The sequence below is a fragment of the Cervus canadensis genome, chromosome 3, assembly GCF_019320065.1.
Source record: "Cervus canadensis isolate Bull #8, Minnesota chromosome 3, ASM1932006v1, whole genome shotgun sequence".
NCBI classification, from domain to species: domain Eukaryota; kingdom Metazoa; phylum Chordata; class Mammalia; order Artiodactyla; family Cervidae; genus Cervus; species Cervus canadensis.
The window spans coordinates 8,063,566-8,135,654 of NC_057388.1; the positions used below are offsets into that span (position 1 = coordinate 8,063,566).

The 72,089-nt window shown below is 39.6% G+C and overlaps 1 long non-coding RNA gene and 1 pseudogene across 1 annotated transcript; one reads left to right on the forward strand and one right to left on the reverse strand.

The window, feature by feature from the left end:
- Positions 1-5,104: 5,104 nt before the first annotated feature.
- On the reverse strand, positions 5,105-59,140 carry LOC122438073. Its single transcript, XR_006268440.1, has 4 exons — positions 59,006-59,140; positions 37,972-38,149; positions 18,834-18,994; positions 5,105-5,297 (listed from the first exon to the last, which is right to left on the reverse strand). It is a non-coding gene; the product is annotated as an uncharacterized LOC122438073 (long non-coding RNA).
- On the forward strand, positions 24,351-24,845 carry LOC122438072 (annotated as a pseudogene).
- Positions 59,141-72,089: the final 12,949 nt, after the last annotated feature.

A 72,089-nucleotide genomic window follows, 5' to 3' on the forward strand; every position in this document is an offset into this window, starting at 1 on the left:
AAATGATGTCTTGAGACTGTAGTTAGTCATTAGCCCAATGAATGTAAGAAAACAGACTTAAAGAAATGATATTACACCACTACAGTGTTTCTACAGGAAGTAACATAGGATGAGGCCTTCATGATAAATTCTAGAAAGTTTTAGAAAGCTCCAAGAATGGTTTCTTCATTGCAAGACCAATCAAACTCTTTATAACATTAATGTATCTTGGGAACTTCCAAAAACAAAGTGAGGTGGGTCTTGGCTACAGAACTTTCTTTGCATGGAGCATTCATATGACTCCTGTTCCATAGAACATTCTGTGATAAAGCCTGAGCGTTGGACCAAAAAGCTGAGCGCCGAAGAATTGATGCTTTTGAACTGTGGTGTTGGAGAAGACTCTTGAGAGTCCCTTGGACTGCAAGGAGATCCAACCCATCCATCCTAAAGGAAATAAGTCCTTAATATTCATGGGAAAGACTGATGCTGAAGCTGAAACTCCAATGTTTTGGCCACCTGATACGAAGAACTGACTCATTTGAAAAGACCCTGATGCTGGGAAAGATAGAAGGCAGGAGAAGGGGACAACAGAGGATGAGATAGTTGGATGGCATCACCGACTGGATGGACATGAGTTTGAGCAAGCTCCGGGAGTTGGTGATGGACAGGGAAGCCTGGCGTGCTGCAGTCCATGAGGTCGCAAAGAGTCAGACCAGACTGAGTGACTGAACTGAACTGAACGTGATTTTTGTTTTCTTCCAGTGTTATTTGCATAGCAACAGAAGTTACTTTACCCTGTCACAATTTAAGCAACAGCATTCCAGAACACACAGTGCCACCCTATCTCTTAGGGACTAACTAGAAAATTTCCCCTTGTCTAAACTAAGTATCTATGTCCTTTGAGAAAACACATCTCGTCCCTCCATGACAATCTTGGGAGAGATTAAACATGTACAATAACGTCCACTCTCCTTAGTGCTGAAGATAAAAATTAAAATAAAAATTAAAAAGATCTGAAGTGGGATGTAGTGAATGCTAAGAGAACTTCAGACTGATCCTAATGTTAACCATTGTTCCATTATGTTCCTGTTCATCTACATATTTAAAAACCTAGAAAAAAATCAATTTAAATCTGGACCCGAAGCAGCAAGCTAAGAGTAACATTAGCAACTAGAATTTCCATTTCTGCAAAGTCTGCAAAATCTGGCAGTGACTTCTATTGAACAAGCATCTGATTAGGACATCAAAAGTATCAAATATCAACACTTCACTGCATAGCCTGACATGTCAAACAGAGGCAAAAGCTGTAGTAGGCATCTAAGAACAATAGAATGTGATGGACAGGTTTTCGCCCAGTGATTCTGAAAAAACTGGTTTCTCTTTCTCTTTTTCACTGTAAACCTCTTTGCAAGAGCTTGCAATTCTGGTGCTCTAATGGGGCAGTTGTTTATTGACATTTTGCATGCTGTAAGGTCATTTTATGATGACTTTCAAGAAACTGCCGGCATTACTTTTTGTTTTTTTATTTAGATTTCCATTCAATATCTATATATGAGTCATAAACACACAGCCATGGAAGCTCTGCTGAGATCACTACTGTTACAGGGAACATAGACCCAAGGAAGTCGGTGGCCTTCAATAACACCTCCAACAATGGCTCCTTTATTGAATGTTGACCACAGAGCATGTGCTAGGTCTTCTGTACCCTGGCTTGCTCAGCTCTATCCTAATAACTAAGCGACCAAGACAGCCTAGTCAATCAAGCAGCTTTTACACTGCTTTCAATGGCAAAAGAATTAGACTGATGGTCACACAGTCACAGGCATCAAGCTGGCATCCTGGGCTCATGTATTGGCATAGTCTAAGTGAACTCAAACCTAGGAAACCACACCTGTAGAAAACTCAGACACACTAGAATACCAGGTAGCAAAATTATAAACAGCATTCCCAAAGGGGCAAAGAAACTGAAGCTTCTTTGCTTTCCTATAAGTAGAGCAATCACAGTTTACACCTGTTGTTCCAGTGTACCAACTGCCCTAACATTTCCTTCAGATTTTTAATTTTTTAATAAGGAAGTATTAATAGCTGCATTGGTAGATTTCTACTTTGTATTGCTGCTTCTGACATGGTCTTGGCTAGCACTGTGGGAGATGTATGCAGAATAAACAGATATTTTACTTTAACATGTGATCAACTCTAAAAGACGTCCAGCAATAAGCCATCTCTCTTTCCTCTTTTTTTCCAGACCCAGTATAACAAGTTCCTCCCTTCTGAAAACCGCACACTCAGCACCTGCTGGTAAACACAGTGCCCTCAGGCAAGAGAAAGCTCAGGAAGCTAATTTCTTGCAGTTGAAGAGGTGATTGAGAAGCCTGGGCTCAATATCCCCACCTCTACTAGCCATCCTTGGGCCAGTCCATTGTGGTCTGGCCACACCCACACCTTTCCAAATGCGGGTAGCCACTGAGCCATCAGTTGGTGGGATCTGTAGGAATGTGAGACTTCATTGGCAGGGTGAGAAACATTAACGGAAACTAGAGCGTTCGCCGTCTGATCATAGAGCTTAGAGAGAGCAGGCTGAAGACTGTCATTACGCAGTATTGTGATTCACTATGTGATGTATCCAGGGTTCCTGGTGACTCAGATGGTAAAGAATCTGCCTGCAATGCAGGAGACCTGGGTTCAATGCCTGGATTGGGAAGATAACCTGGAGAAAGGAATGGCAACCCACTCCAGTCTTCTTGCCTAGAGAATTCCATGGACAGAGGAGCCTGGCGGGCAACAGTCCACGAATTGAACATGACTGAGTAACTACCACTTCCACGTCCATAAAATGTATATACATATAGCAGTAGCTATTTTTATTTAGTAATGCTGTTTTATTTTTGCAATGAACTTTTTCAGCAGCAAAGAACTCAAAAAAGCCAAAAGCATATGTTTAGCAAAAAGTTAAGCTCTGAATTCGATTTCACAAGAAAGCTGACGATGAGTATGAAAGTTATAAGGAATATTTAACAACACAGTTTACCATCTATTATGATGGTTAAGTGATACCACTGACCACATGAAAACCAGAACACAACTCTTTGGAAGAAGCACAAGCATCTCTTCCCAAAGTTAGAAGTTACTTTAAGACTATCTCCAAAAATGGCTGTTGAACATACGTGCTTACAAAAAGAGTGTTTACAGATCGCTCAGTGAAGCATGACTTTTCACTTACCTCCAATGATTGTTCTTCTTCATTAACTTCACTCACTTTGGATTCCAAGTTTCCTTCTGGACACATGAAAAGTGAAGTGATAACTCCATTATCAGAAGAACTGCACAAACAGTTGAACGAGGCCAGTTTTACTCCAGTGTCCTCAGTTCAGTTCAGTTCAGCCACTCAGTCATGTCCAACCCACGGACTGCAGCACACCAGGCCTCCCTGTCCATCACCGACTCCTGGAGTTTACCCAAACCACGTCCATTGAGTCAGTGAGGCCATCCAATTATCTCGTCCTCTGTCATCCCCTTCTCTTCCTGCCTTCTATCTTTCCCAGCATCAGGGTCTTTTCTAATCAGTCAGCTCTTTGTATCAGGAGCCCAAAATACTGGAGCTTCAGCTTCAGCATCAGTCCTTCCAATGAATATTCAGGACTGATCTCCTTCAGGATGGACTGGTTGGATCTCCTTACAGTCCAAGGAACTCTCAAGAGTCTTCTCTAACACCATAGTTCAAAAGCATCAATTCTTTGGTGCTCAGCTTTCTTTATGGTCCGACTCTCACATCCATACATCACTACTGGAAAAACCATAGCTTTGACTAGATGGACCTTTGTTGGCAAAGTAATGTGTCTGATTTTTTTTAATTTATTTATTTTTTATTGAAGGATAATTGCTTTACAGAATTTTGCTGTTTTCTGTCAAACCTCAACATGAATCTGCCTCTGCTTTTTAATATGCTGTCTAGGTTGGTCATAACTTTTCTTCCAAGGAGAAAGTGTCTTTTAATCTCATGACTGCAGTCACCATCTGCAGTGATTTTGGAGCCCAAAAATATAAAGTCTCTCACTGTTTCCACTGCTTCCCCATCTATTTGCCATAAAGTGATGAGACCAGATGCCATTGTCTTAGTTTTCTGAATGTTGAGTTTTAAGCCAACTTTTTCACTCTCCTCTTTCACTTTCATCAAGATGCTCTTTAGTTCTTCTTCACTTTCTGCCACAAGGGTGGTGTCATCTGCATATCTGAGGTTATTGATATTTCTCCCGGGAATCTTGATTCCAGCTTGTGCTTCCTCCAGCCCATGATGTACTTTGCATATAAGTTAAATAAGCAGGGTGACAATATACAGCCTTGATGTACTCCTTTCCCTATTTGGAACCAGTCTGTTGTCCCATGTCCAGTTCTAACTGTTGCTTCTTGACCTGCAAACAGATTTCTCAAGAGGCAGGTCAGGTGATCTGGTATTCCCATCTCTTGAAGAATTTTCTACAGTTTACTGTGATCCACACAGTCAGAGGCTTTCAGTTCAGTTCAGTCCCTCAGTCATGTCTGAGTTTACAACCCCATGGACTGGGGCCAGGCCTCCCTGTCCATCATCAACTCCTGGAGTTTACTCAAATTCATGTCCATTGAGTCGGTGATGCCATCCAACCATCTCATCCTCTGTTGTCCCCTTCTCCTCCTACCTTCAATCTTTCCCAGCATCAGGGTCAGGTCAAAGGCTTTGGCATAGTCAGTAAAGCAGAAGTAGATGTTTTTCTGGAACTCTCTTATTTTTTCGATGATCCAGCTGATGTTGGCAATTTGATCTCTGGTTCCTCTGTCTTTTCTAAAACTAGCTTGAACATCTGGAAGTTCACAGTCCATGTACTGTTGAAGCCTAGGTTGGAGAATTTTGAGCATTACTTTACTAGCATATGAGATGAGTGCAATTGTGTGGTAGTTTGAGCATTCTTTGGGATTGCCTTTCTTTGGGATTGGAATGAAAACTGACCTTTTCCAGTCCTGTGGCCACTGCTGAGTTTTCCAAATTTGCTGGCATATTGAGTGCAGCACTTTCACAGCATCATCTTTTAGGATTTGAAATAGGTCAACTGGAATTCCACCTCCACTAGCTTTGTTCGTAGTGATGCTTCCTAAGGCCCACTTGACTTTGCATTCCAGATGTCTGGCTCTAGGTGAGTGATCACACCATTGTGATTATCTGGGTCTTGAAGATCTTTTTTGTCTAATTCTTCTATGTATTCTTGCCAGAGAAAATCAGTCAATACAAATGATGGTTTTTCTTCATTCAACTCATGAAATCAAAATACATCTTTTGAATATTCATTCTGTCAGTGAGAAATATCTGACATTATTATGAATGTTATGTAAGGCTCACATAAGAAATTCAACATTAAAGATAAAATTATTACTTCTTGTGGTACAGAGATACAAATTTTAGTAGAGTCTAGTGTGGTGATAAAAATTATGTTCTTGGTAAATTGGGAAGCATTTGGAGGACAAATGTATACGAAACTGGATGTGGTAAATACATAATTAATAATTACATCCTTTAAAACTCCTATATTTCACTAATCAAAACAGAAACTGTCTTTGTCAAAATGTATAAATATTACACACACACATATGAAAAGGTAGAGTAACTGGATTATAAAACTGTTTATGAGGAAACTAGTGTTCAGTTTCATTATAGGAATATACACTGTCTTTGCTGCCTGCCGTCCACATCTGCCCCTAGTATTTGCAGAATGCAGGACAAGAACAGAAATGGAAGTGATGAGTGAGTCATTCAGTAGTGTCTGACTCTGCGACCCCATGGACTGTAGCCCACCAGGCTCCTCTGTCCATGGAATTCTCCAGGCAAGAATATTGGAGTGGGCAGCCATTCCCATCTCCCAAGTTTTCTTCCCAACCTAGGGGTTGAATCAGGGTCCCCTGCATTGGTTAAGGTTAGGATTGATTGCATTGATTCTTTAACATCTGAGCCACCAGGAAGCCCACATAGTTTAAAGCTTTATAAGCTGCAAGTTAACCTACCGAACTGTTAAATATGTTTGATGCTATCATGACAAATATACCTTCAATAATGGCCTAAAAAGCCAAATTATAATTTAGAATCCTCAGAGTGCTTGGCATTCCTGCGTGGAAGGTAGTGATGTGGGAGAAACACCCACTCCTAAACCTTCCTCCTTCCAACTCCCTCTGACACAGCAAGGGCCCCCCAAAACAGGCAAGAACATCCCAGACCAGCCCAAGTTCTGTCAATAGCACCCCCTCTCCTCATCCCTAAACAGCTGTCCTTTGGTTGATCAAAGCCGGGGGTGCCCATACTGGTAGTAAGTTCCACCCTTGGGAAGATGTACCTGGGAGGGTCCCTGCCCCGGGCAGCAGGTCAGGGCCATCAGGGCAAGGAAGTCTGGGGTCTTAGCCACCTGGGCACTTGCCTGGGAGGGCATGTCTCTTTGACCCCTCACACCTGAGCTGAGCTGAACAAGAGAGCTCTAAATGTAGGACCTCTGAAAGGCAGGCAACTGTCCTACTGTCTCAGATTTAGATGTAAGACATTGTCAATTGCATTTTAGAAATGTCTCAGGTTTTAAAGCGCCATTTTGAAAATAAACTTAAGTGCTTAAAAATAGCATTGAAATACACACACAAAAAAAATCATCAAATTCCTGATGCTCTGAAAATGGAGGAAGCAGTATTATTAACTCAGAAAATGAGAATAACATAAACCTTCAGAGACTGGTGGCTCAGGCAGCAAAGAATCCACCTGCAATGCAGGAGACCCAGGTTCAATACCTGGGTTGGTAAAATCCACTGGAAAGGGAATTGCAACCCACCCCAGTATTCTTGCCTGGAGAATCTCATGGACAGAGGATACTGGCAGGCTACAGTCCTTAGGGTCGCAAAGAGTCTGACACATCTGAGCAGCTAACACTCCACTCCTAAGCAGGACCAGCTTCTGAGAGTGTGACCTGTGTAGTCACACAGGGACCCTTAGCTCAGAAGGGCCCCACACTTGGGTTCATGCTCACCTGTCACCTTAACATTCTTAACACTTTGAACAAGCAGCCCAATGTTTCCATTTCACACTGGGCCCTGTAAGTCATGTAGCCCGTCCCGTTCTCAAGCAAGAGGTTTCCTATGAAACTTGCGCACTGTTTTCCCTTTGAAAAGGGAAAACAAAAAAGTCAATAGAGCCAGCATTTCACTTTTGATTATTTCACTTTCACCTCTAGGCCAAGACAAAAACATAAGGGCAGAGGGGAAAATGGTTTTTAAAGGGCACCAGAATATTTGAAATCCTTGACAAAGATTCCATTAGAGGGTTCAGGTTGGTTCTTGTCATTCTGGAATTGCCTCACCCACACCCTGCCTAAATCCCTGATTAAATGCCACCATTTCACCGTAGTGTTATCTTGGTCCTTTCTTCCACCCCTAACCCTATGTCTTTTGATTACAGAGGTTTGCTCTTTCTTTGTGAATTTTTTTTTCAATTCCTTTCTACTTTTTTTAGATTAAAGTTTGGAGTAGTATTATTATTGAAGCATAACGCCAGGCAGAGATAGGAAGCTCTTCAGCATATCTTTATTAATCCAGGGCAAGTCCATTTTGAAAGAAAGAAAGAGAAAGGAGATATATAAAGGGCAAGGGCTGGCCTTGGCAGATCCTCACAGCAGGGACAGAGTCTGACACACTGCAGAAAGGTCTTCAAGGAAACAGAGCAAAATTGTCTTCGTATCAAATTCCCCCAATGACTGACATTGCCTGAGCCTCCTCCTCCTCCCACCAGCCCCAGGACCTCTGTCTCATGAACCCTGACTTGGACTTTCTTGACTCACTACCTATTGGCAGACTTTCTCCTACAAATTTCCAGTGCCACCCCTCCCCCCCTCAGCCATTAAACAAGGAAAACCCCCAAAGCCAGCCTCCTTCAGACATGGACGGCTCCCAGGGCGATGGGGTGACTTTATAGGTGACGATGAAGGGCTACCAGCTCAGCATCACAGAGATGAGGCACACCCTTCAGGCTCGTGGAAAGCTGCCAATTTCCCTCTTTAAGGTAAAACATGGAAGCCCAGCTTGACTGACTTGAAACCCAGAAGCCAGGGGAAATCTGGCTCTTTCCTTCTCCGCCTCACACTGTGTGCACACCTATTTTCTCTCTGAGTTATTCTGAAAGAACCAGCAGAGCCTGCGGTTCAGGGCAGAGGTGCAATAAAGGCTTAATGAAATAGGGAAGGCCCGAAAAAGAACCGGGCTTTCTGGATGATGGGAACAGACAAGGCCACCCCTCCGTCCCCTCACCTTCAAGGTCCCTCTGGGGTTCATCCTCCAAGGAAATCAGTCACAGGACAGAGGTACAGAAATGGTAAGAATTTTCTGCAGTGCTCTGAAAACACCCAGGTCATCCCCTGCTTCTTGAATTTCTAAATGGGCTCCATCTCATTTTTTTCTGTACTTCTCTGAGATGAGATTCTCAAGTTTCAGTTACTAGATTTGTTGCTGAGAGCAATACTCTGAATGTTAAAAATTGATGCGGTGTAAGCACAGGGCATCAGAGCACCTGTCTTTGCAGCTGCAGGTCATGGGGAGGGAAGGGGAATGGGCGGGCAGGTTCTGCTCAAGAGCACGGAGGCAGCAGCCACTTGCCTCCCAATGGGAAAATATCCAATATTTAATGTGGGACCTGTCACACCAGTGCTTACCAACTGAATACTGGCTCTATTAACAAGTCTTTCTTGGCTCAAATAAATGTAGAGTCAGATATGTCTGGGCTGGAATCCTTGATCCTTCACTCGCAGATGCAGTCGTGAGCTTAGGTAAGTTATCTAACTCTTTGACCCTTAGTTTCCGCATCTTTAAGACTGGAATAAGTCACCTCTTAGTTCCTTATGGTATTTACAAAGACAATATACATAAAGTGGCTCTCAACTTGAATTTTGCTCACATAGAATTCAAGATCATATCCCTAGAGAGCATGGCCTAGGAAAAGGACAGTAGATGTGACTGCTGGTAAGTGGCATGAATTATTAAGTGCCTGGTGTGTGCCAGCTCCTATGCTGGTGCGATACACCTTTTAGCCATTTCATTCTTACCAAGACCCTGTAAATTGGGAATTTTTATCTTCGTCGAGGTCCCTTTTTTGTTGCAAAAAAGCTGATATTTATTGAGCACTAACTAGAAATCCATAAGGAGTTATTGTTACTGACCTCATTTTGCAAATGGGGAAACTGTGATTCACAAAGAGTAATTAATGTGAACAGTAATTGAATTGAGGTGTACGGGCTTCGAGTACTTCCACAGAAGTCAGAGACCTTGGTTTAAACCGCAGCCCTGAAGGAGTTACCAGATCTCTCTAAGCCTCAGTCTCCTCGTGTGTAAAAAGAATTTAAAGGGCTGTGAACTACCCACACAGGGAAAGCGAGGGTGAGATACAGATCCATGGTCAGGATTAAGGGAAAACCATGAGGGGTGAGGAAGCACGTGGTTAGCGGGGTGGGGTGGGAAAGTGCTAGCAACCAACCTAGACCTAAAGAGCCAGAGGAGAGAGTGGGCAAGATCTCTGGGAGAGCTGAGCTCTCCAGTGTTACGAGAGCTACAGCCATGGCGGAGACCAGAGACGGAGGGCATAGGAAGGCGAACACTGCCACCCGTGGCCTGGCAGGGAGGAAGCCAGGACCAGAGACGCCCTAACCTCACTCTCCTCATGCACTCCGGCCTCCGCCAGGTCTCTCAGCACCGACCCCACCCAACTGGGAGCTACAGGGGAAGGAGTCAACTGGGCACACTCATGGTCACAGACAGGGGGAGGAGCACACACATTAATGGACAGTGGGTCTGGAAGTGCAAAGGGAAGATCCAGCATGGCTACCTTCCTCTACAGACACAGAACTGGTATGGTATTAGTCAGGGTTCTCCAGACAAAAAGAACAAAGAGGTGGTGAGAGGAAGGGAGGGAGCTGCTGACAATACCAGAAAAACTTCTAGATCTATATAGCTGTGCCCTCTGAAGCCTCCTCATCCTGACCCCTAGGCTCATCACCTTTTTCCTCCCACTCAGCACTTGCAGATCACTTAGTGATGCACAAACTAAATAATTCACACAGTGTTTCAAAGTATATCCTATCATAACAAATATCATGCCCCTGATTTTTATCCCCAAAGAAGTGTTGAGCCCCCAGATTATACCTCATTTATTTAGATAATATTTGATACCAAAAATTCTAGCCAAGCATAATAATTTTGATGGGTCTTCATCAAAATACCAGGCTCTGCTCTAAATTTCTACTTGTCCATTCATTCAATAAACATTCATTGAGCACGTCTAGGCATCAAGTCCTGTTCTCCAAGACAGAGATTCAAAGGTGCACAGCATAAGATTTCTGCTGTCAATAAGGTTTATATCTTAGCTGGGAGGAGATGACACATGTACTTAAACATGAATAATGAAGACAATTAAAACAGGCAGGTGTAGTAGGGCATGACAAGGTAGACCCAAGTAAGAATGCATGGTCAGAGAGGCTACTCTGAGAAGTTGACATTTGGGCTGAGCTCTGAATAATGAGAAACAGGCAGCCTTGCTAAGATTAGGGCAAGAGTCATCTGGACAGAGAGACAGCCAGACAGCCAGTGCGGAGGCTCCAAGGCAAGAATGTTTGTCATTTTCAGGATCCAAAAAGTTGGCTAGTGTGGCTGAAGCACAGTGGGTAGCGTGGGAGTTGTTTGAAATTAAGTCAAAGAATTAATCAGGAACCAGACCACGGACGCTCCCTGTCTACAGTAAGGAATCTGGGATTCATTCCAAGTGTGACTGGAAGTCATTGGATGGCTTCAATAAGGGAAGTGACATAATCTAATTTACATGTTTAAAAGATCTCTCTGGCCACTTTTTTAAAGAGTGGAATCAGATGGAGTGGGAAGAAGAGATAACAGAGAAAAGGCTAGAACACCTGTTAGGAGGCTAGCTCTGAGACACCCGGAAAAGAAGTAAGAGCAGTGACCAGGAGGAACCTGCATCAGGCTCCTTGCTGTATCACCTCACTTTTTTATTTTTCTCCACTTTTTTCTTGATAGACATAATTATAGTGATTTAAGGGCATCCCAGGGACTCCCAGAGAGTCTGTGGCTCAGTCAGTCAAGAGTCTGCCTACAATGCAGGAGACCTAGGTTCAATCGCTTGGTCATGAAGATTCCCTGGAGAAGGAAATGGGAACTCACTCCAGTATTCTTGCCTGGAGAATCCCATGGACATAGGAGCCTGGTGGGCTATAGTCCAAGGGGTCACAAAAAGTCAGACACAACTGAAGCAACTTAGCATACAGCATGCAGGGTGCTTTAGACTAAGGAGGTGATAGCGGAGAAGAGAAGATGGCTTTAGGATATAAAAGAGTTGGAGGTAGAATCAAAATGACTTGCTAATGGACAGGTTATAAAAGATGAGAAATCAAGATATGAAGGCTAATACCTAGATTTTTGGTTTAAACACCTGTATGGATGGTGATGGTGATGGCATAAATTGATGAGACAAAAAAATTCCATGGATAAGTATCTTTAATAAGGAATCATAAGTTCTGTTTCAGCCATACTCACATGTTATGTTGCCTGTGACCTGTTTTTAAATATTTCTGCATTAAAATATCTATATCATGTATGAATTTGTGTATACACACACACACATGCATTAATTTCAGCTACACTCTAGGGACGGTTAGTGGTCCTAATTGAGAATTTGACTTTCCAGTGTGTTCAAATAGAATTCTATCAAAAATTCTACTCTCCAGACATCATCACTATGAGTACTTCAGCTATCATTATTTCTAACCAACCTCAAGTCTTTGGCTAATTAGTATAAAGAATTCTATAAATGGGGTTTTATTGGTGAAATTAGTTGAAACTGATGAAATCACTGAAAATAAATATATATGCATTGATTCAAATGTTCTTGAAACTCTGTCTAGACTTCCATGAACAGGATACAATAATCTAGAGTCTATTATTGTAGCCTGTACTCTTATGAACGGGGCCTGAGTCTTGATCTCTAATAGTACTGTATTTGACCACTGGTTCTAAGGATTCCGAATGTCAGTGCCAACTGACATTCTCCTTCTCCAGGGCATCTTCCCAACCCAGAGATCGAACCCACATCTCCTGCACTGGCAGGAGGATCCTTTACTGCTGAGCCACCAGGGAAGCCCCAACCATAAGGGTAAGGACCTAGAATATTGCATCTGACTCAAATGAGCATTTCATGAAGGTGCAGTTGAATCACCTGAAAGGACAGAGAACTGGAACTTCATCAAAAATTTTAAACAACAGCTTAGATCCAGGACAAGACAGGAAGGTCTACTATAACCACTTCTATTCAGCTTTGTACTAGAGATTCTAGCCAGGGAAATCAGGCAAGAAACTGGAATAAAGGGTATCCAGATTGAAAAGCAGGGAATAAAGCTATCTCTATTTGCAGATGGCACAATGTTATATGTAGAAAATCCTAAGGAAACCACTGAAAAAAACTGTTAGTACTAATAAATGAATTCAACAAGTTTGTAGAATACAAGATCAATATACAATATTGATATCAATATACAATATGATCAATGATTAATATACAATCAATATACAAAAAGCAATGTATTTTATTTACATGTAGTGAACAATCCAAAGCTAAAATTAAGAAAAAAATTCAATTTATAGTAATATAAAAAAGAATAAAATACTTAGGAATAAACTTAACAATAGAATTCAAAACTTACAGTTTTGTAAAGTTTTGAAAACTCCAAAATACCATTGAAAGAAATGAAAGAACACCTAAATAAATGGAAAGACAACTCATTTCGTGGATCAGAAGACTTAATATTGTTGAGATGGTAATACTCCCCAAAGCGATCTGCAGATTTAATGCAATCCCTATCGAAATCCCAACTGATGTCTGACCCTAAAATTGACATTCAAATGCAAGAGTCCCAGAATAACCCAAACAATTTTGGAAATTAAGACCAAAGCTGGAAAACAAAGTCACATGTTCTGACTTGGGGAAGAATATTATGGGGCTATGGAATGCCCCTTCTACACTTGTGGTCATGGATTTTAAGTGATTCCAGTTGATGTGGCCATGTGTTTACACAAACATCCAGGCAAGAAAGGGAAGGAAGTGAAGGGTGTTTGTATAAGGGAATGTTAAAGATAACTGAGATGAAAACAAACAAAAAAATTGAACGATGAATATGATTAGTAAATAGTTTACAGGTAAATATTTGACTGTCCTTTATCTGTTAAATTTTGTCCCTCTGCTTTTTTGGGGGGAGGTCTACATTAGAAAAATAATTATCAATATCACTCATTAATCCAGGCTGAATACAACAGCATCTCCAACAATAATCCTTCTCTTTCTCTCTCACCTTTCATTCTTTCCCTGTTCCACTCTCCGGTAGGATTTTTAAATACCTTCTAATCAAAGGGTGCCTTGCCCAGTGCTGCTATCAGATCTGGTTCTTTTTACGAGTATGCCCTTCCCCTGCCATATGTCAGACAGGAGTCTTATCCAAGTCTTATCGTCCCCTCCAAAACCATCTCAGTCCCTGTGCTTATGTCAGAGTCACCCTCTTCGGAAGCCGTACTCCAGACACCTGGTAGGTGGATACTGTGCTTGACCCTCACGTCCTGATTTCTCCTCAGCATTACAGGGGCCCTCCTCCACTACTTTCCTAGGACACAATGGGTTTTCCACAGTATCTAAATTTATCTTGTTTTTTGTTTCCTCCAAATTCCCCTTTCATTTTTCATCAGTTTCAGTTTCCAACTTCTTGATGATATCTCTGAGTCCTCCATCAAATGCGAGTGACTTTAAATGAACACCAATAGTTTGGAGAAGAAGACAAGAAATGCCATGAATATATACAATCCAGGACATCATGTGATGGAGGCAAGCAAATCTGTAACTTCTGAGTCTGTGTTTAGCAAATGACTGAACATGCAGGGACTATTAACTACAGAACCCATATAAACCAAGCTATACTGACTAAAGAGGCTAACTCAAAAAAAAAAAAATATATATATACATATATATATATATATATATATACATGTGTATATACTTTTGATTACATGAAAATATGTTTCTTCACAGCGATTTTGAAAAAAAAAAAAAACTCCTCAACCACATGAAATAAATTCCTCATGCTGTAATAAAATATCACAAATGAATATGCAGTCTCTGAAACATAGAAAATAAAAGAAAACCAAAAATTCCATTAAATCTGCAGCTACATTCATACTCAACCACATGCGAGCGTCAGTTAGATTTTGGAAAATTCTCTGGCTTATTTCTTTTGATTTTATTTTGGCTCCTAAGTCTTTTCTTAATGTTCAGAAGCTTTTTAAAAATAACAGTTCCTTTGCTAAGCATTGAGTTTGTAGTGGGTCACTCTGCATTTTAATCTGTCACACTAAACACCCACTGAAGAATCTGAGCCAGTCATTTTATCCCCAAGTCTCAGCTCTACATTAACACCATCTTATTTTATACTTTTACTATTAATTAAATAAAATAAGAAGTACATTTTTATCAGTAATGTTTTAAAAATATTATTTGCAGCGTAGCACGGTCACACAGCTGCCCTCCCATGCAGGTGATTGCGGCTTGGTCAATTTGGTGATGGTTACACTGCAGGCGTTCAATAACAGTTACAGAATTGATTTTTCCCTTTTCTGTCCTATTACTTGATGTCTAAAATTTCTTTAACAAGACAAATGCTTAACTGCAGATAGGGCTTCAAAATCTGAGTACCTCTTGAGATGTTAAACATTGACTTAAGTGCATACCAAGGTATAAATGACTTTTTGCTAAACTAGATATGGTTAGGCAGGAGAGAGCACTGAACTTGGAGCTTGGGGTGGTGTAATGTGGGGTGGGGGTGTCTCATTCTTGCCATACTGATGATCTCTCCAAGGCTGAGTCTATTTTGTAGGTACATATTTGAATTGTGACTTGTTCTCAAAAAAGTAGTTGCAAAATTTTGTACAACCAAAATCACCACAAGGAAAAATTTTAAGTAAATAAAGTAGAAAAAATATGGTCTACACTACACATGTGAACAAATAGTTTACATCAACAGGAAAAGGCAACCTTCCTAACTGAAAAATAAATATAAGGCATAATGAGGCAAAAATAATAAAAACATTCAATATTAATAAGGATTCAAGGATTGTAAATTTTAGACAAAATGTAAAGTTAGTATATCCTTTCCTAAGGATAATCAAGCATTAAGTATTTATAAAATGCCTCATGAATATTCTTTTTTAACTCACTAATCCCACTTGTAGATTCTTAAGGACGTACTCAAAATGCACATAAAGATTTATGTTCAAGGAGGATCATTTCAAGACTTTTTATAATGACTCTTAAATTGAAAAGCTAAAATTTCCAAAATAGAAAATCAATAATTCTTCCAAAAGTAGAAAAGCAATAATTATGAGAAAAAAATTTTGTAGCCAAGGAGCATGTTTTCATAGAAAAATATTAACATGAGAAAATGCTTCTGCTATATTGCATGTTACAGATTGCATGTACAACATTTTTCTGGTTATATATAAAAAGAATCCGAAAGGATATGGACAATGTTGTGGTTATATCTGGTTGATAGAATTCCAGGTGATTTTATTTTCTCCTTTATGCTCTTTTATAATTTTCACAATTTCTATAGTAAATGTGTTACTTTTATAATAAAAAAAATAGAAATTTTCCTGGAAAAACATTTTTACCAAATGACTAGCCTCAACCTTAGAGGTCTTTTGGACAGTTTGCTCCGAGAGCTAGTTAGTTCCAAATCCAATACTATTTTAAGTCCTGCAATGGAAGGCCCACATTTTATTTGCCAGGGACACTAAGTGGGGCCAGATGGCTTGCCCATTGGAGGAATATTCTCAACCTGGGTGCCCATCAGAACTGCCTGCAAGGCTTTAGTGCATGTGCTCAAGCTTCACCATGTGAGATGCTATAGATCTGAAGTAGATAGAGCTTGGGAATCCTGTGTGTGTAAGAGGGAGAGGGGAGAGAGATTTTTCTAAAATTTACTGCCATTTGTGACAAGACTTCTTTTTTATGCAAACAACATATTTCTATCTTAAATTAAGAATGCATCTAGGAGATAATTTTCTCCTGTAGATATTTAGCACCAAAATAGGGCTAAGACAAATTGATTATTCTAAAATATAGTTATTATTTGGGGAAGATTTTTCTTCCGCTTTGTAAATAACTATACCATACAACACTCTGTCATTTAGCTACCTTGTCATACAGTATATAAGGGAGGACAAATACCAAATTTGCACGCTCATTGAGAGGCATTTATTTTACATGTATATGTCACAGAGAGTTTATGGCGGTTTGGCCAAAATAATCATACTTTTATAATTGCCTCAAAATTCTAAGCCAAAGCTACTTTGATGATACCACATAAAAGAAACAGTAGGATCTTGACTGTACCCTAAAGAGGATTCAAAATTCTTTCCTGCAGAAAAACTCAAGTCTTTACTTAAGGGAGGAGGTGGGATGATCGTCTATGCAGGCATGTTCTTCTAACATTAATAGGTTCCTTAGCTTCAACAAAAGGATGTTAATCCTGTCCTTAGAATTAATGGCTAAGACACAAGACCTCATGGGCAACCAACTATATAGATCAGATGCACTCCAAGGAGTTGTCATAAAATAAAATCCCAGTTCGCTGCAGTGTAATATTTTTTCAAAAGGTCAGTGAGACAAACAATATTTGGATGAAATGGCTTAAATGTCACATTTAGATAGTATTTTAAAAATATCCTTGGATCAAGAGAGACATGTAGAGACATATACCTTTTCAGATTTTTTGCACCAAATATGGCTTACAGGAACACCAGTAATTTATATTGAGAATCTCTATGAGGAACAACCTTATAAATGTGTTTCTATACCTATTTTTATGGACATTGCTTTTTTTCTCAAAGTACTTTTGTTTTAACAGTATAATTTATAAAGACAACACATATTCACTGAGTAAAATTCAAATAATATAACATAAATTATTAAAAAAAAAACCTAACCAACTCTACCATTATATTTGCCCTTTAGATATGTATCTAAGATAAATATAGATATATGTCATTATATCAATATTTTTATATGTATTTATATCTAATACATACAGATAATATAGCTAATATATATAGATGGATGTACTACACACAAATAGGGTCTTATACAGTCAGCCTTCCAACGAGTTCCCGTCTGCAGATTCAACCAACTGTGGATCAAATTTCCATCCATGGTTGGTTGAATCCTAGGATGGAAAACCACTGAATGTGGAAAACCAACTGGATTCATTGTACGACACAATTTTATATAAGGAACTTGGGCATCTACAGATTTTGGTTACACACAGCAGCTCTTGGAACCAATCTGCGTATAGTGAGAGATGACTATAGCATACTATTTTCAAACTTTTTTTTTCATTTAAATATATCAAAGAATATCAATGCACAACAACCTTCTCACTGACAACCTTCTCAGTTTCTAGTCTACAAGTGTACCAAATTTATTGAGTAGGTATCTTATTGATGTATTACTAATTGATTCTAATTTTTCACACTAATATAAATGGTACCATATTGAACATCCTTGCATGTACTTGATCTTTGTGCAATTATCTGATTATCTCTTTAGGATGGATTTCTAAAAGTGATATTTCTGAAATCACACTTTCTGATTTCAGGAAGAGAGAAGAGTGTTGACAAGGAGGGTGGAAGATGGAATCCCCTTCAAGGTACTATTGCTTCACTTATGTAGCATTATCAAAATAGCTTTTTGGCTTAGAAGATACTTATTGATTAATATGGCTAAACTGACTTTCTAAAAATATTATCCAAACAATATTTCCTACCACCAGTCCTAAGAGGACCATTCCCTCCACCTACTCCCACCATTTTGTCAAGTTTCTTTTCACTTTTTCATACTAATAAATGAATAAATTTTCAAATGTATATTGGCCATTCATATTTCTTTATTAATTCTTCTTTCATGTCTTTAGTCCATTTCTCTATAGAAATGTTTGTTGTTCTCTTAATGATTCATAAGACCCATTACATATAGTGGGGCTTGTAACACTTTGCCATACATGTTAACAGATTTTTCGTTACTGTTGTTATTGTTGTTGGTTTCTGTACTTAATAGTTGGTCATTTGCTGGTTGGAGAAAAAAAATGATAAACACAATATGCCACTCACCTTATACACTGCAATTTCCGCCTTATCCCTGAAGACCTAACTTGAATCCCACATCTTTTCCTAACATCTTTTCCTTACCCATCCTAACATGATCTGTCTCTGTCTAACTTCTAACTGATTGTCTGTGCAACTTATTTGGCAGTTCATTCTGCAATGCCTGCTGACACATGTAAGTACTGTCAGTCACTCTCAAGGCTTATTTGTACTAGCCAGCAACCAACTCCTTAACAGGAGTTAAGGATTCACTCCATACTCTCAAACCTGGTCTCAATAATAAAACAAGTGCTTATGGAAAGCAATGAATTGGCAAGGGGGGAAGAAATAGGTGACAGAAGTCAGCTCGAATTTTCCAGGCTTGAAGAAAGGCTCACCCAGACAGGTTACAAAGTTCTCCTGCATTTCTGGCCTCAACATTCTGACCCAAAGTAAAGCTCATTCCGATTTTCACGTCAGCTCCTGAGATACAGCATTTTCTTTATTGCGAGAGCACCCACGTTTCCTAGTTTACCTGGAACATTTCCAGTTTGCTCTACTTGTGTATCTCTTAACGGTTCCCACTTTTCACTCCCCAAACTGAAAAGGACGGCAAGTTGCACGCTTACCTTGTCTGCTGGTGGTTTCAGTTTCTTACTTATTTCTTAAGCTAAAAATCTACCACACAGTTTAAAAGACTTGGTAGATGAAGATCCAAATTTCCAAGCAGGATGCAAATTTTGGCCCCTTCTTCTTGGTTTGATTAATTGAATCTATATGTGAGCCTAACCTTGAAAGATTAAAGGAAACAATTAATGTGCAGATAAAAACATTTGCTATTTATATGAGGTTTTTAAAAGGCCATAAAGTGGAGTTTTTTATAGTGTTCATGTTTTCTTCAACTAAATTGAGAACTTTTTGGAGTACCATTATTCTTACTTTTTGTACCTTTTCATCATAGCACTTAAAACAGTACTCTGTACTAAGTGGGCATGCAATAAATACTACTGTGAAACCACTGGGGGCCTGGAGATTTTAATTTGCTTTTTGATTAAGGGTGTCCTTCCTCTTGACTCCAACTATGTCATCACAGACATGTGAGGGGGTAACATTGATAGAGTGCTAAATGGGAAGAGTGGTATCACAGGAACCCAGTTGAATTAGAAGAGTCCCCTTTATGTCTTTGGCTCGGTTTTCCATGGATAGAGCTCATCTGAATTAGATGTGTCTGAAAATTCAATTATTCCAAATGGAAACATCTGGATCCCTTTTTCTTCCTTTAATCCTTTGTTCTGGTGACTCTGCCAGACAGTCCATATCCCTTGTTGGTTTGGAAGGAAATATATAAGGGCATAGTTAGAAGTGGGGGTAGCTGATGGAAATGGGTCCTTGTCTGTTTTTTCAGCTCTGTGGTCACTTTCCGTCTCCAGCTATTAGAGTCACAGATTTTTATCAGAGTGAGAAGAAATGTTCGTGTAACTCCATGTATTATAGTAGAAGGAATTTCTACCCAGCAAAATTAATGAGCTACTCAAAAATACATATGCAATGATAGCTGCATTAGAATTTTTTCTTTTTTGATTCTCAATCTAGAGCTCTTTTTACCACACCAGATTCTAAATACTATCTGGAAATTAGTTATTGCCTCATTTCAATCTGTCTTACTGGTATTGGATTGATTTAACCTATAGAAAACAACTGCTCATTTAAAAAATTTGAATGTTATAAAAAATAAGAAAGATTCCCCCCCCCACCTTGCCCAAATTTGCCTGATATCTTTAGTAGATGCTGAGGAATAAGACTGATTTATATTTTTCATGGAAGATATCAGCCAAATTCAAATAGATGTGTTTTTGTGTGTTCATAAGCTAAGACAGAATCAGAGAAAAAAGGTCTGACAAAGAGGATCATGAACCATCAAATACGTCTCATCCTTGCTCTCTAATTCTTTTCATAGAAAAAGAAAAGTTCTGTGAACAAAGAATAAGGAAGAGGTAGACATATATTTGACCTGTGGTTTTAGGTTTAACTTAGGAGAAGCAGAAAATAAGATCTCATTATAATTATATCTGTAGGGGATACAGACAGTCCATTTAGATGGGCTGAGTATCTAGTTTTCTAAACTAAAAAGAACAGTTTTGATTCTTTGGGCAAACCATGACCTCATGCAGTAGAGAGGTTACAAGATGCTACTGACCAAGAGAAGTGATTTTTATACAAGCCATCACACATCTGAGAATACTAAAAAGATATTTTAAAGTCTATTTTGGACATAAATTCTTATCTTCCCTTCATTCCAAAAAAAAAAGTTCAAAGTGACATTTCTGCTTCTAGCACACATTAGAAAATTATGTGAAAATACATTTGGTTCATGTACAATATTTTGAAAATCTTTATTGAACCAGTCACTCTAGGGTGTAAATTGATCTTCTCATCTCTACCTGCCTTAAGGCTCAAATATGATGTTGGGGTTGTAAAGAAGGATCATATGACAAAAGGAAATAAAATCTAGAGAGAACAGAGTCTTGACACAAAGGCTCCTTCCATTCAGCAAAAGAACAAGACCAGTAAGAGTGCTTTGGGGTGGAGGTGGGGGAAGGCAAAGAGGGAGAGAGACAGGAGAGGAAAGTGGAGGTGGGACACAGGAGACGGGTGCTATTTCTCCAGGGTTTGACCTAGAGACTTGTGGAGAAGGGGGATTAGCTAAACCGGGGAGCCGGGGGATGTTGAAAGTAGAGTTCTGCATACTCTGCCTCCCATTTGGTTGCCTGGGAGAAATCCACCGGGCCGGGTGTCCTAGGCCAACATGGGGTGGGCCCAGCAGCATAAAGAGAGTGGACAAGTCTGGCCAAAGAAAAGCATCATCTCCCTAGCTTTTGAGTGGACAACCCAGAAGATTCCATATGCTCCCACAATGGAAGTGATGGAAAGGATGGTAAAGGTATGCATTGAGATCCAAAGCAGCCTGCCATGAGGCCCACAATGGTGAGAGGTAGGGGACCCCACAGTGAATCTGCAGGATGAGCTACTCAGGCCCAGGAATTAGATGGAGGATATGGCAGATCTTCTCCATACTCTTCATGGGGTTCTCAAGGCAAGAATGCTGAAGTAGTTTGCCATTCCCTTCTCCAGTGGACCACATTTTGTCAGAACTTTCCACCACGACCCCTCTGTCTTGGGTAGCCCTACACATCATGGCTCATAGTTTCATTGAGTGAGACAAGGCTGTAAGTCAAAGAAAGCAGGGAAAACCACTAGGCCATTCAGGTATCATCTAAATCAAATCCCTCACGATTATATAATAGAAGTGACAAATAGACTCAAGGCATTAGTTAGGTCTGATAGAATGTCTGAAGAACTATGGACAGAGGTTTCTAACACTGTACAGAAAGTAGTGATCAAAACTATACCCAAGGGGGGAAAAATGCAAAAAGACAAAATGATTGTCTGAGGAGACCTCACAAATAGCTGAGGAAAGAAGAGAAGCAAAAGGCAAAGGAGAAAAGGAAAGATATACCCATCTGAAAGCAGAATTCCAAAGAATAGCAAAGAGAGATAAGAAAGCCTTCGTAAGTGAACAATGCAAAGAAATAGAGGAAAACAATAGAATGGAAAAGACTAAAGATCTCTTCAAGAAAATTAGAGCTAACAAGGGAACACTTCATGCAAAGATGGGCACAATAAAGGACAAAAATGGTATGGACCTAGCGGAAGTAGAAGATATTAAGAAGAGGTGGCAAGAATACACAGAAAAACTATACAAAAAAGATCTTCATGACCCAGATAACCACAATGGTGTGATCACTCACCTACGGCCAGATATCCTGGAGTGCAAAGTCAAGTGGGTCTTAGGAAACATCACGACGAACAAAGCTAGTAGAGGTGATAGAATTCCAGCTGAGCTATTTCAAATCCTGAAAGATGATGCTGTGAAAGTGCTGCACTCAATATGCCAGCAAATTTGGAAAACTCAGCAGTGGCCACAGGACTGGAAAAGGTCAGCTTTCATTCCAATTCCGAAGAAGGGCAATACCAAAGAATGTTCAAACTATTGCACAGTTCTCATTTCACAGGCTAACAAGGTAATGCTCAAAATCCTTCAAATTAGGCTTCAACAGTATGTGAACCAAGAACTTTCACACGTACAAATTGGATTTAGAAAAGGCTGAGGAACCAGAGATCAAATTGCCAATATCATTGGATCATAGAAAAAGCAAGAAAATTCCAGAAAAACACCTACTTCTGCTTCATTGACTACACTAAATCATTTGACTGTGTGAATTACAACAAACTGTGGAAAATTCTTTAAAAGATGGGAATACCAGACCACCTGACCTGTCTCCTGAGAAATCTGTATGCAGGTCAGGAAGCAACAGTTAGAACAGGACATGGAACAATGGACTGGTTCCAAATTGGGAAAGGAGTATGTCAAGACTGTAGATTGTCACTCTGCTTATTTAACTTCTATGCAGAGTACATCATGTGAAATGCCGGGCTGGATGAAGCACAAGCTGGAATCAAGATTGCTGGGAGAAATATCAATAACCTCAGATATACAGATGACAGCACCCTGATGGCAGAAAGCGAAGAGGAACTAAAGGGCCTCTTAATGAGGGTGAAATAGAAGAGTGAAAAAGCTGGCTTAAAACTCAACATTCAAAAAACTAAGATCATGGCATCCAGTCCCATCACTTCATGGGAAATAGATGGAGAAATTATAGAAACAGTGGCAGACTTTATTTTTGGGGGCTCCAAAATCACCACAGATGGTGACTGTAGCCATGAAATTAAAAGACACTTGCTCCTTGGAAGAAAAGCTATGACCAACCTAGATGGCATATTAAAAAGCAGAGACATTACTTTGCCAACAAAGGTTTTTAGTGTATGGTCAAAGCTATGGTTTTCCCAGTAGTCATGTATGGATGTGAGAACTGGACATAAAGAAAGCTGAGCACTGAAGAATTGATGCTTTTGAACTGTGGTGTTGGAGAAGACTCTTGAGAGTCCCTTGGACTGCAAGAAGATCAAACAAGTCAATCATAAAGGAAATCAGTCCTGAATATTCATTAGAAGGACTGATGCTGAAGCTGAAGCTCCATACTTTGGCAACTTGATGGGAAGAACTGACTCATTGGAAAAGACCCTGATGCTGGGAAAGACTGAAGGCAGGGGAGAAGGGTACGACAGAGGATAAGATGGTTGGATGGCATCACTGACTCAGTGGGACATGAATTTGAGAAAACTCTGGGAGCTGGTGAAGGACAGGGAAGCCTGGCATGCAGTAATCCATGTGGTTGCAAAGAGTCGTACACAACTTAGCAACTGAACAACAACAATGGCAGATTCTCAGCAAGGTCTCCACGAAGAACCTAGATGGGGTTAAGGAAGCAGAACGGGGCCACTTGGTCCTCCCAAGATGGGAAATAAGAAGAAAGGAACAAGTATGTGTTGATAAGCCACAGATTTCATGGTGGACACCGGAAGGACAGTCATGTTATTCATATCTGAGACGGTATGAGTTTAGCTCTGTAAGCACTCAACATATAGTTATTCAATATTTGGTAGCATACAATTTATGGTCTTAAAGGTAGGATAAAAGTCCTAGCTGATTCAAAGTTGCAAGGCTTCCATCTACTGGTAATTTGCTCAAATTTCAGGCACATGATTCTTGAAATTGTTGACAATTTAAGAAGAGCCAAATATAATTCATACACAGTGACAAAGAACATCACAATTTCTCAAAATTGCTCAAAATTCTTGTTGATGTTCAAATGTAAATTGAGAATTTCTAGAGAAGGGTATAGAAATATGAAACAAAGATTTCATTTCCAAGTTGTTTTCAGTATTATAAAATTCCCTTCATCTTGGAGATCATTTAGGTCACTGTTAGAGAAAATACATACATAGGGGTTGGAAAGGTAATAAAAACATTTTGAGAGGAAAAGCTGTAAGGACTGATTACTCTCCAAGAATTTTAATGGAAAAAGATAAAAACAATCATGTAGTCCTACTCAGCACTGTCTAACAGAAATATAATGAGCCACATATGCATTTTAAATTTTCTAGTGGTCACATTTAAAAAATAGGTGACTATGGGGAGAGAGTGTCTCGGCCAAGCACTTGGACTTGGCTCCTTCATTTCCAACATGGAAGAAACTTACACTGAAACCCTGGACCCTGAAAGGCTGTTACAATGTCCCTATGATTTAAAATATATATATATATCAGATATGTGCCTGCAGGTTTCCTTATCATCTTATCAAGTACAAAAAGAATAATCCTGATTATTTAAAAAATCTGGCTATCTGCCCCTTAAGTGCTTACCATCCTCTGGCTGAAATCAGGCATATCTCAAGCTGTGATGACAAAAGCTGTATTGAGCAGGGTATAGTCATCCAGGAACCTTGGACAAGAGACTCTGACTGAGAGCTCATAGCAGGTGCCCTCCTCACGATGAACACGGGAATGAAGATTTGTAGGAACAGACCAGCACCCCATTTGTCTGAAGGCACTGCCAACTACTGTGGTAACAACAGTCCTGCCAGCCAAACAACATTGTTATGGCGCCTAAGAGTAACCTGGCTTTAGGCATGCAAGTTCCCAAGCCTCTAACATGGAAAAACAGTGGACATGCCCAGTAACTGAATATCTATCTCATCAAATGCGAGTCCCTTGCTTCTTCCTGCTACAGCAGGTTCTTCATTTTTTTTCCTCCTAACCTAATTATAGAAAGATAAATTATCTGTGACTTTCAAAGTGACAAGTACCTTTTTTTTCTCCCCCTCTGTGAGTGCTTACTCATTCGATGCAAGAAAGAAACTTCATGCTCAGAACTGTTTCAAATAAACCATCACTACAGATAACTTGAAAAATAAATAAATTAAAAATAAGAAGCAAAAAGAAACGAGTAAAAGTAGTCTCAATAGTAATACTTTGTCTAATGCAAGGTATCTAAAATATTTCTCATTTCAGGTATAATCAGTATAAAAATTATTAATGAGACATTTTATTTTTTTTCATACTAAGTCTTCAAAATCCATTGTACATTCTACACTTAGAGTATATCTCAATATGGATGCTAACTATTCAGTGGTTAAAGTAAAATCCAGTCCTACCAAAATAATAAATTTGTGTTTAGCAGAAAAATGTTACCCTGCTACCTTCTATTTTAAATTTAAAATACTTAAAATTTTGGTTTCTTAGTCACATTAGCCATATTTCAAGTGCTCAACTTGAATGGCTGGTAAATACCCTGTTATACAGCAAATATCCAAGTTGCTAATTAGCACAGGTACAAAACTGATGTACACTGAATGAATGACTGGATAACTTGTCTGAGTTCCACAGTTTACGAGCTGCTACTTTCATGTGTTTACACTGAACAATCATCGGGACTAACTGGATATGAGAGGAGAGGGATAAAGGGGCCAAAGAGTTTGGGAGGAAGCCATAAGGAGAATCAGAGTGCCGTGGGCAGCATCAGAAATGCTGAGAACGGAGACGTGGTTCAGAAGGGAACATAATGAATATTGGAGCTCTGAAAGTTCCTTGCCGTGAGGAATATGGCTACTAACAAAGCTCCCAGGGATCATCAGTAGCACCAACAGAATCTACCATCACAACTGCTCATATCTCTTGGTCCACACTGTCCAGCGGCTACACACAATCCTGTCCTCTCTGGTCTAAAACCGAAGTCAAACTCCAGCGGCACTGTGCTTGGTTCTGTTAGTCTGACCCATGATTCTCGGGATGTTTGCACGAATTTCACACCCACCTGTTTCCTCATGGTTGCTCTGAACCCTGAGTTTCAACTGCTGCCTGTTCTCTCCTCCTAGCGCCCTCCTGCCATCCCCGACCACAGCCTTTCCCTTCTGACCTTCTTCTAGCCTATGCCCCTGAGTTTTGTTATGCCCAGCCCTAGCCATCTCTCTTTTTTTTTTTCGGCCGAGCAACATGGCATATATTGATGCAGGATCTTAGTCCCCCAAGCAGGAATCAAACCCATGCCACCTGCAGTGGAAGCATGGAGTCTTAACACTGGACCACCAGGGAAGTCCCCAGTCCATCCTTTTTTTAATCAATTCACTTTTTAATTTTTGACATTACAGAACAAAACTGAAATCTATTAATATTCTATGCTTACATTTCTTAGAGACAAACAGAAATAAAATTCACAAATCAAAAACTGAAAACAAGCAAAAAAACAGGGAAGAGTTTATAAAAACTAAATATGGATCTGAGCATTAACAGCTGAACAGAGAATGTGATTTTCAACTGTACGCTTACAAATGACAACAAGTCCCAGTCACAGGCATGCCTCGGACTTCAAGTCATGTCTGTGACACCTCACCTGAATACCTCTGTATCTGCGGTAGGCAACCTCTCAGATGACCCCCAGTGATCCTCACCTCCCAATATCTGTGTCCTGATAATGCCCAACAGAAGACAGCAAACGTGATGGACTATAACTTCTTTGGATAACTTTCCTCTTGGATTCTCTTTCTTACCTTCTCATTCGCTTATTCTGAACAAAGCCAATTGCAGTGTTGCAAGCTGCCCTACAGAGAGGTCCACATAGCAAAGAACCAGGGACCTCTCAGACCAACAATCCATGAAGAATTTTGGAAGGAGTGAATTCGGAAGCAGAACCACCTCCAGTCAAGCCTTCAGGTGAGACTTGTGCTCTGGTCAACACTTTGATTGCAGCCTTGTGAGATACCTTGGGGTTTCCCAGGCAGCTCAGTGGTAAAGAATCCACCTGGCAATGCAGGAGCTGCAGAAGACACAGGTTCGAACCTCGAGGCAAAGACAACTAGCTAAGTTGCATCCAGATCTCTAACCTACAGAAACTGTGTTTTTAAACTAAGTTTTGGAGTAATTTGTTACACAGCAAGAGATAACTAATACAGCCTGGAACCCTAGTTTTCTTATAGAAAATTCAGATAATATGTCCTATCTACAGTGAATTGAATTTTGGACATTTCAAGTGATCACAAGATATTCAAACCAGAATGTGCACAAGATAATTGCTAAAACAGACCTGGAGCCTAAGGAACGGTTAGCATCAAGATTAAAAAGGAAGTCATGACAATGTGTTGACCGTCTTTGAAGACTTTGAATGTATATATGAAGCATTTGTCAAATGGATGAGGGGAATAATTCGTTTCTTCCCTTGTGAGTCTCACTTGGCAGAGAGAAGGGAGCTCATGAGAAACATTTGGGGAAATTTACAAACATATCCACGGCCTCACCTTCCCCATTTAAACCAGACTTAAATCAGAATCTCCAGGAAGAAAATCCAGTCATGTACATTTTTCTAAGTTCTAAGAGAGTAGAACTTAAAAACACATTAATCTCTTATATAGAATTCCATATGGTCCAGATCTGTTACAGGTTCAATATAACCAAGTTTTCCAGAAGGCCTCCATTATAACACAAGCATTTCTTTAACAAGCTAGCATCATAGCACAGAACTGTACCATAGTTGATAGCATAAGTCACCTTCTTTCATATTAACAGTATCCTCTAAAAATGAATTTCAGTGATCAGTGGACTTACACACAGGAACTTCTTTTAATACCTCACCTGATCTCTCACTGAGGCAATGAGAAATTTGAAGTTTCATTATGATAGACTTGAGGATCTGTAAATTATTTCTAAATGCCTAATAGAAACTATAAAAATTATATTTTTACCAAGGATAAAAACTACAGGCTAACTAAAATGTCATGTCTTTAATTAAACAGAAATTAATCACTATACCTATTACTAGCATATTATTAAATTATTATTATCATATGTTAATTAGTATAAAGATGGACAGTTAATGACCCAATAGAAACCACCTAGATCAGTATCCCATCTTGATTTTGTAACTGATCTTGAACCTAATACAAAGTGATAGCCAAATTAAAGTGAATCACACTTAAGTACCTCTAGACACATTTGAATTTTGTTACTAGCAGTTAGTATAGTAGAAAAATCAACAGTATTAGAATCAGAGAATATTAGAACCTGTGCTGTCCTATCTGTACAAAGGGAATTTCCAAATGTCAGTTTTTTTCATCTGTCATGTGGGGATAATGCCAAAGGATTCTGGGAAATTAAATGAGAAAATGTGGCAGCCTGATGCTTAGCAAATAGCACAAAGCTTAGCACATAGTAGAAGTTCAACAGTTGTTGTTGCCTCTTGTCTTTAATCAAATATTTATGCAATCTAATATACTTGTAAATCTTGATGAATATGGATCATTGATTATAATTCAGATCAATAACTCAATCTCCCAAGGCAAAAGAAATAAAAGCAAAAATAAACAAATGGGACCTAATCAAATATACAAGCTTATGCACAGGAAAGGAAACCATGAACAAAATAAAAAAAACAACCTACAGAATGGAATAAAACATTTGCAAACAATGTGACCAACAAGAGGCTAACATCCAAGATATACAAATAACTCATGCTCATATTCAGTATGAGTATATATAACTCAGTATCAAAAAAAATACTTAATCAAAAAATGGTCAGAAGACACAAACAGATATTTCTCTAAAAAAGATATACAGATGGTCAACAAGCACATGAAAAAATGTTCAACATTGTAATTACTACAGTAACACAAATCAAAACCTCAATCAGTCAGTCACCAATCAGTCACTCAATCACCAGTCAGCATAACCATTATCAAAAAGTCTACAAATAACAAATGCTGGAGAGGGTGTGGGGAAAAGGGAACCCTTCTATAATGTTCGTAGGAATGTAAAGTGGTAGAACCACTATGGAAAACAATATGGAATTTCCTTAAAAACCTAAAAATAGAGCTACCATATGATCCATCAGTCCTACTCCTGGGCATATATCCAAAAAGACAAAAAGTCTAATTTGAAAATGATACATGTACCCCAAAATTCACAGAAGCACTACTTACAATAGTCAAGACATGGAAACAACTCAAGTGCCCAACAAAAGAAGAATGGTTTAAGAAGATGCGATCTCTGCTTCTTAATCTCACACACACACACACACACTGGAATATTACTCAGCCAGAAAGAAACAATGAAATATTGCCATTTGCAGCAATATGGATGGATGTAGAGAATATCTAAGTCACTGTCAGACAGACAAAGATAAATATATATCTCATATGTGTAATTAAAAAATAATACAAATGAATTTATATACAGAAGAGAAACAAACTCACAGACATATAAAACAAACATGATTATCAAAGGGAAAAGGAATGAGGGAAGGATAAATTAGGAGTATGGGATTAGTAGATACAAACTATCACGCACAAAATGGGCTTCCCTGGTGACTCAGCGGTAAAGAATCCACCTGCCAATGCAGGAGACATGGGTTCAATCTTTGGGTCGGGAAGATCCCCTGGAGAAGGAAAAATTGTTGCCTAGAAAATCCCATGGACAGAGAAGCCTGGCAGGCCACCGTTCCTGGGGCGGCAAAAGAATCAGACACAACTTAGGGAATAAACAACAATAGTAATGCACAAAATAGATAAGTAACAAGGATTTGCTATATAAAACAGGGTACTTTATTCAGTATCTTATAATAAACTATAATGGAAAATAATCTAAAATACATATGTTAGAAAAAATAATTTAGATCAATATTGAAATAAATAATTTCTTTGATATGAAATTTTTTAAAACATAGAGTCCACAGTGAAAAAACAATACAACGGGTCTCTGACAATCTTTAAAGCTTGTGAATAACTGACAACCCAAATATGTTCTAGTATACTTTAATTCTGCTCAGCGTCTTCTTTGACAGAAATGATGAAAAGCATCTCATCACATTTCATATTCTCCATCATAGCCTTCATATTTGTGTGTGTATATAACCCAGATGGGAACATACTAAGTGTTGTTCTCTAGAGCTTAGTTTTCATTTGTAATAATAAGTTGCAGACAGATTTCCATGTTAGTACATATAGCTGTAACTCAATCTTTAATATACTAACATTAACTATACTTAATATACTAACATTTATTTAATTAGTCTCTTTTGAGGCACATTTAAATGTTTCAAAATTTTCACTATTATAAATTATCCTTATCTGTGAATCTCTGTACATGTGTCTTTAGACACTGGGGTATTTCTCTAGGATTGCATAAATTATGAATGCACTTAGCTGGCAGTAACAAAAACCATACCAAGAATGATTGTTAAAATGGATTTCCTCACATAATAAAATGCTGAAAGGTAAGCAATTGCTAGCATTGTTCTTTCAACCCTTCTACTCCGATATCTTCAGCTATTATTTATGCTCATTATGTTCATTATTTTATATGCTTTTGAACTGTGGTGTTGGAGAAGACTCTTGTCCCTAGGACTGCAAGGAGACCCAACCAGTCCATTCTAAAGGAAATCAGTCCTGAATATTCATTGGAAGGACTGATGCTGAAGCTGAAACTCCAATACTTTGGCCACCTGATGCGAAGAACTGACTCATTGAAAAAGACCCTGATGCTGGGAAAGATTGAAGGTGGGAGGAGAAGGGGACGACAGAGGATGAGATGGTTGGATGGCATCACCGACTCGATGGACATGAGTTTGAGTAAGCTCTGGAAGTTGGTGATGGACAGGGAAGCCTGGCGTGCTGCAGTCCATGAGGTCGCAAAGAGTCGGACATGACTGAGTGACTGAACTGAAATGATGTTCATTATTTATGTTCTCCAGGTACCACATCTGCACCCCAGCATCCCAGCAAGAAGGAGGTTTCAGGAACCAAAGCTTCCTCCTAGAAGGGAAGTGCCCCAGCAGACTTTCACCAATGACGTTTTGCTCAGAACTGTGCTACACACCCATCCCCAGACCAATCACAGGCAAAGAAGAATGGAGTCATCATGACCAGCTGAAATCCACCATGATCCATTTCCTGGATCTTGGGGCTACAGCCTATCAGCTCTGAGCTCACTGAACAATTTAATCTGTTGGAAAATTCAGAGTCTTAAGACTCTTGCGAAAGAAAAGAGGAATGGAGACTGGCTACCGAGAAAGCAGTGAACAGTATCTTTGACAGATTCTAAAGGAGAATTGCTAAGCCAAAGGGTATATGGCACTACATTCTACATTTGCAATACCAATCACCAAATTACCTTCCAAAAATAGTGTATGGAATGAAAGTTCCAGTAACATATATGAAATGGCTGAATTGCCCACATTCAACAACCCTGGTCTTCTAAATTTTTCTAAATGTTTGCCAATCTGATAAGCAGAAAATAATCAAATGCAAAGTTATACAGATATGAGTAGATAGATGATAGAATCAAATAGTATATTTTGTACATATTTTATTATTAGTGTAGATGAGAATTTCTTAATATATTTAATGACCACTTGAATTTCTTTTTCTGTGAATTGCCAGTATAAAAATGCCTTTATTCACTTTTCTATTTTTTTTTTGCTTTAATATATTATGAGCATTAACTCCTTTTTACAAATACATTTACCAGTTTATTTCTTGACTCTCCCATTTGTTTCTGCTCTTTCACCCAATTCAGATGCTTTTAATTTGTTTTAAGTCAAATCTATTCATCCTTCAGTTTATATACTCAGATCTTGGCAACATGCTATGAAAGATCATGCCTGCTTCAAGACTGGAAAATATTCTCTCTTTTAGTACTGCAATTTAAGGAGTTTATATGAATAGATCCTTAAACTACTTGAAATTGATTTTTGAAAATAGTGACACATTATCTACATATATTTTCCCAAATTGTCACTCAGTTATAACAGTGATATTTATAACTTTTATTTCTAATTAATTTTAAATTTTTGTGGCATTACCAAAGTTTTAATTACTGTAGATTTCAAGTATCAGATCATGAGTTACTTGCAGCAAAATTCAGGCTTAAATTGGAAAAAGTAGGGAAAACCACTAGGCCATTTAGGTATGAACTAAATCAAATCCCTTATGATTTTACAATGAAGATGACAGATAGATTCAAGGAATTAGATCTGGTAGATAGAGTGCCTGAAGAACTATAGACCGGGGAGGTTCGTAACACTGTACAGGAGGCAGTGACCAAAATCATCCCAAAGAAAAAGAAATGCAAGAAAGCGAAGTGGTTGTGTGAGGAGCCTCTACAAATAGCTGAGGAAAGAAGAGAAGCTAAAGGCAAGGGAGAAAGGGAAAGATACACTCAACTGAATGCAGTTCCAGAGAATAGAAAGGAGAGATAAGAGGCTTATCTTCGCATTGTGCAAAGAAACAGAGGAAAACAATAGAATGAAAAAGACTAGAGGTCTCGTCCAGAAAATTGGTGATATCAAGGAAACATTTCATGCAAGGATAGGCACAGTAAAGGACAGAAAGCATAAGGACCTAACAGAAGCAGAAGAGATTAAGAAGAGGAGGCAAGAATACACAGAAGAACTAAAGTTCTTAATGACCTGGATAACCATGATGGTGTGGTCAGTCACTTAGAGTTGGACATTCTGGAGTGTGAGGCCAAGTGGGCCTTAGGGAGGATTACTATGAACAAAGTTAGGGGAGGTAACAGAATTCCAACTGAGCTATTTAAAATTCTAAAAGATGATGTTGTTAAAGTGCTGGACTCAACATGTCAGCAAATTTGGAAAACGCAACAGAAGCCACAGGACTAAAAAAGTCAGTTTTCATCCAATTCCAAAGAAGGACAATGCCGGAGAATGTTCAAACTACTGTAAAACTGTGCTCATTTCACATGCCAGCAAGGTTATGCTTAAAATCCTTCAAGCTAGACTTCAGCAATACATGAGCCAAGAACTTCTAGATGTACAAGTTGGGCTCAAAGAGGCAGAGGAACCAGAGATCAAATTGCTAACATTTGTTGGGTTATGGAGAAAGCAAAGGAGTTCCAGAAAAACATCTCCTTCTGCTTCATTGACTATCCTAAAGCCTTTCACTGTGTGGATCACAAAAAAATGTGGAAAATTCTTAAACAGATATATACCAGATCACCTGAGAAACCTGTACTTGGGTCAAGAAGCAACAGTTAGAACCGAACATGGAACTGATTGGTCCCAAACTGGGAAAGGGGTACAGCAAGATTGTATATTGTCATCCTGCTTATTTAACTTATATGCAGAGTACTGTAGTCCACCAGGCTCCTCTGTCCTTTGAACTCTCCAGGCAAGAATACTGGAATGGGTTACAATTTCCTTCTCCAGGGGATTTTCCTGATTCAGGAATCAAGCCTGGGTCTCCCGCACTGCAGGCAGATTCTTTACTGTCTGAGTCATCAGAGAAGCCCTATATACAGAGTACATCATGTGAAACGCCAGGCTGGATGAATCACAAGCTGGAATCAAGATTGCTGGGAGAAATATCAACAACCTCAGATATGCAGATGATACCAGTCTAATGGCAGAAAGTGAAGAGGAACTAAAGAGCCTCTTGACGAGAGTGAAAAAGGAGAGTGAAAAAGCTGACTTGAAACTCAGTATTCAAAAAACTAAGATCATGGTATCTGGTCCCATCACTTCACAGGAAATAGAGGGGGAAAAGTGGAAGCAACAGATTTTATTTACTTGGGCTCCATAAATCACTTAGACAGTGACTGCAGCCATGAAATTAAAAGACACTTGCTCCTTGGAAGAAAAGCTATAACAAAGCTAGACAGCATATTAAAAAGCACAGACATCATTTTGCTACCAAAGGTCCATATAGTCAAAACCATGGTTTTTCCAGTAGTCATGTATGGATGTGAGAGTTGGACCATAAAGAAAGCTGAATGCTGAACTGATGCTTTCAGATTGTAGTGCTAGATAAGACTCTTAAGAGTCCCTTGGACTGCAAGAAGATCAAACCAGTCAATCCTAAAGGAAATCAACCCAGAATAGTCATTGGAAGGACTGATGCTGAAACTGAAGCTTCAATACTTTGGCCACTTGATGCAAAGAGTCGACTCACTGGAAAAGACCCTGATGCTACAAAAGATTGAAAGCAAAAGGAAGAAGAGGTGGCAGAGGATGAGATGGTTAGAAAGCATCACTGACTTAAAGGACGTGAATTTGAGCCTGTGAAGGACAGACGAGCCTGTCATGCTATAGTGCATGGGGCTGCAAAGACTCAGACACGACTTAGAGACTGAACAACAAAGAGTTTGTGCTGATAACTTGCAATGCAATTACTTTACTATAATTATTGTTTTTTCTACAGTTTCTGAACATTCTTTCACATGTCTTTTTCTATATAAGAAATGTGATCAAATTTTCAGGATTAAAAGAAATAATTGGTCAGTGTACTTACTGAAATTTTATTCCATTTATAGTTTAGTGAGGGGAGCATCTTTACAGTTCTGCATCTTGCTACTCAGGAACATAATATTATTAGAAAATGATGTGATATATTGGTGGAAGAGAATAATAACAATAATAAATTCTACCTCGGCACAGCCAACCTTCTTCTCTTTAAGTTCTCGAAGAAGACAAAGTAAGGAAAAACAGTGCTTGACTGTTAACTGAATACTACAATATTACTTGTAGTAATATTGCTGAATACTACAATATTAGCTTTGGACCTACACCATTTTCAGACCTCTGAGAAGATAATCTGGACCAAGCATGATCTCCCTTTTGAAGCTGTATCAGTGCAGCTGGCCCAGCACCACAGAGGAATCCATCACGCCTGCGCCATGTCACTGGTCCCCTCACCCTCATCCCAGGACCTGCCTCCAACCCACCACCACCCAACAGCAAACACCATGTACCAAAACCTGGCCCTGCCGCCGGATGAAATGCCAAACTCATTAGCATTAAAGAAAGACGAGCCAGAGAAAATACATTTGCCCCGTTGTTAAAAGTAGTATGTAAAATAAAGACAACTACAGTGGGAAAGGAAGGGTCCAGTGAAACAAAGAGAATGGCCAGCTTGATAAAGGAAAAAAAGAAGAAGAAAAAGAATTGGGGCCACTTCATGTTCTCAGCTCAAATATGGACAAAAATCAAGTTTCTGGTTCTTTCAAAGTTCCATAACCAGAAAAAGTGACCTAACCTTTTAGTTACTGTTGAAAGGGACACAATATCTGATCCCCACTGACTGGATGGACAATCCTCTCCATTAGGCTTGAAGTACAGACATGGGGAAAGTGGTCAGAGAGGACTTTTAGTAGATGTCAACAGTATTTCTTTATATACATTCAGAACTTTATACCCTTCAGCCAATGCTTACAGTTTTCTTCATGTAAGTGCTATATTTTCTTTATCAGATACATTGTTAGGAAAACTAAGGATTTTATGACTGTGGGGAATAGAATCTTTTAAGGTTATATTTTCTAAATGAGTTACAGGTAAAAATAACTGACTTTTTGCATGTTTATTTTTATCCAACCTCATCGAACTCTTCGTTTTTCTAAATTCTCTGGAATCTTCTAAGAATATTGTCATACTCTCTAGAAAATGAAATTTGATTTGACCCTTTTCTTTTAGTTTACTTAAAAATCTATTACACATAAGTGTAAAAAATAGTAATAATTTTCAAATAAAATACTCACTTATTCTCCAAATGAATAAAATATCAGTTCCTTTGAAGTTCTCTGTCTTTCCTAGAAGTAACCACAGCCTTGAATTTGTAGTAATATTAATTCCCTTGTGGTTTAGTGTATATGTATCTGTGTAATTTTGTTTTTGCCAGGGTTTGAATTTTATATAAATGGAATCATAGTGTATACATTCTTCTGTGACTTGCTTTTTTGTTCTCATCATTATGCTTTTGAGATTTATCCATGTCTTAGAGAACAGAAAGAGTTTATGCTGATTCTTTTCACTGCTATATAGTATTCTTTTGTAATAAGACACCATAATTTATTTATTCTTTCCACTATTCATGGATATTTGGATTTATTTTCTTTTGCCTTTTTCCTATTACAAATAAGGCTTCCTTGAGCATTCTTGCATATATACCCTAATGAGCATGCTTAAGAATTTCTCTGGGATACATGAACATGCTGGGGGTGGGGGTGGGATTGCTTTAAGCAGAGTCTAGGTGCATATTCAGCTTGTCCAGATAGCACTAACGTTTTCTGAAGTGATTGTGCTAATTCACACAGCCATCAGAAATGTATGTTCCCTTCCCTCTACATCCTTGTCAAAACATTTCACTGTCATCTGATGAAGTGAATGGCATCTCTGATAAACCTTGCTCTGAATACTAATAATGTTACGCATATCTTCACAGTTATTGGCTTTTTGTGCTTCTCTTTCTTAAAAACAACTTCTTCATGCCTTCTGCCATTTTTACTTTTTTTGTTGTCTTTTTATCACTGAAATCTTTCGGATTTGTAGAAATTCTTCATATACCTTGAACATTAGTTCTTTTTGGTTATAAGTGTTATCAAAAAAAAACTTTTAGTTAATAGCTTGTCTTTTGAATCTCTTAATAGTGTTTTTCTTTTTAGAAAAAGGAGGGTTTCATTTTCAGGTGGTCATATTTGTTTTTACTTATTATAAATCTTTTCCTCCAAAATATGGCTTACAATTGTGAGGCTTATTTAGAAAATTCTTTCCTATTCTGAGGTCATTAAATCCTTCCCTTATATTTTAAGATTTTTCCTTTTACATTTAAGAACTTGATCTGTTTAGAATTTATTTTTGTGCAGAAAATGAGTTAGGAAACCATTTTTACTTTTGTCCATATGAATAACATATTGTCCTGGCACTAGAGTTGCCAGAGTTTAGCAAACAAATATATAGGACACCTAGTTCTAATTGAATTTCAGAAAAAAATGAATAACACTTGAGTGTAATTATGTCTTGTGAAATATTTTAGACACATATACTAAAAAAGTATTTGTTGTTTTTCTGAGACTCAAATTTAACAAAGCATCTTGTATTTTATCTGGCAACTCCATCTGGTACCATTTACTGAATCCATTCTTTATCTGCTGATATGCAATATCATTCTGTCATTTTTCAGATTTCTGTATGTATGGATGCTTCCATATTCTCTATTCTGCCTCAATATCTGTATCTTCTCAAGCCTCCTGATCATATTCTTATCAGAATTGTTGACTAGTACCTCCAGATCTATGTTGAACCGCAGTATAGTAAAATTGGGTATTTCTGTCTTATTCCTAATTTTAATGGAACTGCTTCCAGTGATTCCTCATTAGTCACCGGCAGGTTTCTTGGTTGAGATATATAAATATACATCAGGTTAAGGAAATGTCCATCTAGTCCTATTTAATTAAGAGCTTTTAAAAATCTACAATTAATATTAAAATTATGAAATTCACTTTCAGCATCTTTGGACATTATTATGAGCTTCCCCTTTCATCAGTAAACATTATACTATATTAATGAATTATAATTAGGTGAATTTTATATTTAAACTGATCACAGTGTGTTATTATTTAAATATGCCCCCAGATTTTGCCTAGTAATTGATTTAGGATTTTAAATGTTATTTTTAACAGACTGGTTTGTATTTTCTTTTATGAGACTGTATGCGTGTGCGTTTGTGTGCATGTTCCAGTGAAGGTGAGTAGAAAGGGAAAGGGATGAGAAGGAGACTTGACCATGTGGAACTTTAAAACAAATTTTAAGTATTTTTTAAAGTACAAATAGAGCATAGCAGAGATGAGCCTTCTTTTTCTCTCACCACACACACACACACACACACACACACACACACACTAAACCATACCTCTTCCCAGGATTCCCTAAGAAAGGTCTTCAGAGCAGTTGGAAAAACATTGGATTTTATTTCATATCCTCATTTTGCAAACAAAGAAGCTGAATCCTAAAAAGATTAAGAGTTCACATACCTGGTCTCTTCTTGCTAATAGTATTTAAAAATTGAAGGGAAATAGGTCCTTGAGGGACAGCTAGTGGAACTTTATTTAAGTTGGAGAAAGGAGACACACTGGACATTTCATTACAGTCTTCAAAATGATGAAGGGAGTTCAAATAAGCAATGACAAGCTGTCCTTTTCAATGCGCTTTCTGGAAAGAAGAAGTAAAATAGCTTTAATTAATTCAAGAGGGATTTAGGTCAATAGTAAGAACTTCCTGAATGAACAAATTCCAAGACAATAGAAGGGGCTGCCACAGGAAGCTGAGGAAGAGCTAAGAAAAGTGTAGACTGCTGTTTTTCTGCAATGATTTCAGTACTGTGAGGTTGAACCAGATAAAACTGCTGATATTCAACTTGTTTTTACCATGTTTGACTGTGCGTACATGCTCAGCTGTGTCTGACTCTTTGAGACCCCATAGACTGTAGCCTGCCAGGCTCCTCTGTCCATGGAATTTTCCAGGCAAAAAAAAGCAAATTCATCTAGATCAACCTAACACATGGAAGCACATAAATCGGTTTCACTCTAGAGGATGGCTTCTTTTCATTTCAGTCTTTATTTTACTCTATCTCTGTAGAATGTGGAGAATAGACTATTTAAGAAGTTAAGAAGTCTTAAGTCTCTTAACACAAGAGACCAAATGGAAAGCTTACCAAAGATCCTCTTCTAGTTGAAGCTCTCGGTATTTGAAAGCCAGAACCACGAATATTCCTGGGCTTCCCTAGTGGCTCAGCTGGTAAAGAACCTGTCTGCGATGCAGAAGTCCTGGGCTCGATCCCTGAGTTGAGAAGATCCCCTGGAGAAAGGAACGGATACCCACTCCAGTATTGTGCTTGGAGAATTCCATGGATTGTATAGTCCTTGGGGTTGCAAAGAGTCGGACATGACTGAGTGACCTTCACCAATATTCTGATCTATATAACCAATCATTACAGAACTAATAAACTATAAACTACGTTTAAAATGAAATGTTGTTAAGATCCATGTTTTGGATGTTGAGTGTCTTTATGGTGCCAAGCTATTTCATCTAAATGAGATTGTTGGAGTGGGGGATCTCAAGCCAGTGTCAGCTGTGCTGATTCTGTTGATGAGATTTTATATAAATGCTAGTTAAGTAGATTAGCTCTCTCCTTCATTTGGGGGTCAGATGCCATCAAGATTAGCTGTGCTGCTGTTTACAATAGCCAGGACATGGAAGCAACCTAGATGTCCATCAGCAGACAAATGGATAAGAAAGCTGTGGTACATATACACAATGGAATATTACTCAGCCACTAAAAAGAATACATTTGAATCAGTTCTAATCAAGTGGATGAAACTGGAGCCTATTATGCAGAGTGAAGTAAGTCAGAAAGAAAAACAACAATATACTAACACATATATATGGAATTTAGAAAGATGGTAATGATGACCCTATATGCGAGACAGCAAAAGAGACACAGATGTATAGAACAGTCTTTTGGACTCGGGGGGGGGGGGGTGATGATTTGAGAGAATAACATTGAAACATGTATATTATCAAGTGTGAAACAGATCGCCAGTCCAGGTTGGATGCGTGAGACAAGTGCTTGGGGCTGGTGCACTGGGATGACCCTGAGGGATGGGATGGGGAGGGAGGTGGGAGGGGGGTTCAGGATGGGGAACACATGTGCACCCGTGGCTGATTCATGTCAATGTTTGGCAAAAACCACCACAATATTGTAAAGCAATTAGCCTCCAATTAAAAGAAATAAAAAAATTTTTTAATAAAAATACAAGATTAGCTGTGCTGGAACTCTTCCCATGGCTGGTCACTTTGGGTCATTGTGTATAAATCACTGCTAAGCTGTGACATTATTTTATGAACTTTTCTAGCCCAGCTAATTGTTGTACAACTCTATTGTAATTTCTCTATTGTCATCCTCTGGTCAGTTTCCATCCCTCAAAAAAAAACTGCTATATTATTGAGAATAGAAAAATAGAAACTGTTAAAAGCATCAGACTGGTCATATTAAAGAAATGGGGTTGTCTCTCAAATGAAAATTCACAGTTAAGTATTGGCCTGGAACATATACAAGTAAAAAGGATTTTGTTTACTCATCTTGATGGATATAATACATCTGAAGGGGGTTAAAAATCCCACATGACCTTGACACAGAAGCCAGAAATTCCACCTTTCTGGAGCAGATATGCTCAAGAAATGTAAAGGTAAGAGGTAAAATTGGCAGACTTTGGTGGCCCATCAGATCTGGCAGGCGGGGGAGAAAAAGGAATGAAGGTTGAACCTGAGGTTTCTGGCTTGAGTGCCTGGATGGAGAACAGACATCTGGGAACAGATGTGGGGTGTGTGCATGGGTGCAGGGAGGCGAGGGTCAGCCTGCATGTGCTCAGTGCGGGACTAGAAACCACACTGGATGCAAAGGTCAAGAAAGCACCCATGCGGTCTTTGAGGGTATGATTTGTGCAAGGTACTGTGAGTGCTATGAGCACTGTGAGTAGGAATTTCAAATCGCATTTACAGATGAACCACAGGGGTGGACAGAGACTCACACTCTCTAGGTTGAAGGTCACTATACTCATATAAGCGTCACTGAGGTTATGAAGGAGCTTGTGGAGATGGAGATGTTAAGATGCACACACAAAGACATCACCTGGTAGGATTAAATACTAAGTTACATGGTGATAACAACGGGGGGTAAGGATACCCCAAAGTGTTAGGACAGAATGCACGGGAGTATTCGGGAATTTGTATGGGATGTAGGGTACCAGTGATGAGGACCTCAGGGCCATTACAAATGCTGAAAGAACTCCTCTAGGCTGGAAAGAGACCAGCAACTTAAAACAACCTTGTACATACATAGATGTTGCTGGTTGCAGTTAGCCCCTACATCCCATCCTCTTTTGTCCCCCCATGGACTGGAGCCCGCCAGGCTCCTCTGTCCATGGGATTTCCCAGGCAAGAATACTGGAGTACGTTGCCATTTTCTTCTCCAGGGGATCTTTCTGACCCAGGGATTGAACCCACGTCTCCTGCACTGGCAGGCATATTTTTTTTTTTTTTTTTGCTATTTTATCACTGAGCCACCTGGGAAGCCATATACATAATAGACTGCTATATAAAAACCTCATTGGAAGTTCAGTTCAGTCTCTCAGTCGTGTCCGACTCTTTGCGACCCCATGAACCTCAGCACGCCAGGCCTCCCTGTCCATCAAAAACTCCCGGAGTCCACCCAAACCCATGTCCATTGAGTCGGTGATACCATCCAACCATCTCATCCTCTGTCGTCCCCTTCTCCTCCTGCCCCCAATCCCTCCCAGCATCAGGGTCTTCTCAAATGAGTCAGTTCTTCACATCAGGTGACCAAAGTATTGGAGTTTCAGCTTCAGCATCGGTCCTTCCAATGAACATCCAGGACTGATCTCCTTTAGGATGGACTGGTTGGATTTCCTTGCAGTCCAAGGGACTCTCAAGAGTCTTCTCCAACACCACACTTCAAAAGCATCAATTCTTCGGCGCTCAGCCTTCTTTATAGTCCAACTCTCACATCCATACATGACCATTGGAAAAACCATAGCCTTGACTAGACGGACCCTTGTTGGCAAAGTAATGTCTCTGCTTTTTAATATGCTATCTAGGTTGGTCATAACTTTCCTTCCAAGGAGCAAGAGTCTTTTAATTTCACAGCTGCAGTCACCATCTGCAGTGATTTTGGAGCCCAAAAAATAAAATTAGCCACTGTGTCCACTGTTTCCCCATTTATTTCCTATGAAGTGATGGGACCAGATGCCATGATCTTAGCTTTCTGAATGTTGAGCTTTAAGCCAACTTTTTCACTCTCTTTCACTTTCATCAAGAAGCTCTTTAGTTCTTCCCCACTTTCCGCCATAAGGGTGGTGTCATCTGCATATCTGAGGTTATTGATATTTCTCCCAGCAATCGATTCCAGCTTGTGTTTCCTCCAGCTCAGCATTTCTCATGATGCATATAAGTTAAATAAGCAGGGTGACAACATACAGCCTTGATGTACTCCTTTCCCTATTTGGAACCAGTCTGTTGTTCCATGTCCAGTTCTAACTGTTGCTTCCTGACCTGCATACAGGCTTCTCAAGAGGCAGGTCAGGTGGTCTGGTATTCCCATCTCTTTCAGAATTTTCCACAGTTTATTGTGATCCACACAGTTGAAGGCTTTGGCGTAGTCAATAAAGCAAAAATAGATGTTTTTCTGGAACTCTCTTGCTTTTTTGAGGATCCAACAGATTCCTCTGCCTTTTCTAAAACCAGCTTGAACATCTGGAAGTTCTCGGTTCACGTATTACTGAAGCCTGGCTTGGAGAATTTTGAGCATTACTTTACTAGCGTGTGAGATGAGTGCAATTGTGTGGTAGTTTGAGCATTCTTTGGGATTGCCTTTCTTAGGGACTGGAATGAAAACGGATCTTTTCCAGTCCCGTGGCCACTGCTGAGTTTTCCAAATTTGCTGGCATATTGAGTGTAGCACTTTCACAGCATCATCTTTCAGGATGTGAAATAGCTCAGCTGGATTTCCATCACCTCTACTAGCTTTGTTCATAGTCATGCTTCCTAAGGCCCACTTGACTTCACATTCCAGGATGTCTGGCTCTAGGTGAGTGATCACACCATTGTGATTATCTGGGTCATGAAGATCTTTTTTGTATAGTTCTTCCGTGTATTCTTGCCACCTCTTCTTAATATATTCTGCTTCTGTTAGGTCCCTACCATTTCTGTCCTTTATTGAGCCCATCTTTGCATGAAATGATCCCTTGGTATCTCTAATTTTCTTGATGAGATCTCTAGTCTTTCCCATTCTACTGTTTTAGCAAACCCAAAACTTACAATAGAAAATGTTAATCCAATTTTCAACCAGTATATAGCTTTGGGAGCAATAGAAAGTCCTCATTCATCAGATTTAAAACTATTGGGAAGGCAAGCAAACATAAATCAATAAATTCCAGAAGAAAACTAGAAGATGGTTCTTTGAAAAGATAAACAACATTAATAAACCTTTATCCAGGCTCATCAGGAAAAAAGGGAGAGGACTCAAATCAATAAAATTAGAAATGAAAAAGAAGTTACAACTGACACCATAGAATTACAAAAAATCAGAAGAGATTACTACAAGCAACTCTATGCCAATAAATTGGACAATCAGGAAGAAAAGTTGACAAATTCTTGGGTACAATCTCCCAAACTGAACTGGGAAAAAATAGAAAATATGAATAGACCAGTCACAGCATAGAAATTGAAACTATGATTTAAAACTCCCAACAAACAAAAGTTCAGGACCTAATGGCTTCACAGGTGAATTCTATCAGACACTCAGAGAAGCGTTAACACCTCTCCTTCTAAAACTACTGCAAAAAATTGCAGAGGAAGGAAAACTCCCAAATTCATTCTATGAGGCCACCATCACCCTGATACCAAAACCAGACACACAAAAAGAAAATTACAGGCCAGTATCACCGATGAATATAGATGCAAAAATCCTCAACAAAATACTAGCAATCTGAATCCAACAATACATTAAAAGAATCGTACACCACAATCAAGTAGGATTTATCCTAGGGATGCAAGGATTTTTCAATATTCAGAAACCAGTCTGTGTGACACACCACATCAACAAATTGAAGAATAAAAACCATATGATCATCTCAATAGATGCAGGGAAAGAAAAAAAAAAAAAAGCCTTTTTGTAACAACAGTAAAAACAAAAACACGTAAATCCTTTATAAAAGAATTTATTTGGTTTCTTTAAACTATAATGCTTATTATTATATTATAAATATCTTTAAATTTACCCAAGAAAAGGTTTATAATAGAAATTTATCTATTGTATAATGCAAGTTCATCTTGTTTTATACAGTAGAATTGTGATTGAGAACTGAATAAAGGCAGCTAGCTTTGCAGACAGTATAAGTTAAAATTAAGTTGTAATTAGAATTAAAATTTTAAGTAAAACTAAGAAATAACGTGGCTGATTCTCTGTCATATAGGAGCTCATGGGTGGGTAATCCAGAGAGGCTATGGAAGTTCCATGGTGCCACGACATCTAGTCTCCTCTACCTTGGTGTTTTGCATGCATGACTTTCACCCCCAAAATCACAATTTAAGACAGTTGCAGAGCAGCAGCAATTACATACACATTTCAGGAAGCAAGAAGAAAGAAAGAAAGGCAGAAAGGTTTTCCCTCTCCCATTAAAGACAATAGCCAAAAGTTGTACTTCTATTTACATTCCACTGGCCAGGACTGAGGTATATGGCCACATCTAACCATAAGGGAAGCTGGAGATTACAATATGTGTGAGGAGAAGGGGACAGCAGAGGATGAAATGGTTAGAAAGCATCACCAACCCAATGGACATGAATTTGGGCAAATTCTGGTAGGCAGTGAAGGGCATGGAAGGCTGGCATGCTGCAATTCCTGGGGTCACAAAGAGTCAGACATGACAGAGTGACCGAACAACAAATGGACCCTGTAAAAACACTGGGAGCTCGATGTCTAAGGAGGGTAGATGTGGAGAAGAATTTTGGAGGATAAGTCTCTGAAACAAGAACCATCCTTCATTTTGGATTTAAGCATAAACTAGAGTCTGGAGAAAACATAGAGCAAAAAGTTTTTCTCTACCTTGATCATTGGCAAACCTGTTTTCATTACAGAGGAGAAGTTATGGCAAAATATGATACTGCTCCTTATCTGGTGAATAGGGGTGTCCTTAGAGTCCATATGAACTGCTGAGTGAGAGTCAATGAGTCTACCTTTAGACAACACACAGGTCAATTCAAAAAATATTTATGGAACATCTACAATGTTCTTGAGCACATACTTGGAGCTAAGCTAGGTACTCTCGGGAGTTTTTTCAACTTTTTTTTAAAATAAAACACATTCCCCACCCTCTAGACTTATAGTTCTATTAAGGAATGATGATTTTCAGATGAAAAATGGCAACAAAAGACAAAAGAAAACTCAATATTGGATTTTTCCCAATCCCTTGCAGTACCATACCATCACCTTCCATATCAGAATGTGGTTTTTGTGACTATTTAATAACAAGGTTCCCATTTAATACATTGAGACCTATTAATAAGTTCAGATGTCCAAACTGATCAGTCTTTAATAACTGTCATCCCCCTTTCAGCTTCTCAGTAGGGAGAAAGTTCAGCATGCACCCAAACTCAGGATCCTTATTTCAGAAATCTTCCTCCCATCAATCAACACTCAACAGGACCTCACCATTTTGTCCCTCCCACCACCCAGTTCTTCTGGGAGAAGAATCAGTCCCGCTTTAAAAAAGACTGGGGCAGGTCTGATTTCAAGAAATCCATTTTTTAAAATAGTCTGATCTCCTCAAGAAAACAAAATACAAAAGGACCATTAAATGTGTTTTAACTATTAAAAGAAGTAGGCAGATGTTCATTCTCTTTATCTGTAGGAAGAATTTCCTTTCCTGACATTGAGTCATGTTCCTTTTTCCCAAGAGGGAATAAAATGTTCCCTGTAAAAGCACAACCTTTTCTTTTCCAGTGTTCTGGACCCATGCCAACATAACAGAGCCAGCCAAACAAAGGGCTGTGATAAGCTCCTCAGGTGCCAGGGGAATGTTATCAGAGGAAATCATCTTCCTCCCTGTGACAAGACGGATGGATCCTCAGCAGACTCACAGAACAACTGGGGCCCCCAAGGAGCAGAAACTCATCAAATACTCAGTGGGGAATTGTGCACAAAACAGCAATGGGAACCAGTGGGAACACAATTTTATTAACTCCAAAAAGTTCTACCAATTGGGTTCTTCGGAGTAGTCCCCAGATTGATATGCCTGCAGACAAAGGACTTTTAGTGACAAATCTGATAAAATATGTGAGAAACACTGTCTTTCTTCGCTTAAGATTCCAATGTTAAATTTGGAGGACTGTTTCAGTCTATAAAATATAGTCATTATATAATCTATTGTGCCACAGCAAGGACACAAATTTAATACAACTGGATGTACAAAAAATTTAGAAATGTAACCTCTTTTATTTTGCCTATGAATAAATATTTTGTCTTTGCCACCTACCGGGTGACAGGAAAGAAATATAAGTGCCCAATCTGGCTGAAGTTGTGCTTGGCTTCTCCAGGAAAGACAACTTAGTCCCAGATTTTTCATCCTTATAGTCCTTTGCTTTCATTCAAGATGGCATCCAAGGATGGGGTAAAGGGGTATGGCTTGAGTTACCAGGAGGAAATGTCCTCAGGTGGTTAGGTATTGTGTACTTTGATGCCTCTAATCTCTGGAGCAACATCTTGTATCCAAAAGCTTACTTGCTAGTATGTGTGGCTAATGCCTGTGGCTATTGTGAGTCCAGGTCTGTTCTTTGACTTAACTGCTCTGTTAAGTTGGAGGCACTGTTGGAGGGAATGTAAGTTGGCATAACCAATATGAAGAGTGACACGGAGATTCTTCAAAGTTAAAATGAGAACTACCATATGATCAATCTTTCTTCTGGGTATATATCCAAAGGAAATGAAAACAGGATCTCAAAAAGACATCTGCAGTCCCACTTATTCACTATAGCCAAGGTATGCTAACAACCTACATCGCCAGTAATGGGTGAATGGATAAAGACATGGTGTATACATACAATGGAATACTATTCAGTCATGAGAAAGAAGGAAATCAATCCATCTATTTGCAACAACATAGATGGGCCTTGAGGGCACCATGCTAAGTCAAATAAGTCAGGCAGAGAAAGACAAATACTATATGATGTCACTTCTAAGTGAAATCTAAAAGAGTCAAACTCATAGAAATAGAGAGCAGAAAAGTGGCAGCCGAGTGTTGGGGTGGGTGAAATGGGAGATGCTAGTCAAAGGGTACAAACTTCTAGTTAAAAGATGAATACACTCTAATTGAAGAGCATGCCCATTATAATTAATAATACTTTATTATACACAGGAAAGTTGCTAAGAAAGCAGATCTTAAATGTTCTCCCCACAGAAAAGAAGTAATAATTATGTGAGGTGATGGAAGTGTTAGCTAACACTATAGTGGTCCTCATTTTGCAATATTTAAGTGTATCAAACCAACAGGTCATATACTTTAAATTTAAACAATGTCATGTGTCCATAATATCTCTATAAAAGTTGGAAAAATATATAGAACTCTTCCCATCTTTCCAGAAGAAGTTTTCACACTGTGACCTAGAAATAAGCAGATCTGCATTCTGACTTGGGTTTCCTAAACCAGTTTCCTCTAAAGCAAAAATTTCAGCCTGGGAACTGTCACATGCAAGGAAATACAAATATTTTGACAATAACTCATTTGTCTCTTGGCTCCATAAATATCTCTAGCCAGAAGGATTTACTCAGAAAAAAATGATGGCTACTTAGTTTTTCTATTCCAATTGAGGGAGTGATTCATTCATTGGAGGTCTAAGTGATGATCATAAGTAGAAATATAGAACACATTGTTGGAAGGAAGAAATCTCTATTTCATGGGCCTTAGGAAACTGAGGCTAGGTTAAGGGAAGTGACTTACTCAAAGCTTCCAAGTTAGGGGAGGAGATGGAATTTGAATCTGGGATCCCTGACTCTTTAATTATTCCACAGGAATTTAAAAGATACTTTTACAATTTATCTAAATTAATTCTGATTCGCTACAAACTAAACCACTCTTCAGCAGGACTTCCCTGCTGGCTCAGACAGCAAAGATTCTGCCTGCAATGTAAAAGACCTGGGTTCAATGTCTGGGTGGAGAAGATCCCCCGGAGAAGGAAATGGCAACCCACTCCAGTATTCTTGCCTGGAGAATTCCAGTCTGTCTTAAAGAGTTAGACACAATTGAGCAACTAACACTTTCACTTTCTTCAAACCAGTCTGTACTTCTACTTGGCAATAATTAAAATGTCAATGTGGCTGTTGTTATTACCTCTCTATCTAGCCAAATTGGGTCATGAATAGTAATTAATATGAATTAATTAAAAGTCTTTAACTTTCCTACAAATAACTATTTTAAAACTGGAACAATTCCAAATCAATGTGAAAAACAGAACTCTGGTATTATGTTTTTGGAATGCTTTAGTTCAAGCAAGTATTTTTAATGACACCAAACAAATCAATTCTAAGAGTTCGTTTACTTTTAAAAATTAGAAAAAGAAACGCCCAAAGAAAGAATTTGGATCGATTCGTAATTGACTATTTCAAATCATAATTACACTTAATTTTATTTCTCCATATAGGTCCAAGAACAGAACCACCTGACTCCAATTTTGAAATCCTCTTGAGAAAATCTCCCCCAGAGCCTGTCTCCCAGCCACGTCTATACATGTGCCTCTGTGAATAACACATTAACACCGCTCACAATAGAAGGTATTGTTCTTTATAGCTAGTCAAATTAATTATTTGAGCACCCCAGGATGTAACATGAAAGTACAGTTTTATAGATATTCAGGGCACTATATAATATGCCATGGTGAATTATTGACTCTAATGAGAACATCCTCAAAAGGCTGAACTCCCAAGGGTGCTGGCTGAAGAACTGGGAGGAGGGGCTCATACGTTAAATCAATAATTAGGAAGACGGAAGAGAAACAGATTGGGCAAGAGATTTCTGAAAATTAAACGTTTGTCATCTGTGTATATTCCTTGCTGATGATTCACTAAATGAAGATTAGCTTCAGTAACTTCTTGACCAGCATGTCAGTGAATCCTGAGCTCTATCCTAAGCCTGGGATGCATGAAATGGACGAGCCTGGGTATATTTTCTGTGGAGTTGACTAGATGTGATATGATTTAGAGAAATTTATGAGCTATTATTGTGCTAGTTATGTATGTTTCACAGTTGTATACCATGCTGAGTATTATGTCAGGTTGATAGGGAATGTAAAAGGAAGCAAATAACATTCTTAAAGGACTTTATAGTTTATCTAGAGACATCAATTATGCACATATAACATTATTTAAGAGAATTTACCCATGTTTTTAAAAACACCACTGCAATCATTTGCAACATGGAATTGTATCTTTTACCACATCTCTGACTCTATCCATGCTAACATTTTAATAAGTTAACTTTCTTTAAAAACAGATTATTTTAGTTCTTATCACGCATTCTACCAAGAAGATGAAGAGGTGATATATGTTTAGTGAAGCATGACTCAAATAAGGAAAAGTATAATTATAGACTTCAGTGAAATTTTCAGAAGCACTCTCTTTTATATAGGGCATTAAAAGCTTTCCTGACTATGTAAATTCAGAGTGGAAGAACGATGTTTCTAGATCAACTCTCAGAAAGATGCAATCAGTTAAGGCCCTTGTACATGACCACAATCCATAATATTCAGCTCCTAATACTAATAAAGACATCAACCTATATATATTCTGCACTACTCAGGAATGTTTCAAAAATAGCAATTTGAGGTCTTAGGGAAATAAGAAAGGAGGTGTTATGGATCCTCTATTATTTCTATGGCAGTGCCAGGAGGGTTGGGGATGTGTCTGCAGAGGACTAGGATTTGCTGGGTTCCCTTCACTTTGTCCCATTTTCTCTTCCATTTGTACCATGCTCAGCTCAGATTACTCACACAAAGAATCCATTCCCACCATCACATCCTCAGACAAGGTCAGCACAGATTCAAGGTCTGTCTCGCTCCTGGACCCTTCTATTTATTGCCAAGCCTTCTGGAACCTGATTTCTGCTCCCTTCAAAGCACTTTCTAGTTCTTTCATGACTGGGTCTTCTAGCCCAGGCCCTGGCTTCCTATTGCAGTCTGATCCCACCTATCGATTCTGTAGCCTGAGATGTTCTTGCAGGTGAAGTTTCAACACACATACACACACACACACACACACACACACACACACACATCTACAGTTTCCTCATTCTGAGATTCTATGAGAGAACAATGGTAACTGTGGCAACCCTTGTTGTCTCTCTATGGATTTTTTTTGAAAGATTGATGCTTTGTATTGTTTTTTCATCTTAGGAAACATTGGCCTCAAAAGGCAAAAAGTCTCTGGCAGGAGAAATGTTCCTAGAAGGCCCTGAAAATACAATCTCCTTTCATGACAGTGAGCAAAATATCTCCTGTCACTTCTGGGGCTCTCATTCCCCCTCCATGCAGCATTCACAGCGTTCAAGCACATTAAACATTTGCGTCGTTTACACGTGGCCCAGCCTCTGTTCTGATCCTCTGTATTAGGACAGCTAACTGCAGCTCACTCGGTGCTGCTGTTTGCACAGCTGGACATGTCGGATAGAATGAGTTCATCCCTTCAAAGATGAGCTTAAAGCCGCCGTCTGGTAGTGTTTCTTTTCTACACCTACGACCATTCCTCATTGTTCTCCCAAGCACAGGGAGTTTTAATGAAGTCATGTCTTTTAGTGTAACTCTGCAGGTGCACAAATGCTGATAAACCTCCTTAACTCGCTGTCAGATCAGCATGTTTATCTTCGAGCTGCAGAATGTATTTAATTATAAGATATGAAAAGGTCCTTCAGATTTGTTCTCTGGGCCCAGAACTAATGACTCATTTGTGAAGCGCTGTGTCTCCCCCAAAGGTTACAATGACTAGTTGCTGATCATCTGAAGGACTCATTCGTGGTAGCATTTGGACTGCAAGCTATAGAAATTTCCTTTAAAAAGAAAGAAAAGAAATAGCTTCTAAAGGCCCAGGAAATTTGTACCAAATGCATATTTAACACAACTAAACACACACAAATACACACTAGCGTGAATATATATGAATATATATAGATGCATGAGTGCTATAAGGAATTCGCTGTTAAAATCTTAAAATGTGAATACATCTCAGAGATTATTAACATCTTAGTGTAAACTAAACTTAATCACATTGCTTTCTCCTGAAGACGAGGTTTCGGAGGGAATGAGAGTTTGACCCGGAAATGGGAAGCGAGATGCCTGAGGAGGGGTTGGTTGCTCAAAAGAGGGGAGAAAAGCATTCTGGAGTGCAGAACTCTCCCCAGTAAGACTGGGCTGAGAAGGTTCCTTTGGAAGGAGAACACCATGCACTCAGAAGGGAGACAAGATTCAGTCCCAAAGACAAAGAGTCTCGGTGGAAGGCGTGTTGAGAGCTGGATAAATCATTTAGCCTCGAAGCATCTTTTCTCTGCCTGTCTCACCTCACAGCTATGAGCATAGTATAAGCTCATGCCTTAAAACAGCTTAATGGAAAATGTTTGAAAACTATGAAGCAAATAGAAGTATATATATAAAGCCTTAGCAGTTGATGTATGGCAGAAACTAACACCATATTGTAAAGCAATTATCCTCCAAATAAAAAATTTTGAAAAGCCTTAGCATAATGTAACTTATCATAACCACTGCTCCCATTAATCGAGTATTTATTGAACACTGACCATCTGCCATGATAAAAAGTCCCTTGACTCAAGTTCCTCCGAGCTCAGTGAGCAGGCTGGTGGGTTAATAACCACAGAACATGATGCAAAATATACACTTAGCGTAAAGTACTACAAGGGTAAAGAAGAAGACGAACTACCTCTGTCTGGGGGAAGATCGAGGCTTTCCAGAGTAGGAGGTGGTTGAGCTGGGTCCTGCTTTACAAGTAGCTCACCCGAGGGGACAATGGAAAGTCAGAGGAACAGCAAGGGCAGAGGCCGCCAGCCACAGGCAGCGAGTCTGTGCTTCTCAGCACCGCTTGGTATAAAGAATAAAAAGCACAGGAATGCCAAATCTCATAACGAACTCCCCTGGCCTGATTCCATGCTCACCAAGCCGCCCTCTGATGATAATTTGGCTTCCCGCTTAGATCTGCCTGTAGGGAAAGCACATGCTAGCAAAGGAGCCAGAGTATCCAGTCCACTAGATGATTATATTTCTCACTGTAAATTAATGTCAGCATAAAGGCTGATGCATTTTTTTTTAAGTGCAGGAATGAAACTATCACATATAAGGCAGATGCAAAGGAAATTAGGTGAAAATTCACCAGGAAATCAGCCTTCGGGCTGCCAGTGTGGACAATGCTGGAACAGCTGTGCAAACACCGCAGGTAACTTCCAGAAATGGGCAACTGACAAAGCGTATTACACAGCACGTTCTCTCCCCCACATGAAGTGCTCCTGTTCACATTTTTCTCCATTGTTATAATCCCCTCAAACAGCCCAGCCAAAGGTAAGCATCAGATGTCAGTTATCCCAGACTCCTGGAAACCCAGGCCTGGAGGGTGAGGTAGTGTCTTCTTTATCAAAACCTTTGCCTTTCTTGTTATGGGCTCCACAGTGTCCCTCCAAGATTTGTAGGTTGAAATCCTAATCCCCAGCACCTCAGATTGTGGCTCTATTTGGAAATAGGGCCTTTAGATTGCTAATTAAAGCTAAATGAGGTCATTAGCATGAGCACTAATGCAATATGACTGGTCCCCTTATAAGAAGAGGAGATTAGAAATCAGACACACACAGAGGGAAGGCCAGCTGAAGACAGGGAGAAGATGGCCATCTGCAAGCCAAGGATTTCCTTCCTTAGAAGGAAATCAACCTTACTGTCACCTTCATCTTAGACTTCTAAAGAACCCCTTGGAGAACCCCAGACCTCCAAGACTCTGAGAAAATAAATTTCTGTTGCCTTCACCACTCTCTCTGTGGATCTTTGTTACAGCAGCCCTAGCAAACTAATACAGCTCCCTTCAAATCCTTCCCTCAACCACTCCAACACAAGATGCTTACCTGCGACATTCAAAATCAAAAAGGCTGTCTACTGCCATCAGCAGGGATGCATTTTAGTCCTTCATGCTTATAATCACTCCAGTGACTCGGGTGGATGACTCTGGGGCCTCAGCCATGATGACAATTGCCTAGTCTCACTAAAGTAGTCAAAGACACAATTTCTGAGGTATAAGGTCCTGAGAGTACAACAAACTGCACAAAGTCCCTAATGCAGATACGATGAAGAACTTATATTCCAAAACTACAAAAATGTATGATTGTGATTATCTTGTTGTGATTTTTTTAACTGCTACTTTTAAGAAACAATACCTTGCTGGACAGGGGAGCCACAGAGGGTCAGATGGCCAACTGGCTATTTCCTAAAGACCTCTACCCTGTAACAATCAGGGTATGATGAGAAACTCCTAAATCTCTCTTATTAACAATTCATTTCTGAATGGGTAGAGTGTCTAGACTTATGTTCTTTAGAGCTTCTCCCTTACAAGGCTATTTCAAGGAAAATTAGTTTGAGAAACTGGAACTCTTTCAGTTTGCAACTGGAACTGGGGTCAGGTATGTTTCATTCTTCCCCTTGTTCATATGTTTCTATGATTTCTTTTTTGTGATAAGCGAAACTAATTTTTTTTCCTTGTAAAAATCATCATCTGATGTGTATTTGTATGGTTCATTAATATTAATGATTCTTTAATGTGTCCCTTTTAACTTCCACTGAAATATACCACAATTGGGGGATAAAATATTCTTAATTTCTGACACTCAACACCTGCTCCAGTTCAGTTTTCCATTGAAAACACTCTTGGCACATTAACAGTAATAAGTCATGTGAATCATATATACCCTTGAAATGATATGATGAAAAGGGTACCTCACCTCTTGGGGTCTTCCTCCTTGAAACACATAATCCCAGTCTAATCATGAGAAAAGCATGAAACAAATCCCGTGTTCACAGCTGAGGGGCACTTGATTAAATATCTAACCAGTACTCCTCAAAATTGCCAACATCATCAAAAACAAAAGAAAATTTGGGAACTATCACAGCCCAGAGGAGCCTTAGGAGACAAGATGACTAACGTAATATGCATGAGATCTTGGAACAAAAAAAAACACATTAGGTAAAAACAAAGGAAATCTGAGTAAAGTATGAACTTTAGCTAATAATAATTTTTCAATGTTCATTTATTAGTTGTAACAAATGTACCATAGTAATGTAAGTAATCTGAGATGTTACTAACAAGGGAAACTGAATGCAGAGCCTATGGAACCTCTCTCTACTATGGTTACACTTGTTCCATAAATCCAAAATTGTTCCAAAATAGAAAGTTTATTTTTTAAAAAATGCTCCAGTTTAACTCCCAAAGGCCATCGATGTCTGAGTTGTTGTTCAGCTGCTAAATCGTGTCCAACTCTTTTGCGACCCCAGTCCCCCGTCCATGGGATTCTCCAGACAAGAATACTGGAGTGGGTTGCCATTTCCTTCTCTAGGGAATCTTCCCAACGCAGGGATCGAACCCGTGTCTCCCGCACTGGCAGGCAGATTCTTTGCGGCTGAGCCACCTGGGCAGTCCATCACTGTCTGTAATCAGGCTCTAATGTACAGCCAGACAGTCTTCTCCAAAATCCCAATACGTGGCCCCCTCCCCCCGATTTCCTCTCCCAGTGAAACTTTGGTACATATTTCATATAAGCACTTTATCTTTCAGTAACAAGAGCTTCTGTTCACTTTCAACAGTCATCCACGGGCTGCTGCTCCCTCTTCTAACACAAATACTCTACTGGAGGCTTCATATCATCACCCCATCCCCTGAATGGACTGAGCACATGACTCCTGTCTGCATGTTTTCTCCATTGGGATATCTACAAGCTCAATTCCTGGGGCAGCTTTCTCACAGCATAAGCCCCAAGTTTTCATTAAATAAAGCCTTCTGGGGCCAAAGCTCAGCTTCTGGAAGTGGTAGCGAGATGCCAAAAGGCTTGCCACTAAATCAGTATGAGGGAAATCGATACCAGGGAGAGCCGGGCTGTAGTATTTTCAGCCTTCAGCATTCAAAGTCCTGCAACACTAAAGACATCCAGATGCGCGCCACCTGGGAGCCGAGGTCCCTGAAGAGAGTGTTCTTTTGCTGTTGAATCATTCGTGGCTTGGGTTATTTTTGCTTCTTCTTTTGTTTGGTTTTTAACTAATCTAAAAAGCAGTGTTTATTTGCAGAAAAGGCCTATTGGCCTTGATATTCAACTCACACTCAAGTTTGGCTTATATTCAGAGCCAAGCAGACCTTGATCTTCATTTATTATTCAATAAGAAGAATACAATTAGCCTGGAGTTGGTTTTCTGACCCAAAGAAAGGCCCACATAAATCTGAGTGGGGATAACTCCACTCTCCCTGTAACTGATGTGATGAAGGGGCAAGTAGCAGGGCAAGTAGCAGACCACCAATCTCCTCAACACTAGGCTTACATGGAACCTTTGTCTCTGCTCAGAAAGCAATATTTCTGAGCAGCAAATATTTACCTAAAGGGATCCTTTGTATTATTTATACTTTGCAGATCATTGATTCAGAAAATATATGGGTACCAAGAGGAAGAAAACAGGCTTCCCTGATGGCTCAGATGGGAAAGAATCTGCCTGCAATGCAGGAGACCCAGGTTCGATCCCTGGGTCAGGAAGGGAACGGCAACCCGCTCCAATATTCTTGCCTGGAGAATTCCATGGACAGAGGAGCCAAGAGCAAGAAAAACGAAGCCAAGAGGAAGAAAGCCTACATAACGCTCAGCACAAAAGTAAGCTGATGCTAGAACAGAGTTGCTAGTCCTTCGGGAAGGAAAAAACCCAGTCCTACAGTGAGCCAGGTGGAATCCAGGAAGAAGGACTGACATCCTGATGAATCCTGATGACAGGATCGTTACAGGTGACATACACAAACTGACCTTTATGGAAATAGGATGTTTCAATTTACATCAAATGATCATTGCTAACAATCATATTAATAAACATATAACTGTATCATAGAAGAGGACATGATAATTTTATTCTCTGAATAATAGCTATCATCTGTTGAGTGCTACTATGTGCCAGGTGCTATGATACGGACATCCACTCAACAGCTCAATCAATCCTCACAAGAACCCCAGGAAGTAGGATTCACTATTATTATTTCCATTTCATGGCTGAAGACACCAGGGCTCAGAAAAAGTAAATAGTTCTTCTGGTAAGTAAAGAGGTCTCACCAGAAGAGGGAGAGGTGAGATTTGATCTTGGAATTTTGTGTTGTGTGAGTGAAGTTCAACGGACAATGCAGCATCCCGGGGCAGGAGAGGGGCAAGTTGCATGTGGTCTGAAGCCTGGCTTGGCCCCACCTCCCACCATCTCTCCTCCTCTCTGGGATGGGTTCTCAGTCTCCACTCTCCCCTAATCAATGGCACCCCAGCCAACATAGGGCTGCCCTCCCCAAACCTGTCCCACAGCAGCTGCCGTCTAGGGCAGCTACCATTCATGTTGAGGGAGGAGGTTAGACCATCATCCTTCTGCCCCCACAGGGGCCTGGGCACTTGGTAGAAGAAGGACCAGTATTTGGTACAAGCCCACTGGCATCTCTGCACGGGGCACAGTGGTGTCCAATCCCAATCCAGGCTGATGGCACCATACAGCATTCTGCAGGTGACTCGGCCATCCAGAGATGGAGAAATTCTTGTCATTCTTCTAAATTCTCAGTGTTCAAGTGTTTGCCTGATAGCCTGATCCTAAAGAGGAAATAACTTGAGATGAATATCACCTCTAAATAAAAGATGCTACCAACTTTTGAAAGTTAGCTTTCAATAGTATACTCCAGGTGCTTTTTCAGCTATTGAAGCGGTCACAAAGAAAAGAGGTATACAAGACTTAAATGGTAATTTTAATACAAACTTATTTATGTATGTATTTTTGGCCGTGCGGGGTCTCCGCTGCTATGCCAACTTTTCTCTGGTTGCAGCAGGCAAGCTGCTCATCGCGGTAGCTTCTCTTGTTGCACAGCCCAGGCTCTAGGTGTGTGGGCTTCAGTAGTTGTGGCTTGCAGGCTCTAAAGCATAGGCTCAGTAGTTGTAGTGCACGCGCTTAGTTGCTCCACAGCAGGTGGGATCTTCCTGGACCAGGGATCGAACTTGTATCTCTCCTGCATCGGTAGGTGGATTCTTCACTACTGAACCACCAGGGACGTCCTAAGTGGAACTTCTAATGAGATCTTTATATTATCTGTCTTTCTTTCCGCCATGGCAATTCATTTGCAGGTGTGTTGAATGATTTACGTCCATCTTCATCATGTGAAGAATACTCTAGACTGCTATTTCTCAAACAATTAAAGTGCAAATAAATCACCTGGAGATTTTGTTGAAATGTAGATTCTGATTCTTTAGGCTTGGCTTAGAATCCAAGAATCTGCACTTCTAACAACCTTCCAGGTCGTGGTGATGCTGTTAGTTGATTATAGACCCTTGCATCAAAATATGACCCATGGACCAGTAGCATCAGCAATACCTAGATGTTTAACAGAAATCCAGGGTTTCTGGACACACCCTCTACCTACAGAAAAGAACCTGCACTTTAACAAGGTCTCTGGGATATTCATAAGCACATTAAAGTATGGAAAGCATCATCCTTGACCTTCTGAATCTATCTTCCTCTCTCTAGTTCTTCCATTTTCCAAAGCCACAAGATAAGAAAGAATCACTGGGACTACTGACTAACTTGCAGATTTATAACATAGCAGGTCGTAGGAAGGACACATTGAACTTTGTTTTCTTCTTCATCCTGACTCTCCCAAGTATGTTCCAGGATACCAGAATTTTTGCTTATGGTCTGAGAATCATTTGTAGCCTTGGTTTAAATACTGATCTAAAATGTTGGTAGGACCATTATATAGAGGCTGCTAAATCTGTAGAAGGGGGCATCTGTAGGGTGTTGAGGAGTGCACTTGAGTGGGACCAAAATTTTTCAGACCTACTAGGCTTTTTGAGTAGCTGCAAATTATTCATAGCCTTAATAAGAACACACAACAGAGGGTCTCTAAAATTAATGCAATTCACTAGTGAATATTCATACTACTACTTGCTCTGAGAAGTGTAGTAGAATGTTTAGGCACACCAAAAGGCTCCAGAGACGGTCTGGATTCAAATTCTACATATGTCTCCTATGAGCCGTGTCAGCTTTGGTGAATTATTTAACCTCTCTGTGCCTTAGTTTCAGCATTTAAAACAGGTATGATAATAGTACCTATGAAAAGTTTTAGAAGGATTAGAGTAATAAAGCCCTTGGAACCACACCTTGTACATAGTAAGCTTTGCAAAGACATATGAAGGCAAACTTGAAAATATGGCTAATTTTCAATGTATTTTTGTAGGGTCTCAACATTTCTATAATTCAGCTATTTCAATCTGTTGTGCTATGACCAGGTACACAATTTCCCTTCCATTAGAAAGAGGAACACCCCCATGGTTCCGTTTATAACAATTAACACATTAAGCACTGAGAAGCATGATGAAAGTGGGGCCAACACACATGGCCCCCAAAGGGCCTGAAAGTGAGGCCTTGAGGCTATCTCTGTGTTCCACAGTCAAACACCAGCTAGGGGAAAAAATTCAAAACATGCCTCCAGACTCCCGCATACACAGAAAGTCTTACCGGCATAAAACCAATTTGTTGTACTTCAATATCCAGAGATCATTGTTTTCAGAATGATTAAGCATTTATCAAAAGCTATCAAGGTACTGCGCAAAATGAAGTATAAAACTGGGTGCTTGGCAATTAAATCTCACTCAGTAAATTGGCCAGTGTCAATGCAATAAAGTGCAATATACAAACACTGCTTTTCCACTTAAATGAAAACCGAAGGGGAAAATCCACATAATAAGAGATTTTCAGATTTCAACACCCCTTCTCCACTCAAGATATTGAAGATGGGATCAAATATATTGTGGTATGTGTGTCTGCTGCACTTACAGGCTTTTCACATGCCTGCCCTATGAAGCCAGTTTCCCCTGTGCGCCATCAATAATTTCTTTGTTTTGCCTGGATGGTTCTTGTACCCTTCTCAAGGTGTGCTTCTGGGCAGTATGTGTATTTGACATTTTTCCCTTCTCATCCCTACTTGGCTGTCTCTGGACCAAAACTGATTTGCAGGCAAGAGAAGAGCACTGAAAATTTCATGACATTTGGATTTAAAAAGCACATGGTATGTAAATCCATGGCTGATTCATATCAATGTATGACAAAACCCACTGGAAAACAAAAACAAAAAACTAATTACAAAAAAAATAAATAAATAAAAAGCACATGGTAGTGGCTCATAGGTTTGCTTACCTGGGATTAAAACCTGTTAGCGTTCCAGCATGTTCCTCTCTGTGAGATTCATTTCTGACTCGCGTGCGGGGACTTGCAGAGTGCTTCATTACAGCTCAGGGGCACAGCCGATGCCATGCAAGCCATTAAAAATGAGTTTGCGAGTACAAAAAAGAAACCTTTGTAGACGAGGGCCAATTTGTTTCGAAGGCAGCGCACTGTTAGAGCATTCACAAAGTGGCAAGCATTAGCTCAGATTCAAGCTATGCCATTTTCACTCTTATTTTTAAATACCAAATGGAGAACTGGGAGAGTCCTTCCTTTGTGACAGCAGCTTTAGTTTCCGCCCTTATTTTCTGCCATTACAGCTCAGTTGAGCTGTATGAACAGCCCTGTGTTTTTTGCCTTGGATAAAAATCCACAGATCTATGTTTGGCCAGGGTCCTAAGGAGAGTCATCATAGTCTCTACCCCTCAGTTTCTTTATATTCAAAATATCTCCCATACCAGGCTCACAGGGTGGCTGCGACGGACGGGAGAGCTACTGAACACAATTTTTATAAGTAAAAATCGGAAAGCAGGTAGAGCACGAAGAATTATTTCTGCTGTTATTAAAGCAGGCAAATTTATAGTTTGCCACCTCAAGACGTCCCCACTGCTTGTCTTAGTTTATTGATATTTAACTTGGTTTTGATTAATCCTGTTATTATTTGCATATTCACTGTATCTGCAAGTTCCAAGATAAATACCTTTGGATCAGAGTTTCTCATTCCCAGTATTCTCGACACATTAGACTGGATAACCTCTTTTGACGGGTGTAGCCTTTCCTTTCTCCAGGGGATCTTCCCAACCCAGGGATCGAACCCAGGTCTCCCACATTGCAGGCAGATTCTTTACCAGCTGACCACAAGAGAAGCCCAAGAATACTGGAGTGGGTAGCCTATCCCTTCTCTAGGGGATCTTCCCAACCCAGGAATCGAACCAGAGTCTCCTGCTGCATTGCAGGTGGATTCTTTACCAACTAAGCTATCAGAAAAGCCCTTTGTCCTGTGCATCTTAGGATATTTCACAGACTCCTTGACCTCTACCCATTCGATGCTAGTAGCCCTCCCTGCTACCCAACTGTAACAGCCAAATATATCTCCAGATAATGCCAAATGTCCCTGGTGGACAAAATCACAAAGTAGAAGACCACTTCTTTGGAGTTAATCAAACCGGTATTGTCACTGGCTGCATTTCGTATTAAGTGGAGAACAGCAAGAGCAATTTAGCTCGTGAAAGCTACAGAAACCAGTGGGAACACCCTCAGATCATATCACAATTTGTACAAGGCAGATAGGAACCAACCCTGAAAGCTAACAGTGGCCCCTAAAGTCAAGAATGAGGCTGAGGCTGTCAATAGAAATTTTAGATCGGAATGTGGGAGGAGATATGAGTAGCTCAGAATGGTTCCCAGAACTGCAAGCACATATCTACCTAGCAATAGAAAGTTCCTCTCCTCTCCAGGGGCCTGAGGGGAAAAAAGTGCAGAGGACAGAGCTGTTCAAAGGTAAGAGGAAGACAGAGGGGGAAAGGGCTTCCGTGTTGGGCAGAGGGTGACTGAAGAGGAAAGCAGACAGAGGAAAATAAAACAGGAAAAGTGAAAAATAAAATGAGAGCAGGAAGAGCAGGAAAGAAACAAATCAGAGGAAAGAAATGGGAGGAGAGCCTAGAGATATACAGATATTCTTGCTTCTGAGCTTACCTGGACCTACCTGAACCTGCGCTCTGGCTCCCACTTTGTGACTATCTCCCTCCCATTGCTGATGTGGCCCTTGATCAACTGCAGTGGTAATGTGAAAATCACTGTGAACTGTAGCACACAAGTTAAAAGGTAAGAGTGATAAAATAACTGCTGCTGCAATATTTTGTTCATTAATAAACAACATAAAAAGATGCAAATTATGGTATCAAAACAAAAAATAGGAGAGGGGCAAGTAAACATGTAAAACTTTCTTATGCAATTGAAGTTAAATAGTTGTCAGTTTAAATTAGGCTGTTATAAATATGAAGTACATTTTGAAAGCCTCATGGTGATCATCAAGTAAACAAACATAACAGAAACACAAATGACAGAGAGAAAAGAATTAAAGCGTAACACTACAAAAAGTCATCAATTCACAAAGAAAGACAAGAGAGGAACTACAAAACAATCAGAAAGCAATTAACAAAATATCCTTATAGCTATGCTAAATGTAGATGGTTAAATTCTCCAATTGAAAGACCGGGTGGCTGCATAGGGAAAAAACAAGATCCAACTCTATGCCGCCTCTAAGAGATTCATTTAAGCTTTCTTTATTGACACTCACAGGCTGGAAGTAAATGGATGGCAAAAGATTTTCCATAAAATTAAAATCATAGTAAATCAACTATACCCCAATAAAAGTTTTAAAGAAACAGTAAAAAAAAAATTATAAATGAAACAGGAGACATTACAACTAGTACCTCAGAAATACAAAGGATCATAAAAGAATATGAAAATTATATACAAATTAAATAATTTAGAAAAATGGATAAATTCCTAGAAACATATAACTTATCAAGACTGAATCATGAAGTAATAGAAAATCTGAACAGATCAATAATGAGCAAGGAGACTGAATTGGTAATGTAAATTTTCCCAACAAATAAAAGCCCTGGACCAGATGGCTTCACTAGTGAATTTTATCAAATACTGAAACAATTTTTTCCAATCCTTCTTAAACTCTTCCAAAAAAATTGAAAAGGAAGGAGCACTTCCAAACTCATTTTATGAGACCAGTTATTACTCTGATACTAAAACCAGACAAGGATGCTACAAAAAAGAAAATTACAGGACAAATATACAGATTCACAGTTATATATACTCACAATTAAATTGGGAAAATATGGTCTAGAATTACTAGACCACACAATTGTGTGGGTGGGCAACTGTACCCACACTAAGCAAGTCCTTCTCTTGGCTTAGTGTCAGGCAGGTAGGCAGAAAAAGTAAGAAATTATGAGATCTGAGACAATGTATATTAGTGTTCTTTAGAAAAGTACAAATAGTCCTCAGTTTTCACCCATTCCTGGAAACTGAGTCATAAAGAAGATCATGTTTCCCACTAGAAATATTAAATAATTGGTGGTTGCATTCCTGACCAAATATTCAGCAGCAGGAAAACCATAGATATGAATGACAACCTGTCTCAGCCATCAATGATAAACTCTCAAATTATTTAAAACACTTGGCTTAAGCCCCCAGAAAAAATAGGTTGAAATGTATTGCTTGTCCTAAACAAGAACACTCTGTACTTCAAAACAATAGTCCAGACAGACTGATGAATCAATAAATATTTGTTGTATAAGGCATGATGACTGATGCTGAAAGAAATTCAAAAGGTGATTCCTAACCCCAAGAAGTTGACAGTCTCATCAGGAATATTTACATAAATAATTAAAATACAATATAGGAAGGGTTTAGTACCAGAAGAGGAATGCCCGTAACAGCCAGCATTTATGAACACTTCCTATGTGCTTGGCATTGTTTGAATTGCTTTATCCATAAGAACTCATTTAGTACTCAAATAAGCTTGTGAGGTAGGTGCTAATCTTAGCTCCCTTTTTTCAGATGAGAAAAGGGAAGCAGAGAGTGGTTAGACCAGATGACTCAGATGTGATAGAGGTAAAGTTAAACCCACACAGCCTCGCTCCAGAACCACATTCTTAAAACAATCCTATACTGATTCTCAGAAGAACAGAGCTATAGGAGCGAACCCCTGAACAGATTACTTCTGTCTGGTGAAGAATCCAAGACCAGTTGGGATTTGTGTTGAACCCAGAAGAATAGATAGCTCTTGAATTTGCAGAAATATGGAGGAAGGCATTCCCAGGGAAGAAAAAACTGTCTGGGAGATTGTTGCTATTGTTCAGTTCCTAAGTCATGTCTGACTCTTTGCGACCCAATGGACTGCAGTGTGCCAGGCTCCTCTGTCCTCCACTATCTCCCAGAGTTTGCTCAAATTAATGTCCACTGAGTCAGTGATGCTATCTACCCTTCTCATCCTCTCATCAAGTGGCCAAAGCATTGGAGCTTCAGCATCAGTCCTTCCAGTGAATATTCAGGGTTAGAGTTCCTTTAGGATAGACTGGTTTGATTTCTTTGCAGTCCAAGAGACTCTTAAGAGTCTTCTCCAACATCACAATTCAAAAGCATCAATTCTTTGGCACTCAGCCTTCTTTACGGTCCAACTTTCACATCTGTATGTGGCTACTGGAAAAAAACATAGCTTTGACTATACAGACCTTTGCTGGCAAAATGATGTCTCTGCTCTTTAATATGCTGTCTAGGTTTGTCATAGCTTTCCTTCCAAGGAGCAAGTGCTTTTTAATTTCATGTGAAACATGGGGCAAGTATTGTACCTAGAATCCCTTTATTGATCTTTATTCAGAGAATAGAGTATGTTTCAAAGAAGGCCCCTCACCCTTACCTGTCTTGTAGACTATAAATTGGGATTGGCATCCCCAATTACCCAGTGCCTAAGAGAATTCAGAACATAATCTAAGAGTCCCTTCTCTACTCCATCACCCATTATCGCCACCCACACGACTTTCAGGTCCTCCTCCTCCTTCCTCTCCACTCCCACCGCCTCTGTGTAAGCCCTGTGACTTCCCACCTGCACCATAGGGCAGTTCTACTTTGAGTCCCCGTCTTCAATCCCAAAACCCTTCAATCTAGTCTCCATGCCAGGGTCAGAAGACCTTTCTAAAATATTATCTGGTTACAGTGCTTCTCCACCTATATAGGATGAATCCATATTTCCTATTGAGGCATAAAAACCCACTTGTGATCAGTGCCTACCTAGTTCCATCTTCGGCAGAAGACAGAACCCCTCAGGTAACCCATGTTCAGCTGCACTGAACTACTTGTTCTCCAAAAGGTAAAAGCTTTCTTTATAGACAGAGATGGTGAAGGACAGGGAAGCCTGGCGTGCTGCAGTCCATGGGGTTGCAAAGAGTCGGACACGACTGAGCAACAAAAACAGACAGCTCTCTACCCTAAAAATTCTTTCCCAATCACTCCTCCAACCATCCACCTCTAAAATTCCTGTTCAAGTGATTCAGCCTGGATTCTTCTGGAAATCTTCAATGACCACCTCATGCAGGCGAGGCATTTTGTCTAGGTTCCCACAGAGCGTTATTTGAGGCTCTATTTCCCACGTCATACTGTAATTCTTTTTACGTGCTTCACTCACTAGACTGTAGACCCTTGAGAGGCTTTGCAGCTCATTCTTACCTGTATTTCCCCTGCTCACCCCAGTTTTGGTAAGTGAGGGAATGATTTATTGGGTTCTAGAATTCTGGGATCATGGACACACACCCAGGTCCAGCCTATCTTAACCACCCTCTTCTTTAATGGAAGGCTAGTTACTTCCTCAACTGGCTCTCTTCTTAAACCAAATTATGATAGCAAGATAAATACATATTATTATCATTACTAATATCTTTCTATTAACATTTTCCAAACTGCTGGACAGAGAAGCTAGTTTAAAATGTTTTAAAACTGGCTAATCCAGATCAAAGAAAGAGATTTATACTTTTTATTTAAATCCGAGGTGCGCCAAATCCTTGAGAACTGACAAAGACGTCTTCGTAGCAAATAGAGGGTCACAATCATAAAACTGACATACAGATTCTGTTCATAATCTGGAAATATAAATTTACCCATTGATTTTTTTTACTCTATCTTGGCCATTCTAGCTATTTAATCGTTCCAGTTATTTTCCTATGACATCTGCTTTGTGTTTGCGTCCCTTCCTCCCTAACTGAAGTCCAATCTACCCACACCCTCAGCTGAGTAGCTACAGGATTCCCTCCCCTTCTCTGTCTTTATGTGAGGGGTTGCACTTTCTTCTCCACTGCAAACCCCACAGTTTCCGGGGACTCTTCAGGAAGAGTCCCAGGTGGTGGTGGTGTTCAGCTGCTAAGTCACGTCCGGCTCTTTGAGACTCCATGGACTGCAGCACGCCAGAACGCCAGCACGCCCCTCCAACATGCAGGTGTGACTTCTCATCTTGCCCCAAAGCTGACTGACAGTGGGTCTTGCTTTGAGGCTGGTGGTGATGGTGTTTAGTACTAATGAGACTACCTACTTGGAACAGTCATCGTCAGTGACAGAGTAGTAATAGTAGTAATATTTTTTGAACATGTGCTTGCTCCAGACACAGTGCTTTTGAACTGTGGTGCTGGAGAAGACTCTTGAGAGTCCCTTGGAAAGCAAGGAGATCAAACCAGTCAATACTAAAGGAAACCAACCCTGAATATTCATTGGAAGGACTGATGCTGAAGCTGAAGCTCCAATACTTTGGCCACCTGATATGAAGAGCTGACTCACTGGAAGACCTTGCTGCTGGGAAAGATTGAGGGCAAGAGGAGAAGGGAGCAACAGAGGATGAGATGGTTGGATGGCATCACCAACCACTCAGTGGACATTAGTTTGAGCAAACTCTGAGAGATGGTAAAGGACAGGGAAACCTGGCGTGCTGCAATGCACAGAGTCTCAAAGAGCCGTTCATGACTTAGTGACTGAACGACAAGACAATCTTCCTGTGGATTATCACTATTAAATTCTCATGGCATTCCGATGAAAGCTAGTAAGTGAAAGAACTCAAGTCATATTCACACCTGTCTGATTACAGAATAAAGCAGCAGCTCTGCGACTTCTCTGGTGGGCCAGTGGTTAAGAATCTGCCTTCCAACGCAGGGGTCTCGAGTTCGATCCTAGTCAGGGAACTAAGATCCCGCATGTTGCAAAGCAACTAAGCCCAGATGCTGCAACTAAAGGATCCTGCAGCCACAACGAAGGTGCTGAGTGCTGCCACTAAGACCAGACACCGTCAAATAAAAAAATCAATCTTAAAAAACGAAAGAGGGAAGTAACTCCTTGGTGGGCCTTATACAGGGTAAATGTGAGAAGTTGTACCTCTCCTTCCCAACCAGGTTACCAGCTCTCCAGCCCCTTTTATCTTCTTACTGCCTGTCTCCCTGCTGGAACACACATTACTACTATGGTCACTGTTCACTTTCCTCTGCATTTCTACCTTTTCACTTTGCCAGAAACTCCTGACTCCTATTGCCATTTTGGTTGACCCTCTTTTTTGCATCTTTGTTTCCTGATCCAAGGATTATCTCTGCTAATTAAAAGTATTACAACAACAACAATAACCTTTCTTCATTATCATTTTGCAAAGAAACAGAATTTTAACACCAAACTAGGCAGTCTCAAATTAAGGAATAATTTTTCAAATGGAATAGATTTACCTTTATAAAAAATATATCTAGGCTAGATTCATCTGCCAGCAAAGTCTTAATGCTAAAGCCATGTGGCCTCCATAACTTCAACACTTGGATTTAAAACTAAACTTGGAACGAACTCACAAGCTTTCCTGTGGCAACCAGCCCTGCTACCCATCCTGCCAGAGAGATGCCTCCACCACTCAGGCCTCAGTGAGCTCAAGACTCAAGGGAAATTTAAAGTAGCTTCTCTTCTCGAAACAGTAAATATTCTTGGCTAGGCTCACCTCCCCATGTCTTTCATGTCATTTATTCTTCAGAGAGTAAACGGCTCTTTTTCTCAGTTACTTTTGGACCTTACACATACTCTGTTCCTTCTATATTATTTTGCGGTCATGGTTTGTTTCCTCCACTGGACCATGGGCTCCTTGAGGACAAGGATGCTGTTCACCTCATTTTGCTTCCACAGCACCTCGCATACAGTAGAGCTTAGCATACAGTAGACCTTCAATCTGACTCGTGAACAGACTGATCCTTCACAGTAGAGAAACCAGTTCACTAAATAAATGAGAGAAATAGGGTTCAATGAAGTGCTTTGCAGAACAATTGAGTTTATACTTTAAGATGGCAATCATTTTTTAAACACAGTTTTGAAACTGTCTTATTTTCAATAAACAGTAGGTAAACACTGAATTCCTAGATCTACTCCTTTCCCACTGATGCCCCCTAGCAAAGGAATAAAGCTAGAGACCAGAGACTCTACAGAGAACAGTAAGCATGGAGTCTCACCAGTCACAATGGCAGCTAGAGATTTGCTAGTCACTAATGATAAGTCCATGTGGAGTTAAAGCTATGTCTTGTTCCCTTTGGGAGGCCTCATTGCTTAGTATGTCATCAGAGAACATTTACTAGATAACTGATAGATCGAGTCTTTTGGAAGGACTGTGAGTGTCCGAGTTTCTGAGAGTAGAATAATAACCTTCAGTGTTTTTGTTTGGAAGTGGTAGACAGGAAAGGGAAGAAGATGAGAAAAGGATGAGCCGATGAGTATATCTGATGCTCAGCAACAGCGATCTCATCTGAAATAAAGACAGCATTTCCAGCCTGTCCTATTTACTCAAGTTTCTCAAAGACATCCACATTGACCAAAGGCTGCCTGCACTCAGAGTCAGTACCCAGAGTCAGTACTTTCTCAATGCATAAGTCAAGAAACACGAAGGATATGAAAATTGTGCTTCATCACTCTTCCATCTTCTCTTCTCCCTGGTTTCTATCATCTCTATTTCTCAAAGTGACTCATATTTATTCAAATTCTAGAATTAAATATTCTGTCTGCAATACTGCCAAGATTTTGAAGTTCCAAACACATGCTAGGTACTATTCTAGGCTCTGTGTACACTATGATGAAGAAAACAAAGGTCATCCCTAATTTCATGGAGTTTTTCTGGTGGGGGAGACAGATAATGAACAAGGAAACAAATACATGCACAAAACTTTAGAGAAAAACTATGAGGGAGAAGGTACAGCACAGTAATGGAATAAAGAGTAATTTAGAAGGTAGGGTACGGTCACCCTGTAAATATGATGGCCAGGGAAGATGTTTTTGAAGCAATTCCAGTGGTGAAAAGAGCAACACTTTCCCTCTGCCCCAGCCAACTTGCTCAAAGATGTTTGTTAATCAAAGGATCATTCTCAGTTACATTTCCCTTCAGGGAAGGGTTTATGTCAAAGTACAGTGACATATACAGAAGATTTTCTGTAAATTACCATTGCCTAATTAATTTCACTCTGATGTTCACTTACGAGCTTGTTATCTAGAAAGATAACATTGGGTTGTCCCAGTGAATCTCTGACAGCTGCAAGAGAAACTTACTCATTATCAAAGATTTACCCAAGTACCAGAGATCATCTGACAATGTGTTTTACTTTCAATCACCCTAAATGCTCTTCACCCACTGGGATATTGTCTGTTGACATCCAACATCTGTTGTTCATTTCCAAACACTAATCCCTGTGGTGTGTCCTTTGGGTGATCAAGCTTCCTCTAAAGCCACTATAAAAAATTTAAGAAGATTGGAACTCTCCTATTTTTCCATTGACATTTTTACCCCTCGTTTGATTTCAACTTGATTTGCTTTTACCTTTGCTTTCTTTTTTTTTTTTCTCTTTTACTTCTTTCTTCAGGTAGGACTTTTCCTTTCATCCAGGCATACCACACAGCTCTGGCCAGGTGCTTTCAAACTTATAAAATACAGAATTTGAGCCATTTTTTAAAAGAAAAAACGTCTGTGTACTAGCATTATTTTATTAAAAAAATAAAATTTTTAAAGGTCAAGTTTATTTTCCTGGGCAAGACATATTTTTCATATTTAGGGTCTATCAAAAGTTCTACTTCAGAGGCTCCTGGGTGTCAGGAACCCCTCCCTCCTCAGTGCCCTTTGAAGTCAGGAGTTTAAACCAAGGATAATAAAAATAATCATGCTTGTATTTATACTTGTCCAATACCCTTCATTTCAAGGCAGAAGAACAACTTTCAAACCAATTAAACTCTACATGCACTTTTTCTCACATATAAATATTATGACGAATAAGCAGCAGCAAGAGTGTGTTCATCTGCCAAACACACAGTAAGAACTCTGCTAAAACTGGAATGTCTTCATGAACTACTTCTATTATATTTTCCCTCCTACTGCTTCTAATAGCCCCCACCCTATCTTCCAATGTGCTTTAAAGCTAATTGTGATAAGAAAGGTTTCTCTCCACAAATCATTTCAATGATGCTTCTCTGAAGACTGTCAGCCAATGTGTTAAAAGCCTATGACAGAATAGTTTCATTGAGAATTATACTTTGCTTGACATTCTCATCTTTCCAAATGTTATGGAAGTTTCCTTTATTCATCCAGCCAACAAACTGGGTATATAAATGGCTCTGAAATCAGCAGGCAATTTTGAAACAGTTACAAGAATAAAATCATGGATTTAAAGTGTTCTTTCTCTGGATCTTTCCCCATGCTCATAGGTTCCTATCTTCTGAGCCTTTGAAAATTCTAGGAGAATCCTTTAATATAAGCAAAGTGCTCAAAAGGTAACTTTATCCCTCCCTCTTTTCCCCTTTGTTAACCATAAGTTTGCTTTCTATGTCATTGACTCTGTTTCTGTTGTGTAAATAGGTTCATCTGTCTGGTAGTTTAGATTCCATATATAAGTGATACCATGATATTTGTCTTTCTCTGACTTACTTCACTCAGGATGATAATCTCTAAGTCCATCCATGCTGCTACAATTGACGTTACTTCATTTTTTATGGCTGAGTAACATTCTGTTGTATACATATATAAATCCATTCATCTGTCAACAAACATTTAGGTTGCTTCTATGTGTTGGCTAAATATTCAGTAAGGCCTCCTTGTTTAATAAATTTAATGTGGGAAAAACATTTTTATCACCACAGGAAGGGAAATCAGAATACATAGCCTCTACTAACTCCATAAAAACGAGTTCATCAAGTTAAGAATCTCCTAGTACAGAGACCCCACTTTTTAGATTATTTGAGAGTGCTTCCAATAAGAGGAAGGTTTGGGTTGCTTTTCTCCTCCAGGCGAGGAACAGCTCTAGAAGCAGTTTGATAGGGTAGGAGAATTAACTCAGGTGGGCCGAGCAAGGGGTGTCCAGCTGTGCCCAGTGAAGCCTCTTCATGAGACACCTTCCAACAGCCCACCCCAGAAGGAGCTGCTGCCTCTGGGTCTGTTTGAGCACTGCCACATTCCAGTTTCCTGCTTAATGTGGAAAACCCATGTTTCTGATTATTTCCCCAAATTTGGCCTGAACCAACAGTGAGTAGCATATTGCAAAAGAGCTCCATGTTGGGCAAGCTGATAGAACATGGGGGCCCCAGGAAAGGGTCCACTTTGCCCTCCAACAGCCCCTCACAAAAACACCTGCCCACCTGCCCGCCCCACGCTAGCCTTGCTAAGCTGTCCTTCCTCTTGGCAATGTCTCCAAGCTTTGTCCATACAGCAAATTTCATTCCATTAGCATGTCGAGGCCTCCTCCCAGATTAGTAATCAAGATGTGAAATAAGATAAAACCTAATCCACAGTCCCTCAGCTATGAATACCCAAAGCCAGGCTCATTAAACATATCTGTCAACAATGGATTGCACCAGCCTGAGGCCCCAAATTGATTGGAAGTTGGGAAAGGGGTGCAAAGCTTTGGTTGCACAATACATTCAAGGGAAGGGACTCCTTTTCAGGTGTGGCCAGTTAAGTCTGTTTAGAGATAGGCTATATAGTTTCATAGGGAGAAGGCAATGGCACCCCACTCCAGCACTCTTGCCTGGAAAATCCCATGGACGGAGGAGCCTGGTAGGCTGCAGTCCTTGGGGTCGCGAAGAGTTGGACACGACTGAGAGACTTCACTTTCATTTTTCACTTTCATGCATTGGAGAAGGCAATGGCAACCCACTCCAGTGTTCTTGCCTGGAGAATCCCAGGGATGGGGGAGCCTGGTGGGCTGCTGTCTATGGGGCTGCAGAGAGTCGGACACGACTGACGTGACTTAGCAGCAGCATATAGTTTTATAGAGTCTTTTCTCTAGTTGTTAATGGCAGCCAAAGAGATGGAGAAACAGATGTCAAGATGGGAAACAAAACTTCAGGTACCATGTGTATAAAGCTGAAAGTCATTCTGAATGGGAGTAAAGCAATACGGCGCACTGGAATCAGACCTAGTGAATTGCTGCATGGATTCAAACACTATTTACTTGCGTCAAAAAGAAGGAAAATGTTGAATTCTGTTAGAGTGCTTAAAGTCACTTTTAGCTAAGGTTCTTATCTATCATCCTGTCATTAGCATCCTCACTGCCAGTCCCCATCACAATATACTTTGTATTTACATTGGGCTTTTCAAGTTCAAAGCACAAAGCAGGCACATGAAGCAATTCATCACCTTGAGGGGTCTGCATTGGGTGGAATGTTCCCAGTAAACACACCCCTTAACGTGTCACTGGAGGATCCGCTCGGCAGGAGTGTTCCTGGCCTACAACTTGATGTCATATGTTGGCATTCTGTCAGATTTCAAATACACATTTCCACCTAACAAACTGACAGGCCTATTTTCTGAATCAAAAGAAAAGTGATTTTACTGATCTTTTAGCATTAAGAATCATTCTCTCCATCTGGGTATTTCTGGGTAGTAGCCACATTTTAGACACATCTAAAAGACAAGAGAAGGGGAAGAAAAGGATAGAGGAAGTAAAATTAAATATATTAATTGTTTTTCAATGAGAAAGTGAATGAAGAAAAAAGTAATTAAACCTGAGGAGATTTATAATGGGAAACAGATGTGGGTGTGAAAGTGATTCGAAATAACCGAACGGTTCAAGACATCTTCCAAGAACATGTTTTAATACAAAAATATTTAACAGCACAATAGCTAAGCCAAAATTGCTCAGTTTCAAAACTTCATCTGTGTTCTTTACTTTTTACCCTTTGATTAACGGAGAAAAGGAGGACTTCCCATATTTGAGCTGCTTATTAACAATTCTTCATTTATGACGGACAGGGAAACCAGGCGTATCTGTTTCACTCTCCTGTCCTGGTAGGTTTCATATTCTCCTTCTAATTCCCATGCCCCCGTGCTGTTCTATTTGAATTTCCAATGCAGCAGAGGAAATGGCTTCTAAAATATTAAAATCCTCTTTCATTGACTTTCTTTACGGTTTGTGACCACATTTCTATTCAGATCAGGTTGCACAGCTCTTAACTTTGCTAAGTTTAAATTTAAAGTTAGAGCAACTTCATGGTACCCCGTAAG